This window comes from Clytia hemisphaerica, unplaced genomic scaffold (assembly GCF_902728285.1).
Source record: "Clytia hemisphaerica strain Z4C2 unplaced genomic scaffold, Clytia hemisphaerica genome assembly, whole genome shotgun sequence".
In the NCBI taxonomy this organism is placed as follows: Eukaryota; Metazoa; Cnidaria; class Hydrozoa; order Leptothecata; family Clytiidae; genus Clytia; species Clytia hemisphaerica.
Genome location: NW_027103582.1, coordinates 497782 through 567059, shown reverse-complemented (window position 1 = coordinate 567059; position 69278 = coordinate 497782). Strand labels below are relative to the sequence as shown.

The following is a 69278-nucleotide window of genomic DNA, read 5'->3' as shown; positions in this document are numbered from 1 at the left end:
ATGCCCTCGATGAGTTTTCTTGATCACTTGTTGGCGTGTATTGCAATTTTAATAGCTAAGAAAACAGAAATCTGTGTTTTCAAAGGGATATGGCTATAGCGGTTTTTGAGACTAAAAACTTGAATTTAAAGGCTTTTTAACCTGAAAAATTACAAAATCAAGTTTCTGGAATGATGTAGCTCTAAAACATATGAAAATTAGTTCAAGGTATATACTATTACAAATTATATATATATATAAATTTGACGATATGAAGAAGAAGAAGAAGAAAAAAAATTCTGCCTCAAGATGCAATTTTGGTATTCCTTTTAAATATGTATGCCCAGCATACTTAGACCTTGCAGTAATAGTAAACTAAGACATAACATGGTGTCTAAATTGTTGACAGCTTGCCATAGTATTTTTAGGAAGCAAAAGATGACTTCAAATGATCTTTTCTGCATCAATGATTATGATTGCATTGGATTTGATATGGATCATACAATGGTTCAATACAAACTCCCCGATACTTTCAGGGTAAAAGTTTTTTTTACTACGTTTGTCTTGATGATCTTTTTTGGACATCCTATTTAGTTTGCTTATTTAAACTCAAAAAATTTTATTGCCATTTTAAAGAAGATTTTTTTTCCTTCAAAAAATCTAGGGTCAGGTGACGGCAAACCAACAATTTTTTAAGCCCAGCCTGAGTTGGTGATATGATTTCTCATTTGGTTTGAATGTTTTTGACTTTTAGCTTAACAAGTGTTGTTTCTGAATTTTAGTTAGCTTTTTCAGATATGATAGTTCTTTTTTTATTTAGTTCCTTCTAAATGTGTTCTCTGTTAATTTAGCTACAATATCAGTGTGTTGTAGACTTTCTTGTCAACGAGAAGAGTTATTGTCCCAAAACATTTAATATGGAAAACTATGAGAAATTTGAAGACTTTAGGTGAGGCAATTATTTTATTTAACAATCATTTCAATGCCATTAGGGAGCTTGTCTTCATCAGAAGAATTGATCAATGAAGAGAACTATTCCATGTAGATTTTTTTCAAATCCCAAAAATTCTAAAGCAAAAACCTGTTAGTATGTGAAGGTTTAGAATACCAACAGCCTAGAATATCTTAGTTAAATGCTTTACTTTTATACCACAGATGGTATTAGCTTTATTTGTATTTTAAAACTAAAAGATTCTTGTAAAGAAAAGCTTTGTTCGTAAATTTGAGCAACTTTCTGTTTTCATTATAGTCAGCGTGGAATCATCTTTGATATTGTGAAGGGGAACTTTGTCAAACTGGATAAAAATGGCGTTGTTGTCAGGTATTAAGGGAACAAATTTTCGCGAGAAGAGATTTTTGCAGAATTTAATTTCGCGAATTAGAGTTTCAAAATGGCAAATTTTGCGGAATTTAATTTCACGAATGATAGCCAATTTCACAAGTTTCACAGAATTTAATTTTGCGATTGAGAAATTTCAAAATAATTTCTTTTACAGAGAAAATGTTATTTATAATTTTCATCTACATTCGAGACGATTTCAGTCACATTAACAAACTTTAACAACAAAATAATAACATCAAAGATGAATGTTTCTATGATAAGTCATGATTAAACTTCATTGCCGTCTTCTTCCTCCAAAAACTGAACTTCGCAGAATTTAATTTCGTGATTTTAGACATTTTGATGTGTTTTGCGAAATTTAATTTCGCAAATTACTCCCAAATTCGCAAAATTAAATTCCGAGAAAATTTCTTCCCTTAAGGTATATAATATCTTTTGATCTTCCTAAAGAATAATCAAGGAACCTAGACAGTTGAAGCCTTTTCATTTTTTAGCACGTTGAACAAAACCAGTGTACCATAAAATTGGGTATGAAATCTATACATAGCTTTTTGTTATCACTATAGTCTTCAAATTTTGAAGATGACCCGGTGGTTCTATGACCAATAAAGTAACTCTGTACCAAATTTCAGCAAAATGCTTTTTTTAGGGTAAAAACCTAATTCAACAGGACTAAAAATGAGAAAAGAACAGTCCAAGTCATCTCAAATGGCCTTTCAAATCGCTGTTTTTTTTACATGTATTATGATTCAAACCATGAATTTTAGATGAACAATACCGATAAAACTTGATAATGATAATTCACATAGCTCAGTTTTTCAATGCTACAAAATTTAAAGTATAGTAATACTACACAAAGCTCAAGTCAAAAGGTTAATACCCATTTTTTCGGCAAACCCGATAGATTTTGAATTGTGAATATAATGGCTTAAGATTTCAGTTACAATTCTGGGTCATTTATATTATATAACTGTTTCTCTAGCTGCACTCATGGGATGAGAGAATGCGACGCTGAAGAGACAATGTCATACTATGGAGAGGATAGAGTTTGGCCTCTCTTCCAAACCTTAAAAGAGAAGGTTTATAACGCTGGTATGGGTTCCTTAACTTATTAAACCTTTCGTTCTTTATTGTAAGTCCATTTCAAGTTTATAATCGAATTATCAAGTCAAAACCCACATTTCAAATTTGAAAGAATTTGATCAAAACGTGTTTTATAATCGATTCTGTTTCTTTTTCCTGACATTACTGCAGAGGGTGTGAAGGCTTTTGTTTTTGCCATTAATTGATTTAGGTACCGATCTACTTGTCTTGAAATGGAGATAGTTTGTTAATTCATTTTGTCTTTTTCTTTTTCAGAGGGTTATTGGATTATCGAGAACTTCTTTCTGATGCCTGTTTGTTCAATTATGGGACAAATGGTAGAAGAAGCTGACAAAAGAAATGTTAGTTGATGAATCGTGTGGTTTCGGTTTGTTCTGTAGTGCCTCAATGAAATAATTGAGATCAGGGAAATTGAATAAGGCATGACTCCGGATTGTCAGCAATCTGAACCAGGGATAAACAAAGTGGAGAAAGAAGGGACTTTATAGTATGTTATATCAGTTTGTCTTTTTTCTTTGCATAGGATGGTAAACATTTGTCCACATACAAGCCATTGTATGTACAGATGATTGAAGCACTCGCTCTATCCTTTGATAACAAATCATTCAGAAGTGAGTGGGATTACTTTATTTCAAGGCTTTGATTACATCTAGATAGCTAGAAATATAATATATATGTTCAGTATTTGTATACTGAACATATATATTTCTAGCTATTTCCCTAAAATGAATGGTTTTCTTAATTGAGCTTCTTGTTCGATCTCAGTGTCTAATTGATTAAATTTTGCGTGATCTTCTTATTTCCAGAGGACATTGGAGGTTTCTTTCCAGCTTTCAAACGAAATCAAGAAAAATACATCAAGAAAATTCCACAATCAGTTGTGGATTGGATCCGTAGTTTGCGGAAAGCTGGCAAAGTGGTGGCCCTCATCACCGATTCTTACACTGATTTCGCATCACATCTTATGGAATATGCTTTAGGGTAAACTACAATTCTCTTTCACGTCATGATGTCAGAATTGTGGAAAAAGAATACTATGGTTTAACTTACTAAAGATTTTGTGTAACAGTAAACAAAGTTCATCAATGAGTTCAATAACTATATGTTGATCTCCCCCTCGGATTTATTAAATCTTCTTTGTTGAAAAGTATCTGACATGGCTTTCCATTGGCGGAGAATTGTATTATTTTATATTGAAACCAGATTAAAAATTACTGATTGGAGTGTGATTAAATTTGCAGCAAAAACTTTGAAATTTTTCCCCTCCCTTTCCAGTAATTGTAAAATAATATATATCTCACTTTATTTTCAGACCTGATTGGACGAACGACTTTGATTTCATTGTAACACATGCCAATAAGCCAAGTAAGCGTCTCTCTAAACTCTAAACTAACACTAGAGATCTCATATAGCTAGAAAAAATTATTGTTACTTATGATTAACTGTGGTGGATTAAGACTTTCTAACACTTTTAACGCTTTACCAGTCATTAGAATCAAAAGCCTAAGTGATTCCCGCCAATCCAACCTCTTTAGACAACTTCCAAGCAAAGAAAATAAGGGATGATCTATTTTGAGGAGCACTTTTGGTCCAGCTAGGTTGAATCAGTTGAATCGATCGAATTACTCAAAAAATATGAAACACAATAAGCTTCCACTGGGAGAGGCCTCTAAAACAGATCTCTCGTAGCCTAGTCGAAGTCCAAAAACGTTTTTTTTTCTGTTCCAAATACTAGATCAAACTCTCCAGCTCTCCGTGAAGTAACAAAATGATTGGGTTCGGTTTTAATGACGTCATAATTTAATCGGTCAATGCAAATACACGTTGTTTTTTTTAAGAAACACACTTTTAAGAAACATGAGGCTCAGAATGTCTAAAAACTAAGAAACATCTAAGAAACATGCTGAGGCTCAGAATGAGAAGATAACATTTTTTAATTCGGTTTTTTTAAGAACCTTCCAATCCAATTCATAAGGCTGATTATGTCAAAAAGTTTAGAAACTTGTAAGAAACATTTAAGGCTCAAAAGGCCGATTTCTTAAGAAGCATTGAGGCTGCTTGGTAAAACTAGTTTCTTAAAAAAAAACGTGTAGGCTTACGAAATCCAATCTGTGTAAACTTGAACTTGAACTTTATAAGTTCTGCTTTAGGCTCAAGGGTTGATAGGAGTATCACAAGTCCTTCTGAAGACTGTTTGAATGAATTTTGATAACTTTTAGATTTCTTTACTCCATCTTACAAGGATCGTTGCTTCGTCAACAATGATGCAAATGGGGACGAGAGTACAGAAGTCAAAGACACTTTGAAACCTCACACGATATACTCGTTGGGCAACGCTTGGAAGTTCGAAGAAACATTGAAAGCGTACACTGGAAGAGATGAAGTCAAAGTAAGATGACGTCATGCTTTTAAATGTTGCCAATAGATAGAAATAAATTTTGAAAAATTCGTTGATTAGAAAAATATGAATAAAGATTTTTTTACAAAGCGATTTTGTTCGTCAATTTTTGATAATGAATTTTTAGTTCCAGTACTCTTGAAATAACTTTAAAGAATTCTTTAGAATAGCTTTAGGATCCTAATAATTGCAACTATTTCTTTTACCAGATAAACATTGATTTTCTTTTATAAGTTTTCGTCATAAAATGTTGACTATCGATTTGCAACATTTTCAAAATAATCTTTTGAAAAGAAAATCATAAGCACAACTTTCACTTGATTTTCAGGTTGTGTATTTTGGAGACAGTATGAAGTCGGATGTTTTTCCACCCAAGCATTTGAAAGGATGGGACACAGTAGCTGTGCTGGAAGAACTTGAAGCAGAAGAAGTCCACTTTCACAAGAACAACCAAAGTGTATGCAAGTTTTCTTTCTTCTCGTTAAGATATTGACCCTCCCATCAGAAAAGTTGAAAATTATGTCCTTCTCGGTAAATTGACCAAAAAATCTTTTCGTGACAAAATATTTTTGCCGATTAATGGGTCGAATAATTTTGTAAACTTTATAAAACTTCTTTTTGGACCTATCTCGGAGGTCCTTTAAATCAAACCCCATGTCCGCCTGTCGGTTACAAGCTTTTCTCAAGATTAGCTCTTATTTTTTTTCTTATTTTTATCATAATGATGCAGTGTTATGGCTGAAAATGATCGTTTTTGGACTTTGTCGTAATTTCATCGCGGCTGGCGACCGTTCCTTTTGATTTTTCAAACCCGACACAGATTTTTTACAAACATATCACTATGAGAATTCAGTAAAGGATACTAAAACACAATTCTTGTTTAAATTTGAACAAGATCAGAGAAATTTTACAGTGTTATAACTGAAAATTATATTTTGTGGACTTTGTCGTAATTTCATTGGCTGGGGCGACCATTCCTTTTAAAGATTTCAAACTCGAAACAAGTTTTTTCCAAATATACCACTTTTTATTACATACACACTATTTTACCATTTTATTTGGTTTATCCTACTCTCCTCCAAGTATTATCCCAACAGAAAAAATAATGCTTAGCTAAAAAGCCGTGGCCTCTAATTAGGCTATTTTTCTCCCCAAAATTTTATCCGAACAATCAAATCAACGGCGCATCATGGCTTCGCTATTGGCAAGTTTAGAAAAAAAAAATTATAAGAACTTGGAAATATTCACTTCTAAATATTTATCTCCTTTACTTAGCTCCAATTTTGAACTTTTTAGTGGAGGATGAGTGGGCGGTGGGGATGGGGTTGGTTCTTTAGGCAAGAAAGCATGTGTAATCACTTAGAAGAGCTATAAACTTCCAGCTGGTTTATTTATTTGTTAAGATTATTTCTCATACTTGCTCTGCAATAGAATTATTACTTTGCTTTCTGATCTGTTCTGATTAGTAGTTTGTGGGCAACGTTCTAACACAACTAACTCAACAAGCTCATCTTTCACATCTTTTAATCTCGTAAGCCGGAGCTTCCAGCGCAGCTGGTTTATTTCTTATTACATTAACCTTCAGGTAGGTCCATTCATCATGTATAGCTTGTTTCTTTAGGTTTATCACCAAGCAAAGCGGCCGAAAATTAAGGTAAAATTATATTCTTGTAAAACTCGTTCCATCTGCATATTTTTAAATACTCTTCGATTTACATAATCAAAAAACTTATAATACAAGAAGCCAAAACGGGGGGGGGGGGATTTGTACTTTTACGGTGTGACGGGATTGGCCCTTTTTTAGTACGGTATTACGGGATTTGACGAAAAAAAAGACGGGAAAACGGTATTTTAAAATCAGACGGTGACGGGATTTGGCCTTATATTTGTCATTATGCCGATATTTGAACCTGTACAAACCGGTGTGACGGTGTTATTATTTTTTTCAATTTTCGCGATTCCGGGATTCAGCAAAAATTTTGACGGGAAAACGGTATTTCGAACCCCTACAACCCCCCCCCCAAAAAAAAAACGGTTTAATTCCTTCTGAGGTAACCAATCAATGGACTTTGGTCACCAATTGTAAATTTACTCCTACCTCTTCCAAATGAATTCAATTCACTTTAATCGGATTGATTTTCGCGACATTCAATTTCGCGATTTTTTTTTCGCAAAATTAAATCCATACAATTTTCGGCTTAAAGTAAATTTGCTATTTGTGTGAAGGATTTAGGGTCATTTTTAGCTGATTTGCGGTATTCAATCCGCGCGAAATTTTTACAAATGCTGGTTTGCGAAAATAATTCCAAAAAACTTCGCAAAACTCTTTAAAGTCCTTCTCAAAAGTACGTGAAAACTTTAGTTTTCGAGCATTTTCTCAGCACCCATTTATGCTATGTTAGAAAGTTATACACCGTTGGAAAAATATTTCCAAGGAGAATAATCTAAACGATAAAAGATTTTTGAAAAATCGAAAAATGAAGAAGAAAAATGATGATGAAAAAAATCATTTTTCTACTGTTTTGAAAATCATCACCCCAGGCTATTTAGAATATTTAAACCTAGTTGATTTCAAATCTGTGTTCAGATTTTTTGTATCGTTCCTAGAAAGCTTTTTGACGTTTTTGGTAATTTTTGGCCGTTTTAGGTTAACTTCACAGTGCTGAACTTTTTATCTTTTAAGATACAAAAAGTTGAATACAGATTTGAAATCAGCAAGGTTTAAATTTTCTAAATAGGCTGGTGTCATGATTTTTAAAATAGTAGAAAAAAGCTTCAATTTTTCATCTTCATTTTTCAATTTTTCAAAAATCCTTTATCTTTTAGATTATTCTCCTCGGAAATATCTTTCCAACGGTGTATAACTTTCTAACATAGCATAAATGGGTGCTGAGAAAATGCTCGAAAAATAAAGTGTCCACATTTTTGAGACGGACTTTATTCTCGCGAAAATCAATCTGATTTAATTAAGCAAACTTATTTTAGCCACTACTGAAAGAAGAAAAGTTACTCATCGCTTCCTCTCAATGGGGCTCATTTTTCACACACCCACAATCGTCTCATCAAGATGGTACCACGAGTAACGGTAAACAAAATGGTAGCACGAGTAACGATGAAGTTCACGAAATCAATACTTTCTGGGGTGATATCATCAGACGTTATAGCGATTTGGCAATTCCATTACTCGACTATTTGGCAGGTTAGTTGAAAAAGTTTTACAATAGACCTTTACATAAATTACAGTTAATCACCTTGGCAATAATTTCAAAACGAGGCAAGTGATGTTCGTGACGTAATTTACCTTTAGGTCTATTGAGAATGTAAGGAATATTGCTGCTAGGTCAGTTAAGTTATACTCCCGGGGGGGGGGGCAGCTGGGCAAAAGGACCGACGGGTATGTGCAGGTCCTAAGGGTACCTTTTCCAATATGTTTAAAATGCACTGTAAGGGTCGGAAAAACTAGAGATGCACTGTAAGGGTAGAAATTTCAGAAAATTCTTGAAAATCTAGATATTTTGACCAAAAATGCTAGAATTTTGACCATTTTTTGCACGAAAGGAATCGAAAATTTGGGGGAAAATGCACTCTAACTAAGGGTATGATTTTCACTGATTTTTGCTGCACTGTAAGGGTGTAATTTTAAAAGCCAATTTTTGGCCCGCACATACCGTCAGTCCGCAAACCCAGACCTTTGTTTTTCGCATTTGAAAAATTTTGTGAGAACTTTATTTTACGGTTTTGGCCTAAATCCGCAAAAACCGCAAAATTTTGTTCCCGAAAAAATTAGTTCCCTTAAGGTATAACAAAGCTGCCGAAGCCTCAGACATTATTTTGGGTCAATTTTATGGGAACACGATTTTGCCTACCCATTTTATAATGCCACTTCACATGAAGACATTTTTTCAACACTATTCCAGTCTACACTTTCGTGGTTGTATTTGAAACAATGAGCATTAATATTGCCCAATTTGTATTGTTTTCTGCCTAATAGGTAAAAGGTGATTTTTCTTTTGAATCGGGTCCTTCGGTCCGCTGATCTAACTTTTTCCAATCTTTCATGATTTATAGAAACATCCGTTACGGAGAAATTCCCGAAATTTACGGATTCTCAATTTGGATTTTTCCCAAGTGCTCCTCGATCGATTTTAAAAGATCACTGTATGGATGAGAAGAATGGAAAAAATGAATAATGTTTTCAAAATAATGAAAATTTGTATGATTGTGTTATTTAGGCCCATTTCTAAAAATGAGATCTTTACCATTTACTTTATACGAAATCAACTGACTGTTTAGCTTGCTTTCCAAGTTATTTGAGAATTCTTTATGATATGAATGAAATCTTCGCTTTTGGCAGAAAGAAATTTAGTAGAAATTTTTGTATGCCTTAGGCGAGACCAATTTGATCAATTGTTTTACGGGCCCGACCGACCCTGAAATTCCAAAAATCTAAATAAAAATAAAATTGATTTTGATAGTACATTTTTATTTTCATTGCTTTACAGACTGCCAAATTTTCAAAATTTGGTAATTTTTCCAAGGTTTTGAGAATTTTATGTTCAATTTTTCATTTTATCCATGAGCTTGACCTTTTTGTGGCTTTTTATTTTCTATTTTGCATTTTTGTCAAGATGGAGTAGTTTATGCTGCCTTTCAGGAGATTTTATTGGTGAAATACTACTTTTATTTTTATCTTTTCGCCGGCCGACCGACCCTAATTTTTGGGCAGCTTGGCCTGTAAAACAACAAATTAAATTGGCCTCGCATTATAATTATTTAAAATTTCATAGGTTGAAGTTAAAGTTAAGATTTTTGAGATTTATAATATTTATAGTTTTGACGTTTTTTATAAGACTTAGATATACTTATAATTGAAAGATAACATTTTCAAAGCTGCGTTACTTGTTTGTAACACCTCTATTTTATGAAAACTCAATGAATACTCGACACCGCATTACAAGTCTTCTGTACACCCCTTTCTCACAAACCCGGTAGGATTTTTGCAGCCACTGGGGATAAAGATAACGGACTGAAACTCGATGGGGATTGATATTCCCATATCTTTTATGGCTTGAGATTTCAATTCTTTTGTCTTCAAGTCAGAAAATTCAGTGGGATTGGAAAAATGTGAATATTTTGTAGTGAGAATTGGTTTATAGGAATATTTTCAGTGGGAGAATAATTGGAGGATGATTTTCCACAGGGGAGGGACGATATTTTGGCCAATCTTTCCAGTGGGAAGGAGTCCCAGTTTTACAAATTTTGCTTTGATATTCTGAAAGCTGATTAAATTCTTTCTCGACATAAAATCAAATTTTCAAAACTTTTAACCATTTAGGCTGTAATGTAAAGCGTGCCAAAATTTAAGAATTAAAAAAAAATGCTGACGCCATCGAATTTAGAAGGACTATCAACTCACCTCTTTATTACGCACCTGCGTCAAAGACACGATGAGAATGATAACATGATATTTCACGCCTAATAGGAACTGGGACTTATTATCAAGTGTTTTTTAGAGCTTCTTTACTTCATCCCAACTTGTCTAAAAGCTTTCCACGCGGTAATTAAAACAAGAGTATCTAATTTTGGATAAACCTAGCATAACATGGACTTTTTTATCCTATTTTATATCGAATTCGATCCAAGTTCATTAAAGTGATACTAGTAAAGGTATTTTGTATTTTGTAAATAAATTGAGTATTAATTCCTTCGAAATTGGCCATATGAACATTTGCTAATATGAAGTTTTTCCTGGGAAAGCTAATAGTAGGGGGAAATTTGTTCGTTTTTTTTAGGTCGCTCGATTTTTTTAGTCAACGCACTTGTTATACATTTTTGGAAAGCTAAGGGGTAGGGGAATCAAAATAACTTGGGTGCCAATTTTTTTTCGGACACTTTGGTGTGATTTTCGGACAAACACGACGGTCTCAAGCAAAAATCATAGGGTGAAAAATTAATGAAAATTTTAGCTTGAGAAAACGGAGACCTGTTGTATATTTTTGGAAAGCTCTCAAAAAATTAAGATTAGTGATATATTGCGAGTATAGGTGATTTCTTTACCTAACTCGATATATTTATCCTTAAAAACAGTGTTTTTCAGCCAGAAACAGCTGTTTTGTCCAGTTTTTGCGCTTTCGGAAGCTCAATATCTCGAGTTAGGTACTGAAATCACCTATACTCGCAATATATCATTAATCTTAATTTTTTGAGAGCTTTCCAAAAATATACAACAGGTCTCCGTTTTCTCAAGCTAAAATTTTCGTTAATTTTTCACCCTATGATTTTTGCCTGAGACCGTCGTATTTGTCCGAAAATCACACCAAAGTGTCCGAAAAAAAAACTGGCACCCAAGTTATTTTGATTCCCCCACCCCTTAGCTTTCCAAAAATGTATAACAAGTGCTTTGACTAAAAAATTCGAGCGATTTTACAAATTTCCCCCCACTATAAAATGAAACAGCGAATCTATTATGAAATTCATTTGAGGAATCCCATAATTTTACTAAATTTCAGTCAATTTAAGTGCTTTTTTGTTTTATATTTTAGCCAAAAAGAGTAGGCTGATAATTTGCAAAGAGACTTGTCATCGGTATTGTCAAATTTTAGTGTTAGGAAAGGATACAAAATCTAAATTTGTGGCATTTGTTACCATGGTTACAAACAGTGTCTTTAAAAAGAAATCACCATCAGAATTAGCCTAGGCTACATCAAAATAAACATTTTTTATGAAAATAAAAATTTTTCTTTAAAAAGATGATAAATAAAAATTTATGACATTTCTAATTTTAAAAAAAGCTATTAAATATTCTAAAAAAAATAACTTGTAAAAAGAAAAAAAAACCTCATCCACCAAAATATTACGTGCCATTCAAAGTCTGAATTCAAAGGCTGTTTTTTTTTATTTTCGAACCGAGTGCTAGACATTCCTACCCCAGCACAAAAAATCGTTGGAAAGAAAGTCATAAGAACCGGAAAATAATAAGGTTGGATTTCTCGAGCTCCCAAGGGATGAACGAAAAACAGTTTGAGTCAAAAAATATACGAGATGAAGTTGTTTTCTATTGAAAGCTTACTGTCGTTTTGCATAAGGTTTCATTTCCCGAAATATTCTCTCGACTTTTCCGGGATTTCTCACGGGATAACCGACATGAGATTTGGTTTGTTTCTAAAGATACGGAAAATCTTGTCTTTACTTACGAAACTGCCTTCGAGATAAGGAGTATTTTCAATAGAAATTTAAAATACATTTAGTTCATTTGCTGGAAAATGTGTCCGTTCGGTAAGAAATTTCCTCCGTATCGCGTCATGTTCAGGACTGAGGACCTTCGAACTGGACCATATGAAGAGGCGCCACAATATCTAAAAATATAGTCCCCACTACGTTCGTTCCTCTCAGGTTGGCTCCTTCCAAGTCCGCTCCCGTTAAATCACAATTCTAAAGAAAAACGATTTATACAAAACTATTATTTTTATCATAAAATCTAATACTACAAGTCATGGTCTCATTTAAAGGTGTGCATTTTGTTAACTATTAGATTACGCCGGCTATTACTATGACTGTTCTTGTACACAAAATAGGAAAACTCGGTCATTTCCAGCATTTTAACCAAAAATATTTTTTTCGGAAAAATTTGACAAAAGATTTTATTGAAAATCGTGCTCTGTTATATGTCGGCTATTGCTATTTGCAACTTTGTGCCAAAAGTCAGAAAAAATCTAATGGTAGGTCCAAAAAGATTTTTCAAACGACACTAAGGATAAAAGATACCATGTTCCTGTTCTACAATCTCGGTCAAAATAAATTGAGAATTTTGGTTAATCAGGCTATATTCTGAGCCCTATTGGACTATTCTTGGACTTCTGGATCCTCAGATTCTAAGGTGTTAAAACTCTACCCTTCCAACCTAATTTAGAGCACTACCAAATCGTTTGTGGTTGTAAGATTTCGTGAGGATTTCCTTTTTTTCTCAAAAATTATGACTTTGATTGTAGATATAGATTGTATTATATGTACAGCAATGTCCTACTTCTAGATCCGCTCCAGCCAAAGTAGCACCTCTCAATACACAGTTTCGCATATTGGCTTCTTTTAAGACAGCTAACCGTAAACACGCATTGCTCATTTGACTTCCTTCCAATGAGGCTTCTTTCAAATTTGCACCTGATCATTGAGATGAAAGAACAATGGAAGGAAATGACGTCATTCTAAGTATGATCGAAGTTGATGGAAACCGATAGAATTTTCTTGTGGATTCGACTAAGGGGCCATTCAATTTTTTTGAATGGCCCCTAAGGAGTTTGTTGTTGTAAAATTCGTTGCACAGGGTCCACCAAATTGTAGCAATTTGACTTTTTGATATCGTTAATTTTTGGAAATATTTGCCAACGAGTAATTCATTTTACTAATTAGAATAAAAAATTTGGCTGTTCAGCTAATCAACTTGATGTGGACTAAGAAAAATAGGATTTCGTATCGAGAGCAATAAAAAGGATGATATATTCATTAAACAAATTGTTACCTTCTAAATTCGCCTTTTGGTTCTTAGTACCCGTAGCTTCAAATTTGCAATTCTTGAGCGATGCGCTTTCTAAGTTTACTCGTTTCATCTGAACCCCTTCCAAAGTGGCATCCTAGAACCAAAACAGGAGAGCCTTTAAAAAGATTAGAAATCGAACTCGGAACTCAATATTCCAATTACTAACAAACACGATAAGGGGCCATCCACATAGTACGTACGCAGTGAAGGGGGGAGGGGGTATCGAATATTTGAAAAATTTTGCGTACGTACTACTCTTAGGTGCCAAATAAACGGGGGGGGGTTGGAATAAACGGGGGGGGGTTGGAAAATTTTTGAAATTTCAATAAACGGGGGGGACCTAATTGCCGGGGGGGTTGGAAATTGTACTTATGAAAACCCCAAAATAAGGTAAATATAGGCTAAAATCAGGCTTTTTGGAGCAAAATAAGGGGACTTCTTTTAGCCAACTGAAAATATTCTTTAAAATTAACAAGCGGGGGGACCGTTTATTTGGCACCTAAGAGTATATGGATGACCCCTAATAATAATAATAATAATAATAATAATAATAATAATAATAATAATAATAATAATAGTCACTTGCTTCGCTCTTTTTTTGCGACAACAAAACAACGAGTAGCGTGTGGTGTACAAGCACGATAATTTTAATAATATTGGTCGATGCAACGTTTGTGGTGTACAGAGGCTGTTTCTTATATAATTCTTACCAACTGAATAGGTAATTTCATGTGAATGACTGACTGACTAAACTTACATCAAGACAGGCATTCGAAAGATCAGCCAAATTGAATTGACATCCACCCAAAGAAGCACCTTTTAAATTGGCTCCTGACAAGTTGGCATGTTTGAAATTGATTGAGCTCAAATCTAAGTAAGATAAATCAGCTCCGGCCAAGTCAACACCTTGACATCGAAGTTTATCAACATTCGAAGTTGTCATTAAAAGTCTCATAAATTCACTTCGTGTAACAGATTGCTTCTGTCGTTCAATGGTTTGCAACTCAGATTCCAACTCATTGACGATTTCAATCAATCCAAAGAACCGAGCTTCTTCTAAAACACCCCTTTGATTTACTCCTTCGTTTATTATGAGAATTCCTTGCCGAAGAAAATTGAGGATGGGTTCAAAATATTCTGGACTTCGATCGATTAGATAAGCTCCATTCGCGTCTACAGCACTCTTCCACGTTTCTATAGGAGAAAAAGTATGCATTTCTTTGCAATAATTCATTTTGAATTTCGGTAATAAAAAAATGATGATGGGTTATTTTCCGCTGATTTTGCTGCACTGAACGTGCAGCTGAACAGAGCTGAAGTTTATTGGATTAGATATGTATTCAAGCGTGACACTGTATGACAAGGCCGCCACACCATTCACCTCACTCACGATCGGGTTGGTCTAAAAAGCAGGGTAGCCAATGGGGTAGCCAATTGGGCTAGATTATGGGGTACCTCTTTTTGCCTAAACTTTTGAAATCTGAAAACTGTTTTCATGTTGAAATAACTATTACAACATCTTGTTAATGATTCCATGTAATAAAAGTTAAGATTCCTTTCGAACTTCAGCCACATAGCCTTTTTTCCAAAGGTACTGAAGAAGGTAACTTTGTTACTTCTCAAGAGACCTGGCGCCATTTTGTCTTCCTTCTTGGCTTCGTTTGAAAATTTACAGACCCGAATAAATATAACAATAAATTACCTGATATGCTGAACATTCTTGCTAACATCGTGTCCGGATAGCGTGTCAAAGTGTTTCTAAAAAAGAAGAATGCCATACGTCGTAAATATATGAATAAATATAAAAGTAAAGTATAAAGGAAAGTATTAAAATTGTATCAAAAAAAAAGCTTTTCCAAAAATGCAGTGCTTATCTTGTAGGGAAAAAACTTGAGCAATACTTTAGAATCCAAAAGAAAGCGATAAACTTTCTACCTTGTGGTAGTGAAAAGCTTGCCACCAACATTGAGAGTGATCCAATCAGACGATGATTTGACTGCTAAAAGAATTCGAGAATGAAAATAATGATCAAAATTTCTTTTAAAATTCTTCTTATGAATTACAAGTACTTCTTCCAGACCAATTCACATTCTTACATATTCTTAGAATTAATTTTTTCTGGAAGTTCAACATGTTGGGTCCTACAAAATTTATTTACCTTTAGTTTTTGAGCACAAACATAGCTTGTCCAACAATAACTGTGGGCCTTGACCTTCAAATGAAAAGTTACATGTTTTTTTTTATAAAGCATAACGCTTATAAGCTTATAAGCATATGAAGGCTCAGACTTGTAGAATTCCTAAGCATAACATAAGCATATGTGTCAGCCTGAAATATTTTTCAAGTTGTCATTTTTTATCAGTTTAAAATGGTTTGGTTGAGGTCAAGTAAAAAAAAGACATTCCACGGCTACCACTGCTCCCAAATCTGAACAAATTTTTACAAAATTTCTAAAATTTCATTGGCTCGGGGTGAATTTAAGCATGATTCATAAGCATATAATAAGCATAATCTATGTCTGGATGCTTTGAGAACTAAGCATACACGAGCCTGACCAAGGGGCATACACTTGCTTATAAAAAAAAACATGTATTATCATAAAGAACCTGATGCTATTAAAAAGATTTTAGGTAATTCCAGCACTGCAGTCGAAAAAAAGGTAAGAATTATTGGCGATGTCTATGTTGAAACGCTGCTAGAAATATTCTTTCAAAATCACATTGCTTATGCTTCCCTATGCTTCCTGTTTAAATGTTTTTTGTAAGTTTGGCAAGTTGAAAAGTAGAATTGTAGTATCGTGTAAAGAATATGAAAATGGATGATAGAATACACGTTTTTTTTTATTAGAACACCTAAAATTTGGCTGAGCCTGGATGTGCTTATTTTTTTAGCAATTTTCAGCCTAAAATGTTCTTAAATGCGTTCTTAATTTTTCAGACTCCTTCAGCCTCAATGTTCTTATAAACTAGGTTCTAATAATAAAAAAATGTCTACCTTGAAAGCGTTCATCTTCTTTAGCTGCATACAAAGTGTCATCATCTCTAATAAATGGAACAATTTTAAATTATAAAAATAAGCTGGAAAATAATGTGTTCGCCAAAATATACTTTTTGCACCTTCTGCCAAATTAAATTTACATCATATGTGTAAATTCAGGCTTGAATTACAATAATTCAGGCTATTTTAGGCCTCAAAACAGATTTTTGCTAATGCAATAAATGAATACAAGTTAAATTTCCTGAGCCAAGCAGAGTTATTAGGGAGATCTGAAGATGAAATTATTATCTTATTATCAAAAGCTTACACATCAAAAGCCCTTAGGATGATAAAGATGGTATTGTTGATGTTCTTTAACTTTGACTTTAAGGGGAATTTTATCATTCTACTGCTTTTCAAAAAAACAATAAGATTTTTGTCTTAAAGACTGCACAAAATCCTTCTTTCATAGTTTAATCAACTCCCTGACAAACCATTCAAAATTGCAGTTTACCTACCATTTAAGCGTGACAGACACAAAATGTGAAATTCTTTTAGAAGTAAGATACCTAATGAGGTTGATGGTGGTCACTAATGATCCATCCGATAAATAAAGTTTTGATATTCTTTGCTCAAATTTATTGGATGCAACATTTACTAGACTTTCATAAGACTCAGGAATTGAAATCACCTAAAATTGAGAGTGAAATAAAAACACATTTTATCTTCCTTTAATATGGTGTAATTGTTTGTTCTCAATAGAGGACTGTCAATATTCTTCATGACAGAATAAATGATTGACTCTTCTCAACCACAGAATCTACATTGCAATCCAAGCAACTGATACAAATCCATAGTTGCCAAGTTTCAAAATTCCGAATGCGTGATCAGATGCAAACAAAGCGAGCGCAAAATTCAGCTTGGGATTTTAGGGGGCATACAGCGGGACAACAGGTCGTACGTGCCCTGCAGGATGCAAGACACTTGATAACTATGCAATTTACAATATTTTTAGAGAAAAAAATCTAATTTTCAGGCAAAAATTGCAATTTCTTTTTGGGATTTGCTGAACTTTCCAACCTTACATTTGGGGGATCGGAATTAGGCAGGGCTGTAGGATTTAGGACCACTCACCGTAGCTTTTTTCTTGATTGCTCTGGCGGCTATCAGAAAATTGTTCTGTTTCGTGTCACCACCTCCCCCCGACTTACCATGAGTGGTCCTAAATCCGACAGGCCTGCCTAAATCCAATGGGGTCCTTCAAAGATACAAACTAAAATAAAAACAAACTTTTTGCTGTGACACAATGAAGATACCAAAGTGTCAACTAAACTGAGAGATTTGATACACTGAACCAATTGAACCAAAACATTAAATGCTTCTTATACAAAGCATATTTTTTTATTACAAAATTGTTAACGTTTTAAACACGAGCAACAGATTCAGAATAATAAAGGTAATTATTTTTACAACTCACACTTTTTTATCACATTAATTGACATCTTCACATTTTAGTCATCTTGTTAGATGTTTTGATTCGAGAGTTCTTGCAATATAGTTTCTTGTTCAACTTGGAGAGGGAATGTTTGTAAACATAGAATTTTTTTTCATAGCAGTTATTTGGGGGGTCGGATTTAAGCAGGGCTGTCGGATGTTCGGACTCACGGTACAGAAGTGATTTTAAAAAACTTGGGAATTTTTCCAACCGCCCGTTCGCCCAGGACCCTGCTGACGCACCGGACTTAACGAACACCGGACACGCGAAAGTCCGGTGTAAAATGAGAATTTTTTTTACCACCGGACAATTTCTACACCGGACTTAAGGAAGTCGGATGTCTGGTGTTGGAGAAGGATATTTTTTCCCACCGAACAATCAAAACACCGGACATGACCAGTCCAGTGCATCCGGTGTTTCTTAATTTTTCGTTTCATAAATGTCCGGCGTCCAAAATTCCCTGTATGCAACACCGGACTGACACCGGACTTCTTGCGTCCGGTGTAGCGCTTCTTGCGTCCGGTGTAGCGAAAGGATACTTTTTGCCACCAGACAAATACACCGGACAGTCCGGTGCGTTGGCAGGGTCCTGTTCGCCCTGTATGCATTTTTACGGAACAATTTTTCGATGGTCGCCTAGGATGATGAAAACAGATCATGAAAAAGTTCCTCTGTGTAGGCTTTTGAAATCTTGAAGAATTGGTAAGCTCTGAGACTAGCTGGTGGATAGCTATAAAGAATAAATACAAAATATATAAAAGACAACTAAAATAAAAAAACTCACCAAACCAGAATCTTTTTTACCATTTCTGAACAGCTTGATTCGAAAACCAGACATCTTTAACTTTTGCCTTTGGAGGACTATTCTCTTGACATTTTGTTTTAGTATTTTGAACTGTTGTTCAGGTTCGTTGATATTTGAGTGTGTGTGTGTGTGGATAAAAGAATCTAAACTGTAAACCATAAAGCTTTTTCCTGTTCTTCAAAATAAACTTTCACTGTTATGGTAGCATTTTGGTTTGTTTGCCTCTCGCGCCAGCAAAATTGATTGGCCAAGAGAAAAATTCATTGCGTAAGCCTTTCTAAAAATAGGTTTTATCTCGAGAAAAAACCCTCTAGCAGATCTTGCCACCGCACACAGATGACCGTATTGCATTGCCACCGTAGTTGCCCCCGCAAGGAGCGCAGCGACTGAGGAGGCATTCATAGCTTCACGCAATATACTGGACTGGAATCTCGATTCTTTGCGAATTGTTTTTGTTTGTCGTAATCGGCTTTCCGGCCAATTAAGTGTTCCGCAAAAATATGGCGGAAAATTATACAGCGGTAGATGTTATACATATTTTCTTGTTACGTTATATGTTATATGTTACATGTTTATTAGTTTTGATTTAGCATTGAAAAGCTGAAGCGAGTGTTATAAATGCAAATTATAGAAAAAGTATAGTGATTACTTCTGCAAATCAAAACAAACAAAATGGCAGACTGGTTATGATGATGAGCTGATTCATTTTGACTGGAAAAATGAAAAAGTGTTTTATATGTCAAATTTTGTTTCCTGTCTTTGAAACTGAATACTGAATACTGTAATTTAGTCAGAAGTTCATTTCAGCAATGATTTCAATTCTTTTTCTGGAATCTTTAAAGAAGTTTGCTCAAGTTTTCATATGTACATTTGATATTTTTGTTCAAACTGTAATTTATCTTTGTCTGTTATTATATTAACTAGCCATAATTTTCATTAAAGTGCCACCGCAGAAGAACGATCAAATAAGTTGTTGAATTTTGAAAGAAATGTTACTGATAGCCGTTACTTCTGTTAGAATGGCATCTCATCTGAAGCAAAATTTAGTCTACAAATATTAGCAAGTTGTGTCTATGTCATAGATATCTTCTTATAGAGATAAGATAAAGTTATTTATCTGTTTTTTTTTGTCATTTCTTTTATTACCAAAATAATGGTATATAAGGGCTTGTTTATATCATAGTAAACGCTACTGTACTAATCTGTCTTTTTAATGTAATAGTCACGCGACAAGTTTTAGAAAGACTCGAATTTTCTAATTTGCTTTGCTCAGAGCGGTTAATAACTACTTGTGGTTTAAATAGGGAATTTCCCAACAAAAAAGGAATTTCCCTTAATTCGACTCCCTGAGGTAATAAAAAAAGACATATAGAGCTTTGAAAATGGGTAATCAGATCAAAACTAATCCGGAAAAGTGTTTTTAATGATGATAAAACAATAGAAATGCAGTCAAGCTAAGAATGTTACGGTACACCATTTAACCGGAACTAAAATACTGAAAAACGCGCGCAAAATTATGAGATGTTTGCCCAACTTCCTTATGCGTGAAGCTATGAATGCCATCCTCGGAAGCTTTAGGCTTCCTGCGGTGGCAATAACTAGCTTTATTGTTTATAGAGCTTCTTGAGCTTTAAAGACCATCATATGGTCGTAACTCGAGAAAGTCCTTCTTAACTTGGTAAAACAAGATACCGACAAAGTACAAGAAAGTTGAATGTACACATAAGTAAAGTTGAATCCAAAAGTGGTTGAATGTGTTGAATGTCAATCAATTTTTTTTGGTCTTCAAAATAGATTTACCTCACTTAGAGTGTTTTCACTGTTTGTTCAGTGTGGTAAATCTATTTTAAAAACCTGAAAAAAGTTTCTCAGGTGAGTTAAGGCAAGTTCCAAACATATTTTGCGTGACGCGCACCGCTTCCCATTGTTCCTTAACTTTCGTATATAGCTCAAAAGAAGCGTATTAAGGAGAGGATTTCGGAAAGTGCTGGGCCGAAAATTTAAATTAAGCCAATCTCAAGATATCGGCCAAAAACTGTTTTTTACGTTAGGAAATACGTCAAAAAAACACGTCAAAAAGACAAGTTAAATGACGTCATATTCAAAAACAGCGATAACTTCGATTACATTACTACAATTAACACCAAATTTTGACCGGAGACGTAGATTAACGATTCTAAAATATTTGTTGAGAAATTTTCAAAATTTTTAGATGACGTCATTTACTGTCGGTAAAAATTAAAATACGTCAAATAATGATGACGTAATCAAAATTTTTCAAATTTTTTTCATGCAATATTTCAGAATTAACAATCAACGTCTCCAGTCAAAATTTTGTGTTTATTGTAGTAATGTAATCGAAGTTATCGCTGTTTTTAAATATGACGTCATTTAACTTGTCTTTTTGACGTGTTTTTTCGACGTATTTCCTAACGTAAAAATCAGCTTTTGGCCGATATCTTGAGATTGGCTTGATTTAAATTTTCGGCCCAGCACTTTCCGAAATCCTCTCCTTAATACGCTTCTTTTGAGCTATATACGAAAGTTAAGGAACAATGGGAAGCGGTGCGCGTCACGCAAAATATGCTTGGAACTTGCCTTAACTCACCTGAGTTGTTTACATTCGTTTAGCTTTGCATATGCACATTCAACTTTTTCATGCAGTTGTGATAGCCTAAATAACTTACGCTCCAGGAGTTTGGTGAAATAGCTCCAATTCTAGCTTTCCAAGTTAAGGTATTTAACGGTGGTTGAACTAGGCACACAGACAGTCATACAGGAACACCATAAAGTGAGAGTATATAGCTAAAAACTCAAAAAGTCTAGTTTCCTGAAGGCCCGTCTCTTCATTGTCTGTGCTGCAATCATATCTTAATTGCTTCAATCCTTTCAGCATCGATGCTTTCAGCTTGGAGAAAAGATTGCGTCATGAAAAAGTACTATGCACTTGAAAAAAAATAGGCACATTTCAACTTTTCGACTGTACGTCTGAATGGACCACAATGACATTCCTTTATTTTTCTTTTGACTGCAATCACAACATACGCAAGTGGAGCCTGGGCCTTAACTAGGATTGGTCTATTTCAGATGGCGCAGAACTTTTTGTTAAAATTTAAAATTTTATACGCAGTATCATCCTATCATCTTTCTATTGTTTATTAGGCAAAGTAGCAATAGAGAATTGTTGAAATATATAGCAGCCAATGAAAATAAACAAGCTATTTCTGATTGGTTACCTTGTTGATTTATTCACCGCTATATATTTTGCCTACAATCTAAGATGTCTGCAGCATTATCGGAAAAGGTCTATTTAGTGAATGATCATGACATATATTGTTGTAAGAAAAAACAAACAAACAAGGAGATATGAAAGTCAGTAAGATAATGATACCATGATTTTCGAAATATGTTTTTGAGAAGCTTTTCCAGCTTTTCCTTGAATTTTATTTAATTGTCAAGCTGCATGAATTCTTCAAGTATTTTGTTAATGGAATACACGTCTTTTTAAATATTTCCCGTTTTCCAAAAGGGAAATATTTATTAAAACGGGCTTTCTCCATAATTTCCCGTGTCAAAACGCCTTCCGTACGCCCTGACTGACGCCCGTTTTTAATTTCACAGCGAAAAAATGCACCCAGTGAAGTATAAGTAATGTATCGTAATTCGAGTCGACTGATAAACTATATATATAATATATGTTACAAGTTCCTTACGGATTCTCAAGCCCGCTTATAATAAAACTATTACATGTTAGTAGCAGACCCGACTGGCAATTGTTATGTAGCAGGTTGAAACATGAGTTTTTGCTAGAAAGATGCAGTTTGTTTTCACCAAGTTAAATCTTTAAAATAAATCAAACTGTGTGGGTTTCTTTACTTCCAAACAACCTACCAATAGTTTTGGAACACTCCATAATAAAGGAAGATGGCTGTTCTTGTGGATTGACTTTCTGGTTACCCCATATAAACACGATGTGACATGAAAGTGAAGAGACATGATTTTTTGGTTATTGTTTGATTTCTTGACTTGTATATCTCATGGCAAATGGGATAGCAAATGACTTTTCATGTATTGATTGGCTCTACATATGATACCTCTAACTTTGAACACCTCCAGAATGTTGAAAAAAGCATTTTATGAGATAAGTTTCGATTGTAATTTTCATGGAACTTTTTAAGCGACAGATTTGACTTGGCGTCAGTTTTGTTTGGTTGATAAATCTTTAGCTTCACCATGACCGTGGGATGATTTTCAATAAACTTTTGTTGTTATACACAGTCACTCTTACACATGATGACTCCAGCCATGATTGGTACCAGACAGTCAGAATGTTGGAAAAAAAAATTTTACGAGAAATTGTTGATAGAAATTATATTGACTTATTTTTACAATTTTGGTGGTGTGGGTTTTGTTGGTTGATAATGTTTACACCGCGGGATCCTGTTACGGTATATTGATTGTTGTTTGTTGGAATACACCGTTTAACAGTCTCGCCATCTCCACCGTAGAGGCGGTAGGTAAAAATGCTCACTTTAGTACTGTGGCTGGAAGGTTAGAGAAATGTAAACATTGCCATTTTTTTTCCTTCCTTTAAAGAGAATGTTTTAGATGTTTGAACATGATATTAATGACAATTTTATGTATCTCTCCTGAAAATTTCACAAAAATTCATCAAGAGGAAAAGAAGTTATGATTAAAAGGAGTTCTTTACCTACCATTTCTCTGCTGGGTTTTCTTATGAGAACTGGATGTTTACCTACCATTTTTTACGGGGGAGAGTGAAGTTTCTTGTGGTTGCCAAAATCAAAACAATAGAAAATTGTTCATACAAGTGTGCAAGCAACACCTGTTAAACGGTGTATTGATTACCAAAAAAAAGAGAACCTTTTTTTGATAAATACTTTATTTTTTCATGACATCTTTCTCTAGTCTTGTCTTGTAAACCAATGCAGTGTCTGTTTTCAAATCTTGAATTCTCTATACCTACTGAATTTTTAAAATATGCATGGCTGTATCATTGTTATGCTGGAGTACATAATTATTCAATATGGCTGCCTCTTTAAAAAAAGGTCTACTGTTTACAAGCTATTTAAATGCTTTAAAACTTTGAGCCACATTTTTTCTTTGTTGCTATTAAAGATAGATTTTTACTTTGTCGTAATGTAAATTTATTGTAAAGTTTTAGTTTTTGAGTTTAGTTCATCTGCAGTAGTATTTTTTCAGTAATCCTTAAATCTTGTGAATAAGGTAACATTTAACCAGACTTATTGCCCTCATTATATTCAAATTTATATTTTTTTTAGGACTGATAAGTACATATTTTTAAACACCAAATCAAAGCAAACAACATGCCAGTTCTTTCTGGACAAATATATGTATACTTTATTATGTGTGCTTTTTTATATATGTCAATAATGACCTTCATTTTTAAGGAAATATTTAGTCGCAATTTTGCGATTCTTGTTTTTTTAAGAAACACACTTTTAAGAAACATGAGGCTCAGAATGCCTAAAAACTAAGAAACATCTAAGAAACATGCTGAGGCTGAGAATGAGAAAATAACATTTTTTGATTCGATTTTTTATAAGAACCTTCCAATCAAGACTAATTATGTCAAAAAGTTTAGAAACATGTAAGAAACATTTAAGGCTCAAAAGGCCGATTTCTTCAGAAACATCGAGGCTGCTTGGTAAAACTAGTTTCTTAAAAAAAAAAAGACGTGTATGATTTTTTTCAATCAATCAATAAATAATTAAATCAATCAATTATTCCTGATTATTTTTTATGCTTTAATTTTTAAAGCATTAAAAGCTTTATAAGTGCATGACATGACCTTTCTGTGGGGGCATTTAGTGAAAGCTATGACTAGTTTAAATCTTGAGGTGTCCGTGTTAAGACTTGGTTTTGTTGGTTCCCAGTCACCTCAGTCCACTTCGAGGTAAATTTCATTATCTCTGTGTTGAACTAGCTAGATTACCTATATTCTGCTATAGATCACCTATATTCAATTATATTCATGAGCTTATAAATTAAATCGGCGTCATGCGTCAACCAACTGAAATGAGGGAGGTTAAATTTTAAAAATGAACAACAAGAAACTTCTGTTATTAACAAAATTTATATCAAGGTATATGACTAGCCGTATTGTATAAGGTGTAACAGACGGGTGTTCACCAATTTTGGCAAGCTCTTTGCAATCTTTCAAAGAATGATTCAAAACTAAAATAGAAATACAAAAGAAAAATAACTAACTTGAACAAAAACAAAAGTGTGAAATTGACACGCCTACTTGTGGAAAATCTAAGTTCTAGCGATAATGTATAGTATATACAAAAGAAAACTCATGTTGAAAGAAAATTGAATGCCTGAGTTTAAGTATAAGTGAAAATCTAAGCTGAAAATGTAAGTTGAAAATGTAAGTTGAAGTATAAATTGAAAGTATAAGTTGAAAGAAAATGTAAAAATATATAAGTTCTATTTACCAGCATGCCAGGAAATTGATATTGTGATGGTCCTGAACACAAAAGAGCTTGAGCTTGAAGTTGAACAAAGTTTGATTGATTAGAAGTGCTATCAACCTAGCTTAAGAGCTAACTAACTTGAATGATGTAGCCATCTTGAATTGATTTGAAAATTGAGTTTGAGAGATGTTAACTCCTCAAAAGCTAGTTGACAACTGATGACAAAAAACAAAGTGCTGGTTTTGTATCAAAAAGCAAAGTGGACAAAAATTATAAAAAACTAAGTTGATATGTAATAAATTATGAATAAATAAATTATTTTTTGTGTATAAATTATATAAATTATTTTAAAATTGAATTGTGTGTAAAATGCAGAACAAACCAAAGGACAAAGACCAGAACAAAGTGGACATGCAAGAAAACTTACAAAATGTGTCTAGACCCTTAGGAAAGCTCTGTCCACATGTGGCAAAAACAGAAAGACACTGAAAAACACAGAAAACTCAAATATGTATATTTTTTGTAAATTTTGAATAAGAATAAGGTAAAAGCATTTCAACCAGACCAAAACATAATAAATGAAATTTTGCATTTCATGAATTTCTTTAGTTTACACTGCCCGGCCGGCATATGCAAAATTTCAATTGCTCAAGTTATCAATATCACTTATAATCAATTCATGAAATAAAGGCAATTCATCCACAGGGTGTATCATAACCAAGCCACGTACTGCACGAAAGGTGGTACGATTGACATTTTCGGTGTGGTTACGATATTCGACTTGGCACCTTCGAATACGATCATCCTTGCTTGTTTCGACGCTTTTGATCTTTCCATATTGATATGTGTTGCATAACTGGCTTTCCTGCTTTAGGAAAAGTACAATATCACCAACTTTCAAATTAAATGTGTTATCAAACCATTTTGGCTGATGCATAAGCTTTGGCAGATGAACGGTTAGCCATACTTCAAACCAGGCATTGAATAGCTCCTCATTTTGTTTGAGAAACTTGTCGGGTTTTGAGGTGATATTGACAGGAAATGATGGACTCCTGTTATTGTTACGACCTAACAGAAGTCGGTTTGGAGTTAAGATGTCGGAGACTTCAAACTCTGAATGTCCATAGAGGGCCAGTGGTGCGTCGTTGATGGTGTTTGACAGCTGGCTGGCGACGGTTTTCCCATTGAAGCACGGAGAAACGATACTTGTCAAAGTTGATGTTGAGTGATTTCTTGATTTCCTGGATTTTCCGCTCCGCTCCACCTTGCCATGCATGTGATGACCGGATACAGGACAGGTTTGAAAATCGACAAGAACATCTTGAAAACAGGCGGTTTTGGATATCCCGAAAGGAAAGTTTAAGCGTTCCGCATCCCTTGACTAGTTGACTTCCTTCGTCAGGTAGTAGGTACTTGGGATATCCAACTTCGCTGGCAAATCGTGTAAATGATAAGATGAATGCTGGCGTACTATAATCATCCATGATCTTGATCTTTGTAGCGGATGTTGTTGTGCAGCAAAAGATTACCATCCATATTTTGATTGTGGTACGTTTGTGGAAGTTTGAGTATGAAGTAAATGGTCCACACAAATCCACTTGTGTTGAATAGAATGGAGGGGCGATGTTCAAATTGTGGTCTGATATCGGTCCCATTTCCACATTGATTGTTTTCTTTGCGATGTATCTGCATCTTTCACAGCGTCTTCGGACGAGCTTGACAAGATCACGACCATCAATGATATAGGATATTTGAAGGACATAACGGAGAGAACAGTTTCAACTCCAGCATGTTTGGCAACTGGATGGTTCCAATGGACATGATCGACAATGCTGTAGGCAATCGGTGAGTGTCTGTCGACCAGTGGGACGAAGAATGATGATGCGGTGAGGTCAAGCATTATGTTGGTGAGCTTTCCAGTTGCTGTCACATTGTTTGTAGGTAGAATTCTGCCAGTGTAATGTAAGATTCCATCCTTCATTGTTGAGATTCGTTCATACTTCTTTTTCAATGAGAACGATTGTACTTCCTCTGTTGCTTTAGTGAAGAAGTATTGAAAAGTTGATTTTTCACATGGTTGAAGAGCGATACGTGACAATCTTTTCTTGCGACATGCAAAGTTTGATACAAATTGAAATATCGCGCTCATGATTGCCAATGATTTTGTCCAACCATACTTCATTGGGTTCACAAGGTACTCTGAGAAGTCGAACCGTTGATTTATGGATGAAAAGTGGATGGATGGAGGTATAGTGATTGGATCAACAATTGGGAGAATCTGTTCTTTCTTTGCAGCTTTGAGTTCTTCATTTGTGAGTTTGACTTGATCGACAGATTTCACGGGGAAGGTATCCTCAGGATCATGCATCCAATCAAACCCGTTGAACCAAGTTGAATTTGATGATACATCAGAAATGGTTGTACCTCTCCTAGTTCCAATGTCTGCGATCATATTTTCGGTCGAGACAAAACTTCCATGATGCTAGTTCAGTGAATCGGTGGACTTCAGTAACACGACTGCGGACCCATGGCTTTAGTTGCTTCTCAACACCATTGATCCAGAACAAGGCAATTTGGCTGTCTGTCAGTTTCAAGCTTGATTTGAGGTTTGATCCAAAGGCTCTTCTAACGACTTCTCCAGTGTGTGCGTTGAGAGTTGCTGCAAAGAGTTCACCTCTTGGTTGAGTAGTTCCATCTGGGATGAGTCTTGAGCGTGCGAAAACAAGTTGGCATGAAAACTTCCCACACTTTCTCTTGAAACGAGCGTAGATTGCAACACATGCGATGTTTTTAGAAGCGTCTGCTGTATCGATTGAGTTGATCTCTAAATTGATGGCATCCTTCTGGTACGATTGCACGTCTGTATTTTATTTGGGAGATTTCTTCCATCATTTTGAAATGTGAGTCCCATATTTGTCGAAGATTGTCTGGGATACGATCGTCCCATCCAATGCCAAGATCAACAAGGTGATGTAGATCAAGCTTCATTGCGGCTGTCAGTGGTGTGATTTTCCCAGATATGTCATAGAGTTCAGCTACTTTTGAGACACATTGTCTGCGAGTGAGGTTAAGTGGTACATCATTGATTTTGACAGGTTTCTTGCCTCTGACTTTCTTGGCAAAGTTTTAGCTCGCTGACATCTAATGACACAACATCTTCTTCCGGATACCACTTCATTCCAGCGACACCAATGCTTTCACCATCTGATGTCAGGTCTGGCTTTGGTTTTTGGTGGGAGAATGTTATTCCTTTGAGTGAGAAACCTCCACGATTGACCACGATCTCAAGTTCATCAGCACGTTGAGTGGCAAGCTCCATTGACTTCTCACCGGATAGACAGTCGTCAACATAGATATCCTTCATGACGATTTTAGCAACTTCTGGGTAGTCTTCAGAGGACAGTCGTCCGGTTTCCCTCAGGGCTCGCTCTGATTGATTACCTGATGACTTCACACCATAGATCAATGTCTTTATGACTTTCTCTTTTGGGATTTTGGTTTTTGTCAAGTTGTTCCTCCCAGATATATCGTTGTAGGCACCAATGATGTTCACGAAGACGAACTGAATTATACATCTTCCTAATGTCAGTGTGGAAGGCTGTATGATGTAGCGACCATCGTATAAGAATTTCAACTAGTCGGTTCATGTTGTTGGTTCCCTTCGCAAGGATGTCGTTCAGACTGTATCCTGAATCAGTGGGTTGCGATGCATCAAAAACGATTCTGCAGGGCGTGGATAGAGAGTTTGGCTTCCACACAGCTCTCCAGGGGATGAAGTTGACTACTTTGGTGTTGGATAGCATCTGTTGTTGTTGTGGTGTTAAGTTCTCCACGTAATCAACGTAGCCCATTGATTGTAACTTGGCTTCTGATGTGATGACATCCTTCTTGTCTGATGGTTCCTTGTCCAACTTCCTCAGTTGTTGGAAGTATACCTTCAGTGCCTTGTGTTTGTTGTTGACAAGTTTTGTCTCAGGGTTGTGGAGTAGTGGCAGGCTTGCGTGTGAGATACGATTCTTTAACTCAACTGAAACAGATTGATTGATTAAGTGTTGCTCCACTTCTTCTTTCAGGCTGATGGATTCGATTGATTCGCTTATCTTGCACTCTTTACAGTCTCTGCAGTGAACACATCGATATGTGATTTGACTTCCGGCATTCTCAGCTTCTTCAAAGACTTTGCTGTTTCTGGTGACGAGTGCTGTTGGGTGTTTGGTCGTCAAACTCCAGCATGAGGTTTTGTTGGTGATCCTTTTCAACTTTGACGTGAATTAGGATCAACTTCTGGAAGAGTAGTCAGTTGATGGCTTGATAGTTTACGATGAGTTGCAAGGAATGTATTCATTTGGTTGACTGCAATGTGATGCTGGTTGATGATGTTGAAGGCACGATGAGGGCCTCCTACAACGCCACGGCTGCCATCGCTGTTATTGAACAAGGATTGGAATATTGTCAAGCCGGTTGTCAGTTGGAACACTTCCTTTGGATGATATCGATGATACTTGATACCTAGCATGATATCTACTTCCCCACCAACGGATGATGGGAGTGATGGTAGGTCATCTGGGTTGCCTCCAGTCTTCTGAAATGCTGAGATGATATCCTCCTCCACTTGTTTGAGCTCATACGTGGGGAAGGTTGACGTGATCTTTGGAAGACAAAGTCCTTTTAATTGTGCATCATAACCGTTGTGTAGTGGGATGTTGACTTTGTAGGATCCAGAACTGTAGGTTTGAACGTTACCAACACCTCCAATTGGGATGTCACCACTATACTCTACCTTGGCTCTCTCACCAAGACGTTTGACAGCATTCTCCGAAATGACCATGTCACTACAGCCAGAATCGAAGAATATGGTAAATAGCTGGCCATCAACAATAACTGTTTGTAGGATGTAGATTGCATCATTGTCGTCGTCATTGTCAGTACTGTCAACATCTGATGGTTGTGTAGTCTTACGTCTTGAGTTGTAGGACTGAGTGTCGATATGAAATACCAGTTTGATGTCTTTGGAGAATTGTTGAAGTCTCGTTTGTCGTAGGATGCATCTTTCTTTGAAGTTCTGAAGGACTTGGTGGCATTCAGGCGTTGAGGCATGGTCTTGGCAGACGAGAACATGCTTCTTGACGTCGAAGTTGTCGTGAGATGGGTGTGGACAGGTGAACTCGCGTTGACACCGTCCCTCCTGGTGTTTTCCTTTTGATTGTTGAGCGCCTGGAAACAGACACTGTGTGCAGTAACCCTTTTGGCGTAGGGTGTTGAATCGTTGGGATGGCTTCATTTGGACGAATTCTGGACATGAGAAATATTGTAATAACTTTGAGTTATTGGGTCCATTTGTCTGGATGTGTCCTGTTGCACCACAGATGAAACACTTTGTTTGGATGATCGGATTTTTGTAGTCTGTATGGTGTGAACTTCTACCACCTCCTGATGGTCCTTGTTTGCCATTCCCTGGTGTTTGTTTACCAGTATCGCTTGTTGGTTGAGAACAGTGTAACAGTTTGAGTTGTTGGATTGAGAGCTCTGTTTCGAGGAATTTGATAAACTCCTCCCATACATCTGGCTGATTGAGTGTTTTTCCTTCAAGAAAGGAAAACCATTTGGTTTGACGTGCATCATCCATCAACTGATAGATGTCTTCAAGTGTTTTCCCATAAAAGAGAAAATTTTCAATTTGATGTTTTCGAGACAAGTTCATTGCATCACGCATAAAGTTAAGCATGCTACTGATTGTTTCAATTTGCTTCTCAGGATCACGATTACGCCATAGGCGGGTTGCCTTGTTTAATGTAGAAAGTTTCTTTGATAGAAGAAGTTTCGGATCACCATATGACGACTTTAGTCTACGCCATATTTCATCAATGTCATCAACTCCTTTAACAAGGGTAAGGGCTGGGCCTTCAAGATAGTTGTTCTTAATCAAATCAGGAAGGTGAGCAGTTGGTGTTGATTTAGCATGCAACTTGTCGAAATCAGTTTTAAATGAATAAAAGTCTGAAGATGAGTCATACCCTTTAAACTTGCTTAGTTTAATGTTCAGTTTGGATGATTGAAATTTTTGTTCTTTGGCAATCTCCTGATGTTTGAGTGTTGCTTCAAGGTTTGTAACATACATGGATTTCGAAACAACTAGTGCATCATATGAAGTAGTGACAGTTTTGATCTCATCATTTGGAAAGTTATGTTGACTTAGAAGGATTTTCTCCATCTGTTTCGAAAGATTGTTCATACTCTGTTGATTAGCAGAAATGTTGCGTTCAGCTAGAATAAGTTCGTCATAATTAAATTCAGCTGGTTTCTTGTCGAAGACTGCCTTGAGCGTTTTGATGGTTCCCTTAACCTCCTTCATTAGGAAGTCAGAGACAAGTTTGTTTTGATGAGCATCTTGTATTGGTTTATCGATAGGGCGTACTGATTGGCGACGACTATGGATGCGCTGGATAATTTCTCTTGTGTTAGTAATTGCATCATTAAAAACTTTAAGGAATGTTTTTTCATATACATCCTCATCTGTGATCACCTTTGAAAGTTCACTGTGGATTATCTTCAATCGATTACGCATTTTCATTAGATTCTGAAGCACATCTTCAAGTTCATTAAATGACATAAATTCAATATCGTAATCCATACCGAAGTCAGCAATGTCACTGCAAAGGACGTTATGTTCAACGGAAAGTTGCTTGATATCGTGATCCATTGTTGATTCAGTTTGTTCTTGGAGTGATAAAGTTTGAATGAGTTTTGAAAGGTTGGCGTCAGTTGAGGATGTGTCACTCTGATCACTCTCATAAAGGCTTTCGTACAAATTGAAAGTAGTTTGAAGTGATGACTTCTCAAGGTTGGTTTCACTATCACTTGATGTAGGGCTTGTTGATACAGTTGGTTGATTGGGTGGTAATCGTTGACCACTATTAGCAAATGATTTGTAATTGATTGGTTTGGTTCGCAGCTTCACGTTTGCTACGGCGCATGAAGATGGTTGGCTGTTTTGAATGTAACAGACGGGTGTTCACCAATTTTGGCAAGCTCTTTGCAATCTTTCAAAGAATGATTCAAAACTAAAATAGAAATACAAAAGAAAAATAACTAACTTGAACAAAAACAAAAGTGTGAAATTGACACGCCTACTTGTGGAAAATCTAAGTTCTAGCGATAATGTATAGTATATACAAAAGAAAACTCATGTTGAAAGAAAATTGAATGCCTGAGTTTAAGTATAAGTGAAAATCTAAGTTGAAAATGTAAGTTGAAGTATAAATTGAAAGTATAAGTTGAAAGAAAAATGTAAAAATATATAAGTTCTATTTACCAGCATGCCAGGAAATTGATATTGTGATGGTCCTGAACACAAAAGAGCTTGAGCTTGAAGTTGAACAAAGTTTGATTGATTAGAAGTGCTATCAACCTAGCTTAAGAGCTAACTAACTTGAATGATGTAGCCATCTTGAATTGATTTGAAAATTGAGTTTGAGAGATGTTAACTCCTCAAAAGCTAGTTGACAACTGATGACAAAAAACAAAGTGCTGGTTTTGTATCAAAAAGCAAAGTGGACAAAAATTATAAAAAACTAAGTTGATATGTAATAAATTATGAATAAATAAATTATTTTTTGTGTATAAATTATATAAATTATTTTAAAATTGAATTGTGTGTAAAATGCAGAACAAACCAAAGGACAAAGACCAGAACAAAGTGGACATGCAAGAAAACTTACAAAATGTGTCTAGACCCTTAGGAAAGCTCTGTCCACATGTGGCAAAAACAGAAAGACACTGAAAAACACAGAAAACTCAAATATGTATATTTTTTGTAAATTTTGAATAAGAATAAGGTAAAAGCATTTCAACCAGACCAAAACATAATAAATGAAATTTTGCATTTCATGAATTTCTTTAGTTTACATAAGGGTTGCGAAGCGATCCAGACTCTACCTCAATTCGCAAGTTGCTAGCAAAAATAAGAGCCACTCTGATAAAACCCTAAAAGAGACAGGGTCTTAAGCCTTATAATACCCCAAACACACCATAAAAAACCACAGCAGCGCAACACCCGCCGCCCCGCGAAACGCTCTTTCTTTGGCGGTCATCGAAAAATTGTTCTATTCGCGTCACCCGCCCGCATCAAATTTTCCGCTGATTTTCCGGTGCGGAGATGCGGAAAAATATCTGGGAAAAGCAATTTGTTCTTTTAAAGTATAGCTTTTTTCTCAATTGCTCTGACGACCATCGAAAAATTGTTTTGCTCGCGTTACCATCCGCCCCAGAGTTACTGGCGTGATTAAAAAAAACCCGGGAATGTTTTTGACTGCCCGTCCGCCCGCATGCATTTTTAACACCCGTTGCGACGCAAACAGAGCATTTTTCGATGACCACCTTTCCTTCTCTTAGTTCTTCTAATGTAAATGGTGCCTTAAAAAATCGAACGATATTCGTTGAACGTTCGAACATTTTTTTATTCTAATCGTCTGTTGAAATCATCAAAAGTGAACAAAAGCAAAAAAAATCTACAACAGATGGCTTGTTGTTGTTCTTGGTCAGTTTTGATTTGTTTTCTTGACAAATTCGACAAATTTGATTACCTCCATACCTCCGACCTCTTTATCATTGAATATCCACTTGGTTTTGCAAGGTAAGTTTAGTTCACTTAAAAGAGCATCCCTCCTGCCCGCGCGACCTGCAAAAACTTCTCATTTTTATTGACCTTATTTGATACTAATAGTTACTTTTAAAAGTCAAGGAATGATGAAGATCCTTTCTGTGTCTGTCACCTACCTTTCAAACTAATTTTTTTTCTTAAAACCGAAGAACCACTGCTTAGATTGCTTATATGCGTGCCGCCCACGCGGCAATTTGATCAACTTCAGATTCTAAGTCCGTGTTTCGGCTTCCGGTAATTTTTTGCTGTTCATTGCTAGGGTACACCATTTTAAAACGGCATTTTTTACAGTCCTAGCTACCAAACCGAGAAAATTTTCGTGGCTTCAAGCCAAACCATTCAAGGTCATTTTGACAAAATCATCGGTTTGTAGATGTGATTTATATAGCAAATTTTGGGCCAATTTTCACTTGGGATAGAAGTTAAAGGTACGTGCACACAATATAGCAAAACTGCTTCGCTCATAAATGAGGGAGGTTAAATTTTAAAAATGAACAACAACAAACTTCTGTTATTAACAAAATTTATATCAAGGTATATGAAAAGATTGACTTCTAGACAATATAAGGGGGGGCCAAGCGGTTTGCATGAATGCGTGAATGGCCTTTTTCACTTGCGTGAATGGGTGAAAATTAAAAAAAAAATACGTAAATGCGTGAATTGGAAAGCTTTGTGTGAACAAAAATTGCGTGAATACACTCTTCTCGAGATGCATAAATTTATTATTGTTGTCCTCGTTTTCAAACAGATTTCATTGCTATAAAATTACATATTCACAATGATAAGTGTGTTGTTTACACCTCATGAGACATTTTGAATTTCAAGCACTTTTGTTTTAGAGTTAATGGCTGCCTTTTGGGAATTTAAATTGGTTTAAATGTATAATTTCATAGCAATGAAATCTGTTTGAAAACGAGGACAACAATAAATTTATGCATCTCGAGAAGAGTGTATTGCAAAAAAAACATTGCGTTAATACATGAATTTGGGAAAAAAATTTGCATGATTGTGTGAAGTCCACTGGGGTGCTTAGCTGGAGGAAAAAAGTTAAATTTTATCTATTTTACAATGAAAAACTAACGACAGACGAATTTTTGTTGAATGCATTATGTATCTGACATGAGAAAAGTGTCTAATGGGCCCACTAGTGGGAGCACTTATGACGAGAGTTCCAGCGCAATAAACAAAAAGAGAAATAAAATTTCTATGACACTGGTTGCTCTGCAAGTAGGATAATTTTTGTCCGACCACACCCTGTAGAGAGAAAAGAGTTTCAAAGGAAAATTGCAAAAATTCCATTTTCAGAGATAATCCAAAATCTTTCAGGCATCTTTTTTACGACATCCACAAGAATGTTTGTTATTGTTACACATTTTTTTGCCAAGACATTCAAAAATGGCGTGTGGTTCCAGTGTCTTTCGTTTTCATTGGGACAACCATTTTTTAAATGTATTCCGATGATTCGATCATTGACCGATATATCCTTGTCTCAATTAAAATTTAACATACAGTTTTGTATCCAGTCCCTTAGCTCACTTTTTGATAATTCTGATGGCGTTACCAAAAGGATTGTATCACGTCCATCAGAAAAATCAAGTGGCTCTGGGTAAGAAACTGACGAGTTTCGAACCAAATGGTCGTTGGTAGATTCAGGCTTCTCGAATTTTCACCTGAATTTTATATTCGTGTTTAAAGATGTTAAAATAAAGCAAAAGTGCAAATGGCGATGAAGGACATAGAGAAAAGCGTGTGTAGCATGGATGACTTGTAGTGGTTTGCGTCACTTCCCCAGTTGCTAGTGTTTGTACCAAAGAAATCTTCTGCTGATGTGTTAGCCGGAAGTGTGAAGTTAAGTGATGATGTATTGAAAGTTGTGGTTGTTGGTGCCATGGTTGTTGTTGTTGTGTCTTCGGGCTCCGTCGCAATCGTGGTGTTAGTTTCTATTCCCTCATTACTTGAAGTGGATGTTGATTGTGGTGCTTCAGTCGTACTGGTCCAGTGGTCATTGGTGGAAATGTTGTTTTCGCTGATTGTTTCTGTTGTGATAGTGGTGCCCGACAAACTTTCACTGGAGACCGCGGCGCTGGTCGATGTTTGAGTTGGTGGCTGTGAAGCTTCTGGCATTGCTGTAGTTGTAGTTTCAGTTGCTCCTCCTTTCGAAAAAAAACATAGATTTTTTAAACAAAGTATTTATTATTGGCGTGCATGAAACTCAATTTTCTACAAGCGATGGATAGACATGATGACCAAAGTTTCTTAGCCTTATTTGTGATTCTACGCGCGAGCAGAGTTCGAATTTCTTTGAATATTATTTCGTTTAAAAGAAGCTTTGACACGCCCCTTTTTCACACACTACCTTCTCACAGACCTGCTATGATATTTTCAGCAACTGGGGGTAAAAATAACGGGCTGAAACGCGATCAGGATTGGTATTCCCATCTTTTGTTATGCCTGGCTGGGGATTTGAAATAATAGTACAATATTTTGTCATGAGGATTTTTTTATTTAATTATTTTCAGCAGGGAAAACTTTTTCCCGTTGGAGCGGGTCACACCGATTCTATGAGAAGGGGGAGTTTTAATAACAACAGTGAATGACTAGTAAATGAATGAAAACGCAACTCTTTTTTGTTCAAAGATTTCAAAGCACATAATTGTTTAGGAATGTCTTACCCTCTGCACCACCATTCCCGCCATCTTCCGCCTTCTTCATCAAAACAAGTTCAGTGATGTTGACATTGCAGTTGTATTTAGTGTTCAGTCGGATGATGTCTTTCTCGGAGAGAGAATAACCGCCCAGTTGCGCCATATAATCATCATTTGAATACATTGTCATTTGGTCTTGTCGTCCGTATGTCAATTGTTGGTGCTTGGTGAACGCATACCTAATCAACAGAAGAATTAAGGACATTCGCTTTAGTGCATATTCTCTGCTACGATATGAAAAGACATAGTGTAAATATGGCGATTCCCTTGAAAGTGGTTTCCATATAATGGCAAACAGAGTGCGTACTTGAACGTTTTATTTTTACATAAGTGTTCCCGTTTCATATCAGACACATATTTCATATCAGGATAGTGTCTGCCTATTGTTATATTATGCTGATATAAGCAAAAAGCTGTTTTTCTTTTCCTCTTTCTGACTAATCTTGCTTCGCATCCGTGTCAATCCAATGGCAAAAAGCTTGTGGATTAAAGTTGATGAGTAAGCAAACGATATCACTCTTATTCAAAAACAAAACCTTTAAAGCGAAGGACTTAAAAAAACAACAGGATAACGTGTTAATGTGTCGAATCTTTAATCTTACAAATTTTAAGCTTCACCCAACTTCCCAACTTATATCAGCAAGCCCATTCCTAATTTCGAAGCTATGGCAAATATGATTTTGGAGTTTCCTATTTGTTAACATCCAAGGGATATTTGCGATGGAGTGCGGGTGAGAGAGGGGGGGAGAGGAGAGAATCTTTCTATCAAACAGACAATGCGCACAGTGTACTACGAAACGATGGACGTACATCAAACCATCAAATTACGAATTTATCAATTGTTTGCACTTACTGTCCGTAGTGCATGATGCTCATGATATCGTAAGAAATGTTTTGCAAAGTCACCGGTCCTGCTTCATCACCGTGTGTTAAATTAACCTTGGTGAATTGCGTTTCCATTCCTGAAATGGTAAAACATTTGTCATTATGTCTTGTGTAAGAATATACTAAGAGCTATGGTTTGAAACGAAGCAAATTTGACTTCCAACCAATAGAATGGCTTTATTTCATATCAGAGCGAAACGGAACGGTTACCTGTGGAATGGTCTAAATTCAGTAAGCAGTGCTGGAAAATCCCGAAATAAGGATGAAATGAATATGCTGCTCTTCCACCCAATCTTCTGATGGCGGGAGACAGTTGGATAGAGATTCTTTGCATCTCCTCACATTTCACATTCTGCTTAATATTATTCGATGTCCTGTAGCTTTTATTGAAAATGTTTTAATCGTGAAATGTGAGAAATTTCATTCCCATCGTCGGAAGCTTGTAATCTCGTATTCGTACTTATTTGGAAGGGAAATGAAAAGATTTCTTAGGTATTCTTACCTGGAAGTATATTACTCATATTGAGCGTGATATAATCCGATCGATCGGGTCGACTATGTTCATGATAGTACCCCAAAGCGTGGAGAAATTCATGGATGGTGACCTCCATGCCATTACAATCATCAGCAAGGTTTAAGGTTTGACCATATTCTGCTGGTCCATAGTTTATAAATCCGAGGTAAGAGTAACAACTGAAAATTTAGAAAGTTGAAATAAATGGTCACCGTCATTTCTGCAGGAAAGGAATTTTCCGAGATGGGTTTAACACAATAAGGATGTTTTGGAAATAGGGCTCAAGCAAAATTTTTTACCTAATATTATGAATGAATTCGATGTTTAGTGAGAAATGGGTTGGCAAAATTTCAAAGAACCCGATGAAAAAATTACGAAAAATCCATGGGTCAAATGATAAGTTCTCGAGCATCTGATTTCAAAAAAAAAAAACACTTAGATATTACTCTCCAAAAAAGCAGGTTGGCTATTCTCATTCAAACAGAAAAAGGGGCCTCAAAAAGTTTCTTTTTCCCGTTGTATTACAGTTGACGCTCTCTAATTCGATCTTCAAGGGGAATTGGATTTTCATCGAAAAAGAGAGCTTATCGAATAAGGGCGCGTCGTTTATGAGAGTTTCTTGTTGACGGGGACTTTAAATTTCATCGAATAAGGGAGCCTATCGAATAGTAGAACGTCGAATTAGAGATCGTCAACTGTATTTGTTTCTCTTATACAGGAGATTTAACTCTCATCGGTTGTGAGATTACCTGCCCAGGTAGCCTATTCAAGTCTACACGTTTTTTTTTTTAAGAAACTAGTTTTACCAAGCAGCCTCAATGTTTCTTAAGAAATCGGCCTTTTGAGCCTTAAATGTTTCTTACATGTTTCTAAACTTTTTGACAAAATCAGCCTATTTTTCATGCAAAGATTGGAAGGTTCTAAAAAAACCGTTTTAAAAATGTTATTTTCTCATTCTCAGCCTCAGCATGTTTCTTAGATGTTTCTTAGTTTTTAGGCATTCTGAGCCTCATGTTTCTTAAAAGTGTGCTTCTTAAAAAAAAAAAGACGTGTAGTTTAGTATCTCCCAATAAAGCTTTTAAGCAAATTTACTAAGTGTTTAGAATGAACAATAAACTTACCCAGGGCCAGAATTGGTGATGTTAACGTAATAACCTTCATCAGTGAGTTCTTTGAATCGAATGCAGGAATATTTTTCGATGTGGTGCACTGCAGCGATGGTCAAGTTTCGCAACTCTTCGTCTAAAGAAGACGGAATTACGATTTATTCAAAAACACTCACATACATACGCCCTGTTTGTATCATGTAGAGTAGAACGATAAAATTCAAATGCAAATGCAAATACAAGTCAATAGTATTAGGACCAATAGAATGACAGCTTCTTCCCGATTGGGAACGACTTCCAGGTATCTTTATGCCTTGCTCCTTGGTGGCTTAAAGTTTGTACACTCAACTATTTGTAAAGTTTTAATTTTGCGATTCAATGATCCACAACTGACGCTAAGATAATACTAATTTGGTTGAAGGGAGATTTGTTGTAAATCACTTACTGACAGGGTTCACTGTGTCAAAGACATATGGAACGGTGTTGTTAGGCCACATGTATCGTTCATCAACCAAGGTTGCTCGTTTCCCTCGGTGGTGAAAGAAAGGTTTCGGTTTGGCAATAATCATATCAAGCTCAACTCGTTCTTTTTCACTCCTCTCTTTAGCAAGAAATTCTATGGGAAAATAACATTTAATGAAAATATTGCACGGGAGATGAACGCCTTATGACAGTATAGACACTCGTAAGGCAAACTAAATTTTGTATTTTTGGCTTCTAAAATGTTTCTTTCATGGTTATTTTTAACAAATATTAAGCTCAAAAGTAAATTTTTGACAGAAAGTCACCACCACCACCACCACCACCAGAAACAATGAACACAAAACAAGCAAAATTCAAAAGTTCAATTGCATTGTTATCTAACAATGAACCCATAAAACAAAATTCAAAAGTTCGATTTTATTGTTATCCTGCATGAAAGACACTTAACAGACTCGTAAAAAATAAAGGACTTTTAAAATGATTTTCATCTCACCCATTTGGTGTTGATCACGCTCCCTGTTATGTTGGAGAACTCCATGATCTCCATTTTGATTCTGATTGGAGGAGATGATGGGTGAACCAAAGGTGGTACAAACTAGAACAAACAAACAAAGAGGTAAAACACTCAGTCAGTAATACTACCAATATATGTCAATATATGTTGGGACTAAAATTGACCCTCCTTAATTCGATTTTCAAGGTGCCAAGAATTGACATCGAATTAAAGAAAGATTCGAAAACGGAGACTATTTCCTAGACTTTATACAGCTTAGTGGACGAATATTTTTGTTGAATTACAGAAATATTCAAATAAAAGAGGTACGAATTAGAGTGAAAAGCCTATATGAAAATTGCCTTTTACAAGTATTTTTCAACCATCTTAATGTGAGAAAGAGGGTCAAACATTACCTAACACAAAAAGTGCGATTAGAATCAATTTTCGTCTCATCATGAATAAATCCCAAGAAATATTATTTTATAACTGAACTATATGTAACTGTTTTCCATTTTTTAAATAGTTTCCCGAAATATTCAAAAACTAAATCAGTTCAATTACTTATTAAATAATTTACTTCATGATTGGGTAACGGACCGGGACATTTCTAAACTTAGTAACAAATCAATAATGGACTGTAACTTAAAACACATACCGAGATTTTGTCACATGAAAAATAAATAATTCAAACCTTTGATGTCTTTGCTGTGGAGTGACCATAGATACCGTATGTAAAACTAAAACAGAAATCTTCTCCATATCTTAATGATCTTTTTATTTCTTAAACAAAAACAATAAGATATATTTATTTCAAATGTACCCAAATCTATCAACAAAGGATATAAGAAGTAGCAGGACAAGCATATTATAAAATTTAGAACATTCGAGCTTGAAAATCACTCAACAATAAGAACAGTAGGGCCGCCCCAACCCCAACCAAAATTTACTGGTTTAATGTCTAAAAAAGCATTTAGTTACTGAAAACCTTTAGAGACAGGAAAAATATAAATCGAACTCGAAGAAATTATTTTCGATATTTATTTAGTATATCTTTAGAGAAGATTCTTCGAAGGAAAAAGTGTATACAAAAAAGAATTTATAAAATATACAACTATACCATAATACAATTGTCGTGTTCTCAAATTTCCTTCCAAACTTGAGTGAAAAAGTGTTCTAGCCTGTTCTAGCAACCAAAAATGTAAAATATAATATTATACATGAAAATCCTTATTGAAAAATGATGTTGTTTTTTTAATTTCAGAAGTTTTCGAGGATGATTTTAATAACTGTCGTAAATATTCCACACACACTTTTTGGATCCACAAATATTCAATTCTTCGCCATTGGGGGGAGAAATTAAAAAAAACAGTAAAGAAAAAACATTAGTTAGTGTAAAGTGTAAAAATGCAAGAAAAAGAATGAAAGTCTTTAAAAATTGTGAAAAAATATTGTGAGAATTTTGACCACATCATAATAATATGGCCAAAAATAAAATTTACAATAAGCATAAAAAGAAATATCTCCTCTATTAGAATTCTAGAAATATTATCAACAAAATATCTGTCAAAGTTATATAAACAAAAAAAAGACAATTTAATCTTTTTCTAATGGTAAAACGAAGTAGGAATTCCAAGCATATTCCAAGCAAACAAATGTCTTTAGAAATATTGCTTTCGAAAACAACTCTAATACCATAATAGTCTCATGTTTGATTTTACGGCATCGAAGCGATATCGTGAAGTAGTATATCCCCACTTTCTGTATCCGGCTGCTGTGAAAATGGATGAGATAAAATTCATCTAACCATAATAATACAATGCACTGCTATAGCATGAAGTCATTTTAAGTGTCTATCGCATCTTAAACGGATGCGCAATCGTTAATTCACTATTTATCGCTATTATCATACACTGCTAAGTTTCAAGAGTCCATTTTCACTCTCGTCATGAAAAGTGTCTGAACTGATAGACGTCCTGTTTCCAAGAATGGGCGCACTCTGTGACTGTAAGGATTCAGTGTCAATGTCATGTATGATGGGCGGTGTGGGTGGTACGTCTGGTATCTGTTGAAAGAGAATGAGAATGAATGGGCGGTGAAATGGTAAATATTTTCATATGTTTGTAACGAGTAAGTTATGAGTCAAAGTCATAGTCATTAGACATCGTCTTGTTGTAAATCAGTCAAGTTTAGAACAATCCAAAAGTGACGTCAACAGAATAATCCCGATATAAAGAAAACATCCCGATGTAAAGAATAGTGAACAAAAATGGTTACATATTTTATACCATTGCGATGTGATTAAAACGCATGGGCAAAAAATATGTCAACTTTGAATTTCAGACAAGGTTCGCTAGTCAATTGGCAATATTTTGATGAGAAAGAAGTTCCTCAAACAGTCTTGAAGTTGTCGTTGTGCCTCAGTAATGCAAGAAGTTATGTCCATGATGTGATATAATGCGGGAAGATTGAAGTCATTACATTTTAAGGTTTCAAAGAACTGACGTTGTTTCAAAATTTAAGTCAAAACTTGTAAAACTCTAGTGTATGGTGGTTCAATAGAAAATTTGCAAAACACTTACACTTATTGCAGTAGAAGTATTATTAGTTTTGTTGTTGACGTCATTCTTCTCAGCCTCCGGTATGACGGGATCTCGACGTCGTATGAGACTAAAAGAGAACACAGTAGAAGAAGCTAAAGTCAGAGCCAATTCTTTTTAAAAGCTTTGTTATCACTTATTAGCTTAAAAAGATTTGTAAAAAGAGAAAATCCTGTAGTTTTGAAAAGTTTTAAAAGCAAATAATAAGTATACCTTGCAGAAGTTGATATGCAAAAATAAATTGTTTTCTCAAAATGAAAGTAAAACGTTTTCTCAAAATGAAAGTAAAACGTACCTTGGATGAACAGGCCCACATATTACGCGACAACAATTGCCAAATAATGACCCTTCACTATAAGGGTTTTCATTTTTTTCACCACGCTTGGCGGCCCAAGTACCTTTGATCTAATGAAAGAAATCAGGTAACGGTATTATAGACATATAAAAAAGCTTAGAGCGAAAAAAAACCTATAACCATTACTACAATAACAAAACTTTTGTGTAGACATAGTGTCCTCCCGCCCGCCCCCCCCATTTATAAATAGGGGGAAAACCAATTTTCCAATTTTGAATGGATGAGGGGGGGGGAAATGAAAATTTGAATAGTGAAGGCGGGGGGAAGAGGGGGGAAACATCGATAGTAGGCAAATTTGGTGGGGGGAAGTGTGAAATCACTTTAACTTTATCTCAGCAACCAAGGTCAGTCTACATGATATTATGTGATTAGATCATGATTGAAAAATTAACCAATTTTCGTTCTATTTTGTTTAGTATTTCTTTTGCAGCAAAATTTTACGTTTGTGTCAGGTTGAAATTTGAGAAATTTATATGGGTATATGGGGGAACTGATATTTTCAGTATTTTCTGGGGGAAAAAAAAAAGAGGGGGGGAAACTAAAAAAATCAAGAATTTGGTGGGGGGAACAAACCCTGGAGGACACTATGGTAGAGATAATGTCGTAGGTGTTTCCCCTTTTTGCAAAGGTTTTGAAGTATTTCACAGGAAAACGGAATCAAAGCACACAATTCGTTAAAGGTCCTCTTCATTTTGTAGAGATCAGTGATAATACGAGAGAGTGCTTTTTCTTAATTAAATTTCTTCAAGTACGAAGACTTTTTTTATATACTGATGGTATTCATGATATGCACCACTGGAGAGTCTTCTGAAGTAACTTTTAAAATTTTCCACCCAGTACGTCACATAAACAATAGAAAAAGTGACGTATTGGGTGGAAGAAGAACAGAAAAGTTGCAAAATTTCGTGAAGTCATTGCAGTGGTGCATATCATGAATACACTTCAACAAAAGCATTAAGGAAATAAAGATTCAATCTTACATCTTCATTGGTTGTCAGATTACTTGATACTAAATATGTGTGGAAACCAGCCAAACCAGCCACTGACCACACCGAGAAGAAACTAATTATAAATACTAGAGCAGTAGATGAAAGAAACGTCAAGGAAAATATAACGTTGTTGTTGAAGAAAAATAAAACAGCACTCTCATGACTAGACAGAGATATCAGTATAGTGTTAAAACCTCAAGAATACCCATTCGCAGTATCAAAGTCTCAGCCCCATATCCTTTAACCACCTTTAAACATAGTGTGTACCTTGCTCACTCTTCAGGGCTGCTCGGGGAACGTCAAAAATTGAAGAAATATAATAGAAGTATAGCGTCCTCCTTTGATAGCTATCTTTCTGAAGCGGGGGGGGGGGGGGGGCGCGCTTGTTCTCCCTATATTGCTTCATTCTTTATCTTTCTCCTTCACAAGAATATTTTTTATATAAAATATGAAAAGATATCTGGTAGGTGTCTCCTTTAAAGCGTCTAGAAATGATAATTCTTTACTCACTAAAAAGAGATAAGAAAATTGTTATCATGACATTAAATTCCATGTAATCTATAAAAATTCTAAAATAAACATTTAGTGCTTTAAAAATTCTGAGGAAAATGAATAAAAGCAACACAAAATATACTCACATAGTACTAAATGAGCTATAACACATCCGAGGATGAATATACAGTGTATTGACAATGATACCAAAAATAAATAAAAATATCGATAATTTCGTTTTCCTACACAATTGCCAACCTGGAAAAGCAAAAAGAAAGCTCTCGGTGTAAATAGCTATTTGGTGAAAAATTCACACAAAGAAATCAACTTGACTAGGTTCCAAGTATTTACTTCTTAAGTGTCATACTTAGGATAAGTAAGGTATTCAATATAATATACATTTCAATGTTCATTCTTATCAATTAAAGACCACTAAATACTTCAGCTCTCCACTAGACCATGGAATATAAATGAAATTTCGAGAATTAATAAGTGAAAATATGCAATCTTGTCAGTCGTTTTCAAAAACTGATTAGCTATGTTTCAAATCATAATTTTTTTTCAACTTACCCATGGACAATGATGGTCAAAACGTTCTAAAAGAAAAGAAATATTGTGTTGGTTTTAAACCCTAATTTGAAACCTTACCTTCTTAAGGGTACTATATTTTGCATTTTAGTTGTTTAAAATATAAAATTTAGTTCCTGCAAGATGCATTTCTCACTAAAAATCTTAAAAATCTTAAAAATCTTAAGTTCCACTTAAATGCTAATTAATTTTACACACAACAAAATAAGTTAAATCCTTTGAGGGGATCAGAATATGAAACAACTGATAAAATTGTTGCTGTGAAGTTTTGAAGAAGAAAAGAGATTGCTTCACTACTTACCTACACAGTTATCACACATACTGCAATGGGATGCTCTAGGTGGTCGGAAAATCTTACACGTAAAGCAATATTTTAATTTAATAATTTGTCCTTTGACCTCCACATCCATCTGTCTTGCAGGGGGGCGGTAAACACCTGGCTCCATAGTCTGTGGAGCTGTGAAAGAGAAAAAATTCAAAGAGTATTTGAAATCCATTTAATTTTCTAAGAATATTGTTAAAATCAAAACAAAGACAGAATTATCCGTACTTTTGGTTACATAGTGTTCAAAACCAACATATCATATAGTAAAGTTTTAAATCTCACCTAAAGACTTCTCTATGTAAGCTGCCTCATCGGCTTGTGCTCTTGGTATGATTCCTGGATCACTGAATGCAGTCCTTAACAATGTCCCCATAACAAACAGAAACAGCAACCCTCCAACTATTGGAATCGCAAGTGTCACTTTCTCAGACAAGTATGGACAGCTGTAAAAAATAATCCAAATATTACTATCTAATAAAATGTCCAATTTCTAATAAAAGTTTTGAATTAGATTGCTTTAAGATTTTCTTTTGCATACCATTTTTGGACTAATCCTTCAATTGTAACAAATTATATCACACTGTTGAAAAGATCATTCAGAGCACTATGATTTTTAGTAGAAACTTTTTCAATTTTAATTTGAATGAAGATTAATAATGAAGAAACAAGTGATACTTTTATGGAACTACCTGGCTCATCAACAGAAAACATTCAAATTCAAAAAATAAAATAAACAGAACGACTGAAGAAAACCAATGAGAAAATCTCGAGGAATTCCCTAAAATTTAAAAACCACTTTTTTGAGACATTTCTGAATCTAGTGACCAGAAATAACTTTTTTCTTCAAAATTGGGCTCAATAACATTTTGAGAGATATCATTCTGGTTTACTGTGCACAGTGATCTTTCTTTCATTGGAACTTTTGTAAAATCGGGATTATTTTGGCTAATATCCCTTGTATCTCCTAAAGTAGTGATCATAAGGAGATGATATTTGGTATATAAAGTCTCCTTATAGCAATGTAAAAGTAGAAAAAAGAGTTTTTTGATACATCAAACTGTTCACCAGTTATTGGGCACTTTCGTTTTCGAGAGATACCTCTATCCCGTCCTCAATCAAGATAATTTCGGATAGGAAAGTGCTAGAGACTTGAAATTTTCACATAATGTACTTATATTTGTCCTCTAAAGGATAAAAGAAAAAGAAAGAATTTCTTCTCAGTTAATTTCCTAAATTTGGCTAAAACAAGGATATTTGAATACGATTAACAACAATGGAATATTTACAGCAAGCGATGGGAGAAGGGTTGAATATTTTGAGATCAAGTTTGATTGCACGGCTGACGTTTTTTGAAGGGAGGTAGGGGTTCGAAATTAAAACGTCCATTTGATGTTTTATGTGGCAAGTCTGAGTTTGGAAGACTCCCCTTACACAGATATTACTAGGCAAGTATTCAATGGCCTTGAAATTAACATGCAAAAATTAACACGCAAAAATTAACACAAATTTTATTTGCTTTTTCAAGGACACCATGGCTGGTTTTAACTAAGGGGGTTTTTAGTAACACGAAATCTTTCAATTCGTGTTAATAAGCAGGCTAGCTCTAAAGCTCTAATCTCTATTTGGTTGAGTTGCAGGAAGCTTTGAGGCCTATGTTCGCAACTATAGACGCTTTCAATGAGCACCCTGTCAGCACCTTGGACTGACTACCCAATTCCCCTCACATGGCATGAGTTAACCCGGGCGAAGGTTTGTTCACTTGCCACCGCGAGTAGGAATCAAACCCCAGTCGCCTAAAACAGCATCTAATAACATGAAAACCAGAATATGATTCTTCAATGGGAATCAAAACTATAAAGTGCACTTACAAACATCAATTTGTCAGATCTAACAAAATCAATAACCGCACTGTCAACAATAAAACAAACGATTTTCTATCAAGAGCCTTGTAAACATTCCAACAACTTCCATTGAAATGATCTATCACAGCTAAGTCTACCACTTTTAGCGCGGTCCAAGGATTGAGCCGAGAACGCTCGCAGAACTATGACGCGCCGAATTACTTTTTATTTCCAACTTTTTTTTTGACACCAACTTTTTTTTTCGACACCAACTTTTGTTTTTTGACATATATAACTTTTGTTTTTTGACATCAATTTTTTTTTCTGATACCAACTTTTTATTTTATGCGACCAACTTCATGTTTTTTCATATATACTATCTTTTCTCTGACACAAACTTTTTTTTTTTCCTTATCGGGGAAAACTTCGTCAGGGAAAAGAGACGAAATTTTGGACAAGTGACAAATATTTTCCCCAACAAAAATTCTCCCCTGCCTTAATGCGTTTACCAACTACCAGCAAGTGACAAATTTTTCCCCAACAAAAATTTTCACCAACGAAAATTTTCCCCGACAAAGTTTTCCCCGATAAGGTACCTTCAATGTCTCTTGCCTGAGAAGGGTTAAAGATTCGCCTCTAAGAGCCCTTCGGGCTTGAAACTCAATGGGTGAAGCCCAATCACGCCACCTTTTTAGAGCAGAGTGGATGATCGGCAATGATGTAGTAAAGCCCGAAGGGCTAGATGGCGTGCTTTTGCTAAAAAGTGTGTCAAAGTTAGATAGGAAATCCTATCTAAGTCACATGACATTATAATAGAATTTCAGCGCTTGACCAATCAGAAGCTTTGCGGATTTTTGAAAAAAATAGCAGAAATATTTTTTCAGATGTTCACTTTTTTTTGCTTGGAAGAGCTTAAAGCACTCCATCTAGCCCTTCTCGGGCTTTACAGAAATCTGTGATTGGAGGATGCGCATGTGCATGTATTACACTTTGAGTAATCAACGTTAGCAGGTAATGGAGACAAGAGTTAGTATCGGAAAATAAAAGTATAAAAAAAATTATTGTGATATCGAAAAATAAAGTTGGTGTTGAAAAAAAAAAATTGGTGTCGAAAAAAAAGTTGGTGATAAAAAGTAATTTGGCGCGCCATACAGAACGTCAGCGGGCTCCCGTGCGAGTGAAAAACTTCAATCGGTCAATCATTTTCTTAAGCGAAGAGTACGCAAAGCGATTTTAGCTTTATGATAGAGCAGCGGATCATCAATGGATGGATAGTATTCAATTATCATTATCCCTTTATTTTCATTCCTAGAACTTTGGCACAAAAAAGGAAAAATAGAAAAGTTGTATTTTTTACTGCTCTATTCACATACTGAATTTGAAAGATCTTCTATATGTGAAGCACAGTTTGGCTATGAGGTCATTATCGTAAAAAGATCGTAAAATGTGATATAATATATGATTGAAAAACTGTTGATCATCACCACCCCTGTTTTTATTAAAAAGTTGAAGATTTGCCAAGATTTCACAGAAAAGTACTACCAAGGGGTATTTTGGGTCCCATATCTTTTGAAGGACTTTTCTGCAGAGGTGCCAACTCTCACGCATAGACCTTTTCGCCTTTGCGTCCGCCATATTGAATTGTATGCAAAAATTATGGTTGCCGAATTGCCGTGGTGAAATTCCCTTAGAAAGTATGCAAAACATATGCAAAAAGAAAGTATTAAATAAAAACTTACATGCATAATTGGCATTATATTAAAGTCTAATCTTGTAGAAGAAAGATTAAATTTGCTTCTCTTGAAAACTAAAAACACTTATATTCACTCATCTCTTAGAACAAGCACTTCAAAAGACCATAACATTAGACAAAATCTCAAACTGAAAAATCACCCGCGAAGGTAAAAAATAATCCTTATTCGGCTGACGGCAAATTATTCTCCTGGGAATAGAGCCGCCAAATGATCAAATCAAAACATTGATAAAGTGTGACGTCATAATTACTGCTTTCAGTTTGCGTGTTTTGAAAGTTTGATGTGTGTACTCCGTCTTCGTGGAATTTCTTAATGGTATGAAAACAGAATATGCAATGTCTTTAAGAACAAATTCCTAAAAGGCTTTTGTTGTTCTGTAAATATTTCCTTTTGGATTAAGAAATTCCATCTTTTATTGTTCTAATGATTATAATATTTATTTATAAGATGCTTTGTTGTCTTTTTAATCTTTGTGTAAACTTGCATATGTTTTGCATACATTCCAACTAAATCCAACCACGGCATTTTCGTTCCTGTATTTTTGCATACAATTCAATATGGCGGACGCAAAGGCAAAAAGGTCTATTGGACGTGAGACTCACGCATTCCAACACTGTCTCACGCAATTTTTCAAAAGTTTGATTTCTCACGCATTTAATTTATATTTGAAAGAAATTTCCCCGACTTTCCGATTTTCGGAATAAATTTCCCCGATTTTCCGAATTTTGGGAAAAAAATCTCCCCGATTTTCTGATTTTCGGAATAAATTTCCCCGATTTTCCGATTTTTTGGAAAAATTTTTCCGTTCTCCGAAGTCGGAAAATTGGCAAAATCGGGCTAAGATTTCGGATTTTCCTTCGAAATTTTTATCTCACGCCAAATGAACATCTTAAGTTGGCAGGTCTGTTTCTGTTTGCCTTGAAATTTGAAATCTTCTTAACCTAAGGTTGAACTATCACTGGTGTAAAAATGAACGTTGTAGCGAAAACAGAAAAAAAGCTCAATTTTTGCAATTGCAAATTTAACTGCTAAAAATCGCACATTTTTCAACAAAAAATACATTCAAATATAGCGCTTTTGAATTTCTAAAAGAAGCAAAAAGATTTTTTGCAATTACATCGGACTATTAAAAGCATTCCAGGCATTCTTGTTTCCACTGCCAATTATATCTGGATACACTTCAGTAATATTTTTGTAATACAGTAAGGTATTTTCTTTTGTTCCATAGATAGGACAATTTTTCACAAAATATCGTATCGTATCGTAAAAGATAGCAGGCAAAACAAGAGTTATTGTTAGCTTAAAAAGCAAATGGACTTTAATAAAACTTAAAACTCATGAAGAAATCATCACGCACAATGGAACAAAAATGGTGGCCCCACACCTAGCAAAAGAAATCTTACTCAAAAGCAAAGAACAGTCCAGTAGTTCCGATAATCAATATTACAGTCATTGCAAATACACAGTTACTTCTTGACATTATTATCCTTCCATCACAATAGAATTTGTTTCTTCCTGGGAAAACCTCCCAGTTTTTCTGGCTCATGATTGGTCTATAATCACACTTTTCGATAGGCAAATTTGCATCTGAACAGCATTTTATTGGGCTTGAATTTTGCATTTGTAAACTTTCGATTCGTCTCTGATGTTCACCTCTACCTTGGATTCCATGTCATTTGAGAAGTACATATTAAATCAGCTATTTTGTGTATCTAAATTGCTAAAGTAAACATTATCACACTGCACTTTTGTTTTTTTCTTGTCAAGAAAGTTGTTTTTATCTGGCGCATTTCTATCTAGTGCGCATGCCTGAAAATATTCGATTGTAGCTCTAAAGCTAATTTTCTACCTAGACTTGAAGGCTTGAAGAATCTTTTTTTTCGATGGCGGATGGAATGGCGGCCGCCCGCCATAAAGCTTCTTTATCGAAAAATAAAGCTCAAGATGAATCTTCAAGTTATCTGACACCATGTTCACACCCGGCAGGACGAAAGGTCGGGAAAATTTTCAATATCTGGTGGAAGGTTTAGATTACAGATTGCGGCATATTTGCAAGACCACGACAACAGGAACAATATGATTTTGCAGCGTGGGGCACACGACGGGAGTAGGCCAGGACCTCAGCCCTTGTTTTCGGAGATTGGCAGGTCCAACAAAATATTTTCAGGTTTATGCTCAAGGGTAGTTGAATCTGATTGGGGATACGGCATATCAAAGACCGGTTATCTATGAGGGGGGGTTCGGCTCATAATTCCGGTCCGGACTAGCCGTCGTGGGTCGGGTCGCCGACTTTCGAAGGTTGTCGTGGGTGGGGTCGCCGACTCTCGAGGATTGTCGTGGGTCGGGGCGGCGCCCTTCAAAAGTCGTCGTCCGACCAGGAAGTCGTTGGGAGGGACATCGTGGGAGCCTCTCTTTCATTTTATTCGTCCTCAATTTAATCTAATTAATTAATCTGGTCTTTAAAATATGGGTCCACCGTCCTTTTCGAGAGTCGTCGTTGGTCCGCCGTCCTTCGAGAGTCGCCGGGTTAAAAAAGAGGGATGTTTCATTTTTAGAGTGTTTATCTAATGTTTTTTTTTCAGAAAGCCAAGCCCAGAAAGACATTTTCAAATTAGTGAGATCATTCATTCTTACTTGTCAATTGCTTATTAGAAACTTTTTACTTATTATTAATTTGCATGTCTGAAATCAAGAAAAAGGGTCTTTACCCTGAAAAAACAAAAGTACATAAATTTTTTTCTTTTGGAATGTTGTTAAGGCCCTCCCTGACTCAATACAGAAAGTATTGGGTAATAAAAGGATTCTGTTCCTATTATTACCTAGTACTAGGTATGACTAGGTATAGTCATATGTCTTTAGAAATAAAATATGGAAATATGGAAATACATATGAGATAGACAACATGGGTAGTCGTTTTTACAAGGGACAGCTTGTTGTATAGCTTTTACGGAACACAATCAAAAGCTACAGATGAGCCGTTGAAAAGGCTGATCCCCTCTCAACCTCGTTCCCTTCGAATTACCAGCTTTTTTATGCTTTTACTATATGGTGCTAGATATACGAGAGCGGGAACTCGATCAGCCAACACTAGGGTATTCTCTGGCGTCCACAAGTAACGTAAATAAAGTCTGGGATACACGGGCACAAGGTTGATCCCCTCTTACTCTCGAGACAGGAGAAAATCACTAAAACAAATTTTACAAATCAATTTTATAAATCATAAATAAATCATAAATCAAAAGTAAATCAGAAATCTCGTACACCATTTTTCGAGTGATTTGCATGCCCCTCGCTGCTCTCGGGTACCTAATAAACGGGGGTTTGGAATAAAAGCGGGGGAAGTGTGGAACTATTCTTAAAAGTATAGCTGAATCCCCACTCATAATAAAAACTCTAAAAAAATTAACATATCCCCTTTTTAAACCGGCGACTCTCGAAGGACGGCGGGACGACTCTCGAGACGGCGGACCAACGACGACTCTCGAGAGACGGCGCGGACCGACGACGACTCGAGGACGGCGGACCGACGACGACTCTCGAGAGACGGCGGGACCAACGACGGCGACTCTCGAAGGACGGCGGACCAACGACGACTCTCGAAGGACGGTGGACCGACGACGACTCTCGAGGGACGGCGGACCAACAACGACTCTTGAAGGACGGCGAACCAACGACGACTCTCGGGACGGCGGACCAACGACGACTCCCGAAGGACGTGGACCGACGAACGACTCGGGGACCAACGCTCTTGAAGGACGGGCGAACCACGACGACTCTCGAAGGACGGTGGACCCATATTTTAAAGACCAGATTAATTAATTAGATTAAATTGAGGACGAATAAAATGAAAGAGAGGCTCCCACGATGTCCCTCCCAACGACTTCCTGGTCGGACGACGACTTTCGAAGGGCGCCGCCCCGACCCACGACAACCCCCGAGAGTCGGCGACCCGACCCACGACAACCTTCGAAAGTCGGCGACCCGACCCACGACAGCTAGTCCGGACCGGCATTATGAGCCGAACCCCCCCTCATAGTTATCATTCCTCTCCGATGGTCCGCTCCTGCGCCTGCTTTTTAGTTAGTTAAGTTAAGATAAGAGCATTAGCAGCGTGGACGCCATCGAAATATCATAAGGAAAGGAAATAAAGTGGCTTCTTAATCTAAGAGATGCACAAAAATAAAAACCACAATCGTACGTATCATCATGTTATTTGCCTCACGAATTTTACTATCTATGAATTTCACAATCGACAAGATCAAAAAATGAAAAATCAAGTTGCAGCGAAAATCTGCAACAACATCATCTTGAACCTGAATGGATAAAATCCTTAAATTTAACCAAAGCAAAACGGTTTTAGTCTTATTTAGTGATCTGGCACCCAGATGGTGAAATTTTCATCCGACACGCTAGAGCTCTGAAGGTCGGGAAAATTTTCAACATCTGGAAGGTTTAGATTACGGAATTTTGCAGCCCTGGTTTTCGGGGATTGGCGGGTCCAACCGAAATATTTCTAGGTTTACGGCCAAGGACTGTTGATCATTCCTCTCCGATGGGAAATTGGCCCACTCCCTTTAGAGCTTTAGCGTGGGCGGCCGCCAATCCGCCATCGGAATATCAGATAACTTATTTAGTGACTTTTTTTATTTGTCATCTTAGCGAGATTCCTAAATCTAATCTAAACCGTCCGAATTTTTTACCTTCAGTGCTACAGCATATCAGAAGAAAATATCGGTCTTGTTTGCTAAATTAGACTTAAGATAACATGTATTGATACCATCAGAACGCGCGAGCTCTAAGGCGAAGGAGGAGATACTCATTGATTCACTCTAGGATTATATTCAACACGCGAATCTGGAATTTTGTGAGTTGTTGATACGACTTCCCGTTAAAATTTTTGTAATCTGATAGAATAGTTTTCCCCTTGTAATAAACATGGCCAAGTCGATGGAAGTATTTTCTTGATTTGTAACTCATTTTAGGCCTAGACCACTTACCACCATATAAAACTTTTAAGTGAGTATAGCCGATTACTAATATCTAAAGTCTATTCACGATAAGTGTGCACTCTTTTTTCTTTTACCTATAACTTTTGAAGGAATTCTTCAATCTTTATAAATTTGTTATCATTGGAAAGATATTAGTGAGTGGAAAAATTCGAAATAAAAAAATCCTTATAAAAATTCTAAGAATTTAAATGAAAATGAAGAAGAAAAAAATGAAAATCTTGTAGAAAAGTTTCATTTTCACTGGAGAGAATCTTTGATCTTAGGAGGAGGTCATCACTGTGAAGAAATTTCATTAAAATATTTATACAATATAAAGTTATGATACAAAGTTAATAAGTGATTGACCCCAAAAAACAGCAAAAAACTGCAGAAAACAGCGTTTTTTTAAAGATTTTTTTATTTCAAATTGTTCCACTCACTAATCTTTCCAATGATACCAAATTTATAAAGTTCGAAGAATTCCTTCAAAAGTAGTAGGTAAAAGAAAAAAGAGTGCACACTTATCGTGAATAGACTTTAAATACTCTAAAATAGGCTAAAATCTGCACAATAGATTGGGCATACTAGTTGGATGTGTAATGAATGAAAAGCAGGAGTGAATATTAACATTGTATTTTATATCTTTCTAGACCTAAGGAAGATTGGCTGTATCCCTGAAACTAATAAATATTATGTACTGGCGACGATCAGGCCACCAACAAGATAAATTCATCAATGGACATTGAATGAAAGTCTCAAAAGTCTGGACGCCAATCCAGGAGGCACCCTGCAAAGAATGCAAAGCTATGTTGCGAGCGAATGGAATTATTGTTTCAGTTGTTGTTCCGCAAAGTTGGTGGAACTGCTTAAATGAGTCAAGCGACAAAGAAAAGAAGGCAATGCTCCTCATACCCAGACATGAAGAACCTCTTTTAACACGTTGGCAAAGACGATGACAGCTACGCTCAAACCGTAGACAAGATCAAACAAGGACTAGCAAACAGAACCAACAGTGTTGTGCAACGGAATATGCTGTTCACCAACCACCCTTAAGGAAAAAGTCATTTGAGAAATGGTCACAAGAGGTCAGCAATGCAGTCCAACTGATTTCGTAAGAAAACGCTATGATCCTCCAGACATCTAGCCCAAAGCTTAGAGAGCGGAGCCTCCAAGACAATGTATCATACGATGAAATACTGAAAGTTGGGTATCTCCAACAAAAGGAGCAACCCTCCTGAATCAAGCTGTTGGAGGACACAGTCCTTCAGACAAAATAACTGAAGAAGTCAGGAGATTAAAGATGGAAAACAAAAAGCTGAAATATCCCATACCTTCTAAAGAATGCACTCGATGTGACGAAAGATATGTTCAGCATGGAAGAAAAATATTCACTTCAAGCGTGCCAGCATGTCGATCTGCAATACAGAGAAATCAGAAACGCATTTTATCAAACGCAGAAGAGTCAAATTCAAACGAATCAGTAAGTCGAATTATTGCTGGCAAGCTCAGTGAAAGCAGCGTCACGGCTACTGACAATGTTGAAGAGCAAACCAGTCCCACTTGAACTGACCACAGACACTGGTATCTCAAAAACACTACTGAATCGCACTGACTGGAATAAAATAAGCGAACAATGCAAATTTGTCAAAACATCAAAAGGGTTCAGACCTTACGGAACGTAGTAGACGATCCAAAAAAACACTACTGGGCGAGGAAAATGCAACATTGTTCGGTATTGTTAAACTTGATATTCTTGGTGCTTCAGAAGAGGTAGTCAAACATATTGCGTACATGCAAACTTTGCAGAAATAACATCTAACGAACAACCACAATTCGAGATCGATACAAATAAAGTGACATAAATAAACACAATAAAACAATACAGACACAATAAAAGGTGACACATGGAAATTCTCTCCGACTTCTTAAACTCAACTGGAAAATTCAAAGGAAAACCAATCAAGCTCCATGTAAGACCAGATGCGGTTCTAGTTATACAACCTCCAAGAAATAAGATTCCACTACATTATTTTTCCAGACTAAACACAGATCGCAAGAATGTTGTAATTGAATTACCTATTTCAACAGAAGCGCCTGGAACATTCCTCAGCAACCTTGTAATTACTGACAAGAAGAATACAGATCGAATGAGAGTTACATTAGATTGTGCATCCGTCAACAAGGTTGTGTATCCTACACAGAAGCTTATACTAACACCTGAAGAACTTCCCCACAAGTTAAAAGGCAGAGACCGGTTCTCGACATTGGACATGACAAACTGCTACTATTATAATAGACAGGGAAATCTGAATGGATGCGATAAAACGAGCCGCAGCGAAGATACGTTTACGATCAAGCATTTGTATAAGTGTAGCCTGGATATCCAGGCTGTAAACTAGTTTTTCACAGTCTAGTTTTTGATATTTAATGTTCTGGCTGTAGGTCTCCCTAGAGCGTTTTGCAGTCCGCTTGCTTGGGCTCACTTCGCTAAAGCCGTAAGGACCGATCTAAATGGCGCGGAGCAATTCTGAAACAAAAATAGGGTAACCCTCTACTTGCTAGTGAAGATACAGTTTTCTGTTAAATGAAAACATGAAAAAGAAGAAAACAGAGGCAAGTTCATTTTCCGAGAAAACATGGTTGGTCATGATAATGCATGCAAACTTTTTTATGGACTTTGGTGTAATCTTTGGATGTTTTAAATGGTTTTAGATCTTTTATTATAGTCGAACATGCACAACGCACTGTGCTCTACTTCAGGGGCTTCAAATTATTCATAGGCCCAATTGTAGACCCCCAGATATTCACTCAATGAACAAAAGTGTGCCAAATTTCAGCCAAATCGAACATGCTGCCCCAAAGTTTTCGGACGGACATACAGACATACAGACATTGTCAGATTCTAGCTCAACTGAAGTTGAGAACTGCTTTTTATTAATTTCTGTTTTGCTGCCCTACAATCAAAGTCATAATATTTGAGAAAAAAGGGAAATTCCCACAAAATCTTACAACCACAAATTAGATTGGACGAGTAGAGTTTTAACTCTGAGTTTTAACGCTAGACTTAAGACTAAAAAAAACTGAAAGTACAAGAGTGGTCCAATAGACGATATCGCGTTTAGATAAATGCAATGCATTCTGGTTTCTCGGGGACCCTCAAGGGAATTATAATCTATTCCAGATCATTATATAATCGACATTATAATTCCTTTGAGAGTCCCCGAGAAACCAGAATGCATTGCATTTATCTAAACGCGATATCGTCTATTAGGGCTCATAACATAGCGTGGAAGTTTATAAGCCCCTCCTGAATTGAAATATTCGAATAAATTTATCAATTTGCCCCAAAGCGACTGTTTTGCCCGAACTTTAAATTGCTGAAGACGAGGAATCAACCAAAATTATCAATATATTTTGACCGAGATTGTAGGTTGGCTAGGAAAGTTTTGAAACATGGGTTTGCACTTTCATTCTCTAGGGAGACTAAGCTCTATATTTTTAGAACTGTATGTTGAGATAATGTTTATGTTTTTTGGATATCCAGGCTAGTATAACTGTTGTTGAACGGAAGTTATATATACAACACGCCTGAAACTCTGGCTAATAGAGTATGAAATTCTGACCAAAACACTATTCGACAGAATGTTGAACTTCAGATAGTTTTTTTCCAAAGTAAATTCAAAAAATATAAATTTAATTAAGTCGGTAAAATGACTTGAGTATAATTTTTCGATTCCAACTCTCTAGAATTTTCTATCAACTTTATATAAGTACATTTCCTTATTAAATCAAATCTGTCAGACCTTGATTCCAACTGAAAAGTTTTCTTCTGTTGAAAATTCACCTGCTTATTGTTTTCGTCAAATGGTAGATTGAAATGTTTCAAAAATTCGTAAAGATCCTTTTCGTTGTCAAAACAAAACCAGTCTTGCATTTTCTCTAAGTTGAATTTGAAATGTTTACTTTGGAATCCAGCACTCAAAACATCCAGAAAATGGACGCGAATGGTTGTAAAGTGCTCCAGCAGACAACAACTCTCAAGGAAACTTAATCCATGACATTTCTTGAAGAATCTGTAGAAATTACCAGAAGACCAGCTCAAGTATAAAGAGAAAACAGTCTGAAATCTACAAGAGGGTTCCTTTAGCCTTAATACAGAGCTGCTTTCTTCAAAAAAGTCAATCAACAGACGTTGGATGAAAGCTTGGTCATGAATATTTAACAATAGTTGATACGACTTGAACTCGTCAACTTGATGTTTGAGATTCTCCTCTATTGGTAAAAGCTGGTAATATTCCATCAGATCTGAGAGATAGGAGCGAAGAAGTTGATCGTTGAGCACTGGATCGAAAGATGTTGGAGGTTGTTGGTGAAGAAGGTATTGCACCAGGATGTGGTATCGAACGATCTGCTGGATGATTGAGATACCGAAGTGTGGTGGTAATTGCTGTATAATGATGTCTTGACGAACAGCTCGTAATCTGTCGGTGATGAAATTGGTGGTTGCTAAGAGATTGTTGTCATGGTGTTCAAAATTGAGCAGGGAAACTGAAGAAAATAAGAAATTTGATATTTACAGAATTTTTTAAAAGAGCAAGTTTTTGACCTACATGCTTGAAAAGGGCTTAGGACCAGAATGTTCTTTACCTTGATTGAGACTTTTTTCCTTCGGTCGGGTTCTTTACGATGGCTGCTAACCTAAGTTTCCTTACCTAAGAAATGAGTTGTTTTGACCAAAGCATCAGGCGTTCGCAGTTCTTTCGGCGAACGAGTGGACCCTGCGGCGCATCGGGCGTATTCTTTCACACTCTGTTGGGAATGGCGTTCAATGAAATGCAACCTTTTTGTTCTCGATCTCATCACGTGTTCTTCATGTGGGCACATTTCTGTGCAGGTCCCAACAATCGGCATTTTCCATTTAGTTTTATTTCTTAGTTATTATATCTGAAAAGAAAAGGTACATTAAGGTATGTATATGGTTACATCTTGGATTGACTCTCCCTAAAAACCCTATCCTTCCATTTATTACCCACTTCTAGAATTTCTTTCCTCTACGTTTCTTTTCATCCGCAATTTTTGTGTGATTAGATTTGTTTATCAGACTTCATGTGTTCTAGCAATTTGTTATGTAACATTTTCTTTATAAAATTCTCGTCCCACGACAGCAATGTTGCAAAAAACAACAACGATAAGCTGTAAAATTTTGTTTGGTGTTTTGAATTATTAAAAATTTACAAAATAATTCTAATATTAGAAAATTCATTTAAAATATTTGGGTTAACAAAAAAATTGAGGAAGAATTCAGATAGTGAGTCACGATTTGATTTTGATCATATTTTTCATCATATCAAAACTATTTCCATCTGGTTGTAACGTCACTATTTCTCCATTCTGCAGTATCTTGACTACCAGATAACCATAATCATCAATTCCAACCACTTCAGCTTGTCTCATGTTGTAACTTTCCAATGTCACTTTCCTTCCACTAAAATGATTAAAAAAGAAAGAAAAAAATACTGTCTATTAATGCACACTGTTACTGGATGGTATTTCGTAGTCATGCAGGGTATAATATGTGTGTGGATATCAGAATGAAAAATCTTTGAACATCTATGAACACTTGCTTGAAGATTTAGGATATTAAAGTCTATCTCAGAAGTTTATGGACACTTTAATCTTACCCTTTTCTCACGACCCGCTCGTTGGAAAGATAATTTAGAAGGGAATAATGTAAAAGATACAGACCTGTGCAACCAATATTGATAATATTCATCTTTAAACCTTTGTGCTCCTTCATTTTGGAAAACATAAACCAAATTCTCAATTTCATTCAAAGTTGCTGCCAAAACATCTTCAATCACCAACTCCTTCAGTTGTGCACCTTTCGTTTGGTTATAATGACGTATCAAGCTATTCAAGCAATCAGTAGGCTTGTCATTACTTATATTCACCCCTAATCCAACGGTCACTTTAAAATCATTCTGCCATAAACAAGTATTCACTATAATACCTCCAATCTTAATCTTACCATCAATGTAAATATCATTTGGCCATTTGATGCCAAGTGCTAAATCCTTATAACCATCGCCACGTTCCTTGATCGATTTAACAAATGCTACAATAACTAAGTGTTGAATCATGGAAAGACTTCGGCCAAGAGGACTATTCATTGGGATATCAAATTGCATTGAAAACATCATACAACCTAGAGGTGATAACCATTGGTTGCCGGTTCGCCCTTTCCCTTTTAACTGTCTCCTGGCATGAACAACTAAACCATCAGATTGTATCGAATTGACATTAACTCCAGTGAAAATGGTGTGTGTTGAGTTAATCACTTCAGTGACTATAATATCTTGGCCGTATTTTACAGTTTTCAGCTTGGATTGGTAAAATTCAACATCAAATGATGATTTTATATCATTTTTAGACGTGTTTGTTATAACAACAAATTCATCATTGGTAGTTTTATGGGAACCATTCTGTGGCGAGAATTTCAAAGTTATATCTTTCCCCTTTACACTTCCTTCATCGTTTAATGCGAAAATATCTTCAACCTGAAAGTGAAAAATGAAAACAAATAGGTTTGATTGCTAGATTATAGGAGAAGTGTCCCTTGAACTCCTTTAGGGCACTTCTCTACTGAGTATATAAGGACTATTAGCATAGTATAGTCAGGAAGAAAATATATTAGTATATTTAAAAACAAGCTGTTGCTGATTGATGATGAAAGTTAGATAGAAATATTAAAAATTTCCATCATTGATTGATGGGAGGAGAGGAAACGTCGTCGGCAGCGTGAAGAAAACAACAAAGAAATCGGACTAAGTCGTATTTTGGGAATCGTTGATACACATCTTTGTACAAAAGAATAGACAAAACTAATGATGAAGTCTCGAGAAACTATCAAACAACCAGTTTTCCGGGATACTTCCGGCATTTTCAAAAATCGAGCTATATCAGTAGAGGGTTGACATTGCTGTTCCGGAGATAGGAATTGAATGAGATTAATTCGAATTTACTTTTTATTATGCATATAATAACTAACTCTGGGCAGTTGCAGGCATTCTATAAAATATTCTTCGGTATTATATAGATATACCGAAGGGGGGGGGCAAAATTAAATATGCTCTGTCATATCTAAGACCATTTTGCATTAGTGTGCATAGTTTCATAAAAATATGTCAACAACAGCTCGAGAGATTCAAGAAAAGCCGTTTCTCCGGCTCATTGGCCCAGCGCTAGCGATAGGAGGGCCTTTCATTAGCATTTTTTCGTCTGTGTATCTGTCTGTCCGTTTTGGTAGAAACGGCGCTTAAAACCAGTAACATTCTTTTTAATTTTGCCGTCTGAAGAGGGAAAAGCTTGCTAAAGTCGGATACTGGCTATAAAAGATTTATTTTCTGATTCCGCGCTCCTTCAAAACAATTTTCAAAACAAAACAAGATGGTGGTCGAAGCGAGGAGGTTGATTCATACTTTCTTGAACATTTTCTTTGCTTTAGTGGTCAAGAGACTTTCAAACCAAAGAAACTTTGTAATTATTTTTCTTTATAAACCTTTTTCAACATTCTGCCATATCTTACAGTATTTGCTCAAGTTTTCATAAAGTTTTATGAGTGAAAATTCTACCTTAAATCACTTTCATTTTTAGTTTCTTGTTTTCAAAAAGACTTTATAAATTTTTAGGAAATAATGGCTTCTGATATAGAAATAAATAGACTGAAATGCAGCTGATGTGTAAAATTGAATAAGATTGAAACTTTTTTCTTGATGCTACATAAGAAAACAGTCACTTCTGGATTTGTCGCTGTTCAGGCTGTTAACAAAACAACGGTGGTCAGTGGTGGGACGTGGTATGATTTTCAAACTGAACACATAATTATTCAAAGTAAACTGATTCTGGAATGTGGTAATGGACACTAAAATAGAGCCCATGTGTAAATTGGAACAAGATTGCAACTTTTTCCATGATGCTACGCGTGAAAATGGTTATTTCTGGATCTGTCTCGTTTGACGATTGGTGGCTTGATTTGTCAAACTTGACACAGAATTATTTGAAATAAGCTGATAATGGAATCATGTTAATGGAGACTAAAATGCAGCTCATAGTGTCCTCCCCCCCCCTTTATAAAGGGGGGGGGATTCTGATTTTGGCCCTTTTTATAAAGTATGGGGGAAAATGAAAAATTTGAAATTTGCTGGGGGAAAATAAAGAGGGGGGAAAACCATAAATTTAGGAGATTTTGACTGGGGGAACTTCACTGATCTCAAGGTGATCTTATTGCAAAACCTGTTTAAGCAATAAAATCAGCAAATCTTTTGGGATAAACCAACTTTTCAATACAATTTCATTTTTCCAGCACTTTCAAGGCTATTTTTTCAAGCTTTCCAAAATTTCAAACTTGATTTAAGGCATTTTTATGTTAACCATATGGGGAACCGCAAAATCTTCAAATAGCTGGGGGAATTCAAAAAAGAGGGGGGAACCGAACAATTTTGAAATATAGTGGGGGAAATAAAAGAGGGGGGAATGGAGAAAAATTTTGATTTTTAGTGGGGGGAACCAACCCAGGAGGACACTATGCAGCTCATGTGTAAATTTGAACAAGATTGGGACTTTTTTCATGATTCTACACGTATATTAAATAAAATGGTCATTTCTGGATCTGTCGCATTAAACGATCGGTGGCTTGATTTTTCAAACTCGACTCACATAATTATCTAAAGTATAAACTGATTCTGGAATCTGTTAATGGACACTAAAATGCAGCTTATGGGTAAATTTGAACTAGATTGAAATGTTTTTCATGGTTACAATGCATGAACAGTGAAAATGGTCATTTCTGGATCTGTCACATTAACTGTTAACTCATATTAAACCACATGAATTTTATTAGCCTTGATATGCAGACCGTAAACTATTTCATCGTCTAGTTTTTTAAAGATTATTTTTCTGTTTTACGGTCTGGTCCAACTAACATGCCCCGGGGGGGGGGGGGGTACTACCCTTGTCGACCGACGGGGGTGCTCCGCTGAGGTTCGAAAAATGGACCCTACGTGGGACTCAAAATTTGCGAAAAAAGTGACCCTGAATGGGACTGAAATTCCAAAATTTTCTCAAATTTTCTACTTTTTCCTCAAATTCTCCAAAAATAGGCACCCTACGAGGGACTGATTTTTCTATTTTGGTGTTTTTGCGACCCTACCTGGGACTCGTGGAGGTCAAAAAAGGTACCCTGACCAGCGGACCATCCCCGTAACCCATCTTGCCCTAGTACCCTCCCCCCCCCCGGACATGCCTGCAGGGATATTCCTCCCTGAATATGTGAGTGCACCTAATTGGTTAAAACGCGCCCACTCACTATATATATTCGCGGCTTTTTTGGACCTACCCCGGTGGAGGTCCTATAAATTAACCTTTGTCCGTTCGTTCGTTCGTCTGTTCATTCGTTATTAGCTTTTCTCGAGATTGGCTCTTTCATTCTTTACGATTTTTTGAACAAAGATGCATAACTATAAACCCTCGAATGTGACAGAGCCCGATTTTCAAAAAAAAATTTTGGGCAAATTTGGGCCAAAAAACGGCTAAAAATGGGTTTTTTGGACTTTGTGAAAAATTGGATCATTAATTTTTTCTGATTTTTTTGCAGGAAAGTAAGGTACCATTATAGGTAAAATACGGTTCAAGCAGATTTTTGCAAAAAAATTATAGTTGGTTCAAAAAACGCATGTTTATCTATAAGAATCACTATTAATAAGCATACATCAATGTTCTTAGTCAAATTACTCAATTTTTTTAATGAGATAGATGTTTTTTTTGCTCATGAGGGCTTACTTTTAAAGAATATATGTGTTTAGACATGAAATTTTGGTTGCTTGGCTTGTTTTTATAGAAAAACTGGCCAAATTCGATATTTATTTATAAGCACACTATCAATTACTTAGGTATTAGCTTTTCTCGAGATTGGCTCTTTTATTCTTTACGATTTTTTGCACAAAGAATGTGACGGAGCTCGATTTTTGAAAAAAATATTTTTGGGTAAATTTCAGCTAAAAAACGGCTAAAAAAAGGGTTTTTTGGACTTGTTATTTTCTGACTATTTGCATGAAAGTAGGTAAAAGATGGCTCAAGCAGATTTTTGTAAAAAAAGAATTTTTCAGCTCAAAAAACGCATATTTATCTATAAGAATCACTATTAATAAGCATACATCAATGTTCTTAAAATTACTGAATTTTTTGATGAGATGTTTTTTTGCTCTCAAAGTCTTGAATATGAAAGAATATTTCAAGAGTATGAAATTTTGGTTTCTAAACGTGTTTTTTATAAGAAACAAACGACTAATTTTAATAGATCGTCACTATTTGTGTTCTGAATGATTGTTTAATGGTTACGCTTATGAAGATATCAATTATATATGTGTTAAATGCATAACCAGGTAGGTCCATAAAAGTATCACTTGTTTAAATATTTTTTATGGAAATTTTTCACCTAGGACATTTTTATTCCACCCCCCCCCCCGCTTATTCCAAACCCCCTAGCTATAAGGTACCGTGAGATTGGGTAACTTGCATCAGTGGCGGCTAACATGCATAGCCCTCAAATGAAAGACCTGGCTGGTCAATAAAATACAAACTTAAATCAACACAAAAATGGTAGAGTAGAGCTGCGAGCGGAGCTGCGTAGTTGTATTTTAATGACCAGCCAGGTCTTTTATTTGAGGGCTATGCATGTTAGCCTCCACTGTTGCAAGTTACCCAATCTCACGGTACCCGAGAGTATTCAACCGGGTGAACTTGCGCCTGTAGACCCGGTTGGTAGGAGACCATTCAATAAAATTTCAAGCGTCTAACCAATGAGAAGTACAGCGGTGACTTTGGAAAATTTTTTCCCGTCTTCACTTTGATCAATGTCAACAAGGTCATACATTTGCTGTTTTGCACGCTCGTTTTCAACACGTTACTTTTTGCTGGGCCTTCAAGCCAACGGGCTTCTTGTTTGCTTATATCTGGCTTTTTTATATGTTCCTAAGAATACACTGAATTTGAAAAAAACAAACAAAACAAAGCTTTTTTAGATGCTAGCAGAAGCTATTAGAAAGGGAAAAACAACAACTTGGTTCTTCAGTTGATTTGGAGGCTCTTTTGGCATCAATATTTTGGGTGTTTTGTAAGGCTTTTTGCCTGAAAACCGCAATATCGCGCTTTGTTTACCTCCCAAAAAGTGTTGCGTAGCAACAACGCGAGGAGGTGGAATTTCCGATAAGGTGTATTGAATTATGCTTGATCGTGGGCATCTATGTGCAAAATATTTTGTAACTTTGTGCCAAAATCAGAAAGAAAAATAATGAGCCAATATCGAGAAAAGTTTAATTTTAGGACCTCCAGGTAGATCCGATAAAAACAAGATACTGAGAAAGCTTTTTAATCACAAACATTCATCAAGATTTTCAAAAAACATCATTATAATATCTCAATTGATTCCTTCTCCGTCTTCTTGTAATGTGGAGTAGTGATATCAAAAATATCATCGAAAAAAAAAACAAGGAAATACCTTTTTACTGGACAGTAAATATGCATTAGTGAGGAGATGCTCGCCAGAGGGTGGCTGTGTCTCTTCTGTACAACTCATCCCCATCAACTTCAAAACAAAAACCAAATCATATTTCTTTATGGAGTCAATACATTCTTCAAACATGACCATTTGATGAGGATACTGCTTGTTTATATCTGAGAAAAAAAAACACATCTCTCATGATATTTTAGATAAGTTGTTAAAGCGAAAAGTTGTAGGTTCATTTTTTCGAAGTGAGTGAAATTATTTGAAAAGCTAGCCAACCTTACAACATGGTATCTCACCATTAGTAAATTCCTTGATGTCTTGTAATGAGGTGTTTGATTCAGTGTTGTCAGAATAAATGATCACTTTGCCATCGCAATCTTGTACGTAAGACTGGATCAGTGGCTTTGATTGTTCACAGAGTTCATCAACTACATTGTAGAGAAGCAGTGAACATGAACCTTTCCAAGAACCTTGGAGAAAGTTTTTCGATACTACATGGTGAAGTGTGTAACGTTCTTTGTCAATCACAGAATTGAGAACTGATAAAGCTTTCTCGTAACTCTGGACGCAATCAGTTTTGATCACAATGTTGGGTGGTTTAGTTTTAATCCTAGCTGCACCTACAATTGAGCTGAAATGAAATAAAAATAATAATAATATAGAAATAGGGACGAGCTCTTTCCTTAAATTGAAACTTGAAAGTTAAGAATGAAGAATTGAAACTCATTTCAATGGTGTGCTAAGCGTCAATATGTTACCTCAAATTGATTTAAAAGTAGACATTCTACAAGTTAAATTAAAAAAAAAAAAAAAAAGCCTTTTGGTAACTATCATCAGTGCTAGATCTTACAAAATGTATGTTACCTCAAGTTATTTTTAGCAAGTTGTTGACGCAATTGGGTAAGCATAATTATTTCCTTTTTGTTCTTTTCAATTACTACATCATAGTTTACAGTTGTCTAAAACGAGAATGAATTTGTTAAGATTTGATAACACTAACTACAACACCTTCGTCAAAATAAACTTAAGATCGAAATATACCAATATATACAAAGATCTGAAAGATTGGAGATGGATTACTTTGAATAGAGAACACGTTTGAAAGTTATTGTGCTGTGCATCATACCGTACTTTAAAAAAGTAAAATATACAAAACCCTAGTTATAAATCATCTACCATTATTAATAAAACTAAATTTCAATCATAAAAATCATACAAAAATTTAGGATTAACTAAGTAAAGCAACAGAATAATATATACAAAATAAATATCATCATCATACATCTCTAAAAAACATCCATAAAAGGGAACCCTCCTGAATTAGGATCAGGGTTGACAAGATCAGAAAGGAAACAAGAAGTGCCAGCAATGCCTTCGAACAAACTGTAAGGCGCGTCAGGAACTCGTGAAATTGCTTTGAACTCTTCAGTCTGCATAAAAGCTGCAAATTGACGTGCTCTGTTCAACTGCTTTTCATCACTTGTTAAATGGTAGAGTAGAAGGAAGACGTAACCATTTCCTAAGGATAAAAACAAAGACTAGTCTTTATCATAAGGTTTTGAAAAATCAAATAGAGCATATCTATAAAATCAGACAAGTCCGTCTGGACAGGCCTCCAGACAGGCAAGATGCCACCTCTAGGCCTGTCTGGACACCCTTAGGAGAAGAAAAGTGTTTTACCTGCTATACCGTGACAAATTCCTGGGCCTTTCTTCAAAAGCCCTTTCTTCCATACAAGCTCCCCAATGCGCAAAACAGCTTGCAAGTATTTTTCCTCTTTCCAAACGATATAAGCTTTGGTGAAGAGATAAACATTGCCAGGGCCACCGTGACACCAGTGGACCAACTCATTCCAATCATCCCGAGTTTCTCCTGGGGTTGGAGGATAATTTCCTCCCTGGTCTTCAAATTGAAGTAGATAATCAACTGATTTTTTAATAAGTTCTTCCACGTCTGGTTTTGTAGAAAAGCATACAGGAAAGTTTAATAACATTAGCAGGATCGAGGATAAGCCATGGCCAGCACCTATAGAAAATATAAGTTGATTTTGATAATATACAAATTATGAAATTAAGAAAATAAGATTGATCATACATTTCAAATTACAAAGTTCGAACAAAAAAAACTGTCATTGCTATTTTTTGTTCATTACCTAAATAGTCAGTGTTGTAATATGTAAACATCAGTGGGCATTCACTGTTATGAAGTTGAGCTGTACGTTTACCAGACTCTATGATTGTATTGCACAGCGGAAGTACAGTATCATTTGAGACTATTGTTCTTCCAAGTCTTTTATTCAATATATGACAAGCAGCTAGAAATCCTGCTCTTCCTACAAATAACTCATCAGAACCATTTGGAAAAAAGTTCATTGGTACACAATATTTGTGCATGTTGAAAACGCCTTGCACATTTTCATTCCTCAAATTATGCATTCCTGGAAAATGATAAGCAAATTATGTTATGTTTATGCTTGGAAAATCACAATTCTTTCCTATAACATGACATCAGAAAAGACACCAATTAAACTGTGTTTTCAGTCAACTAAATATCATATTGAGTTAAAAGCATCAGTGTTTGTTTGCCCACAAATTAATTGTGTGAAAAGTGTGTGAGGTCATGATTTCTCATGAAAAATGAACTTCTACAAAATGGGCATGCTTTTCAACCCTTTACCTGTCAAAGTAAATATGAAAAAAAAATATTCTGAAACTTTCCTGTGGATAAACTCACCTAGTGCTTCATAAATCAATGCAGCAACCACATAAATTCCAGTATGCCCAAGAAGAAGTGATGCCCCAATTCCATCTGCACTGGGATCTATTTTCTTAATTTCTCTCAAACTAACCTATAATGATTTAAATGACATTATCATAACTTTATATGTTTTGGACTTGCACTGTTGGGTAACAGACACCCTATGGGGCCAATTAGTATATTTTTGACACGATAAAAGAGACGAAAACGACGATGAAAATAAATAGCCAATCTACTTTCTCTGAAAATTACAATTACCTTTATGTATTTTTCAGCAGTCGCTAGAAATTGATCCCTTTTCTCTTCAAATACACCACTTTGTGCAACGTGGTAAAAAGCATACGCAACACCGGCTGCGCCAACGTACAATGCACCATCAGTGTGTTCAGGAGCTGGTGGACAGTTCTTGTTTATAATTTGTAAAAGGACAGGCACATACTCCCTTTGGCCTAATGCAATATCATCTGTGTTTTCCTGAAGACAAAGTGTATAATGTGAAAGGACTCTAGTTCTACTTGCTGTTTGATATCAAGACCTGAGAGTGGTTTTGCCTTCAATATTTGACCAACACATCTATCTTAACCATAAATTTCCAATAACTTATCAAATCTGATTGAAACAAAATTGAAAGGAAACTTCTGTTAGCCTATTTAGGCAGAATAGTAATGTTTTTTTGTGAACAACAGACCCTACCCTGATCTACCTTGCCTTTTTAAAATGTGAAACATCTTACTTACCTGGTCACTCAGAATATTATCAAAGTATCTTGGGTGCTGATGCATTGTATGTTGAATATTTTTATTTGTTTTGTGACTAAACTAAAAAAATGTGAATACAGACATTCAAACTTAATGAAAGAATTTTGCATTTGAAAGAATCTGAAAGTTATAAGACATGATTCAATTATCCTGAACTTTTATCAATCATAATAGGCCAGCGTCTGAGATTCAGAAAAGGCCTGAAAAATGGTTTTCGTAGGGCACCCCTTAGATCAGGGCAAATTTTTTATATTATTCTCTTAATAGGGTGTAGAATTGACAAAAAAAATTGCCCTTCGAATCTCCTGCAGTTTTTGAGTGAATCGATTT

The 69278-nt window shown here is 35.7% G+C and overlaps 8 protein-coding genes across 14 annotated transcripts in view; 1 reads left to right on the top strand and 7 right to left on the bottom strand.

Annotated features, from left to right (window-relative positions):
* Positions 1 to 9721, top strand: part of LOC136801314 (5'-nucleotidase domain-containing protein 1-like) — a 16537-nt gene extending 6816 nt beyond the window's left edge. The window contains exons 2-14 of one of the 4 annotated variants that reach the window (XM_067057955.1): positions 408 to 516; positions 831 to 928; positions 1229 to 1300; positions 2304 to 2413; positions 2681 to 2766; positions 2949 to 3036; positions 3232 to 3406; positions 3738 to 3790; positions 4645 to 4814; positions 5152 to 5280; positions 6445 to 6477; positions 7809 to 8022; positions 8892 to 9721. In XM_067057955.1, coding sequence (XP_066914056.1) covers positions 418 to 516; positions 831 to 928; positions 1229 to 1300; positions 2304 to 2413; positions 2681 to 2766; positions 2949 to 3036; positions 3232 to 3406; positions 3738 to 3790; positions 4645 to 4814; positions 5152 to 5280; positions 6445 to 6477; positions 7809 to 8022; positions 8892 to 9013 — 1449 coding nt within the window. In that variant the 5' untranslated portion in view covers positions 408 to 417 and the 3' untranslated portion in view covers positions 9014 to 9721. Of the gene's footprint in view, positions 1 to 388; positions 517 to 830; positions 929 to 1228; positions 1301 to 2303; positions 2414 to 2680; positions 2767 to 2948; positions 3037 to 3231; positions 3407 to 3737; positions 3791 to 4644; positions 4815 to 5151; positions 5281 to 6444; positions 6478 to 7808; positions 8023 to 8891 lie in introns of all 4 variants that reach the window. The other 3 variants (XM_067057953.1, XM_067057954.1, XM_067057956.1) reach the window with 3 other exon arrangements.
* A 1790-nt stretch (positions 9722 to 11511) lies between these two features.
* On the bottom strand, positions 11512 to 18863 carry LOC136801315 (BTB/POZ domain-containing protein KCTD9-like). Of its 2 annotated transcripts, XM_067057957.1 has the most exons (10): positions 18612 to 18863; positions 16902 to 17023; positions 16351 to 16397; positions 15515 to 15568; positions 15292 to 15355; positions 15059 to 15114; positions 14114 to 14550; positions 13339 to 13450; positions 12847 to 12980; positions 11512 to 12254 (listed from the first exon to the last, which is right to left on the bottom strand). In XM_067057957.1, exons 1-10 carry the CDS (start codon positions 18789 to 18791, stop codon positions 12129 to 12131), a joined length of 1332 nt encoding a protein of 443 aa, XP_066914058.1. In that variant the 5' UTR covers positions 18792 to 18863; the 3' UTR covers positions 11512 to 12128. The 2 variants fall into 2 exon arrangements, with proteins under 2 accessions (XP_066914058.1, XP_066914059.1); XM_067057958.1 differs by lacking the exon at positions 12847 to 12980 and having other exon boundaries at positions 12179 to 12254.
* A 9667-nt stretch (positions 18864 to 28530) lies between these two features.
* On the bottom strand, positions 28531 to 31793 carry LOC136801325 (uncharacterized). Its single transcript, XM_067057969.1, has 2 exons — positions 29414 to 31793; positions 28531 to 29294 (listed from the first exon to the last, which is right to left on the bottom strand). Exons 1-2 carry the CDS (start codon positions 31791 to 31793, stop codon positions 28531 to 28533), a joined length of 3144 nt encoding a protein of 1047 aa, XP_066914070.1.
* Positions 31794 to 34771: 2978 nt separating this feature from the next.
* Positions 34772 to 40454, bottom strand: LOC136801324 (nematocyst expressed protein 6-like). Its single transcript, XM_067057968.1, has 8 exons — positions 40355 to 40454; positions 39939 to 40040; positions 39408 to 39578; positions 38978 to 39098; positions 37845 to 38035; positions 37311 to 37419; positions 36425 to 36636; positions 34772 to 35905 (listed from the first exon to the last, which is right to left on the bottom strand). The coding sequence occupies exons 1-8, from the start codon at positions 40395 to 40397 to the stop codon at positions 35451 to 35453; spliced, it is 1404 nt and encodes a 467-aa protein (XP_066914069.1). The 5' UTR covers positions 40398 to 40454; the 3' UTR covers positions 34772 to 35450.
* A 511-nt stretch (positions 40455 to 40965) lies between these two features.
* Positions 40966 to 50685, bottom strand: LOC136801313 (palmitoyltransferase ZDHHC14-like). 2 transcript variants are annotated; one of them, XM_067057952.1, is made up of 10 exons: positions 50286 to 50685; positions 45570 to 45730; positions 45264 to 45419; positions 44945 to 44970; positions 44521 to 44632; positions 44343 to 44391; positions 43874 to 43976; positions 42834 to 42943; positions 42521 to 42608; positions 40966 to 41712 (listed from the first exon to the last, which is right to left on the bottom strand). In XM_067057952.1, exons 1-10 carry the CDS (start codon positions 50501 to 50503, stop codon positions 41656 to 41658), a joined length of 1080 nt encoding a protein of 359 aa, XP_066914053.1. In that variant the 5' UTR covers positions 50504 to 50685; the 3' UTR covers positions 40966 to 41655. The 2 variants fall into 2 exon arrangements, with proteins under 2 accessions (XP_066914053.1, XP_066914052.1); XM_067057951.1 differs by having other exon boundaries at positions 40966 to 42003; positions 50286 to 50590.
* A 6830-nt stretch (positions 50686 to 57515) lies between these two features.
* Positions 57516 to 58820, bottom strand: LOC136801310 (uncharacterized). The gene is made up of 2 exons (XM_067057949.1): positions 58583 to 58820; positions 57516 to 58418 (listed from the first exon to the last, which is right to left on the bottom strand). Exons 1-2 carry the CDS (start codon positions 58779 to 58781, stop codon positions 57568 to 57570), a joined length of 1050 nt encoding a protein of 349 aa, XP_066914050.1. The 5' UTR covers positions 58782 to 58820; the 3' UTR covers positions 57516 to 57567.
* Positions 58821 to 59066: 246 nt separating this feature from the next.
* LOC136801309 (uncharacterized) lies at positions 59067 to 66399 on the bottom strand. The gene is made up of 5 exons (XM_067057948.1): positions 66298 to 66399; positions 65730 to 66064; positions 65425 to 65600; positions 59616 to 60427; positions 59067 to 59355 (listed from the first exon to the last, which is right to left on the bottom strand). Exons 1-5 carry the CDS (start codon positions 66339 to 66341, stop codon positions 59184 to 59186), a joined length of 1539 nt encoding a protein of 512 aa, XP_066914049.1. The 5' UTR covers positions 66342 to 66399; the 3' UTR covers positions 59067 to 59183.
* A 114-nt stretch (positions 66400 to 66513) lies between these two features.
* LOC136801308 (lanC-like protein 3) lies at positions 66514 to 69033 on the bottom strand. 2 transcript variants are annotated; one of them, XM_067057946.1, is made up of 6 exons: positions 68928 to 69033; positions 68449 to 68664; positions 68167 to 68281; positions 67586 to 67870; positions 67114 to 67458; positions 66514 to 66952 (listed from the first exon to the last, which is right to left on the bottom strand). In XM_067057946.1, exons 1-6 carry the CDS (start codon positions 68970 to 68972, stop codon positions 66720 to 66722), a joined length of 1239 nt encoding a protein of 412 aa, XP_066914047.1. In that variant the 5' UTR covers positions 68973 to 69033; the 3' UTR covers positions 66514 to 66719. The 2 variants fall into 2 exon arrangements, with proteins under 2 accessions (XP_066914047.1, XP_066914048.1); XM_067057947.1 differs by lacking the exon at positions 67586 to 67870.
* Between the last annotated feature and the right edge of the window lie 245 nt (positions 69034 to 69278).

Bases quoted from the DNA above. Each gene is read 5' to 3' on its own strand.
- LOC136801315 (XM_067057957.1), bottom strand. From the start codon at position 18,791: ATGGTTTACAGTTTAGATTCTTTTATCCACACACACACACACTCAAAT. The intron at 16,398-16,901 runs GTATCTTACTTC...TCCATTTATTAG, and splicing joins ACCACCATCAACCTCATTAG to AGATGATGACACTTTGTATG. The intron at 15,356-15,514 runs GTAAATAAATTT...GAATTCTTTTAG, and splicing joins TTTGTGCTCAAAAACTAAAG to CAGTCAAATCATCGTCTGAT.
- LOC136801325 (XM_067057969.1), bottom strand. From the start codon at position 31,793: ATGGATCACGATATCAAGCAACTTTCCGTTGAACATAACGTCCTTTGC. The intron at 29,295-29,413 runs GTAAACTATCAA...AACACCCAACAG, and splicing joins TACATTCCTTGCAACTCATC to CACTCGTCACCAGAAACAGC.
- LOC136801324 (XM_067057968.1), bottom strand. From the start codon at position 40,397: ATGATGAGACGAAAATTGATTCTAATCGCACTTTTTGTGTTAG. The intron at 36,637-37,310 runs GTAAGTGCAAAC...TCTGTTGATTAG, and splicing joins AGCATCATGCACTACGGACA to GTATGCGTTCACCAAGCACC. The intron at 35,906-36,424 runs GTAAGACATTCC...TTTTTTCGAAAG, and splicing joins CGGGAATGGTGGTGCAGAGG to GAGGAGCAACTGAAACTACA.
- LOC136801313 (XM_067057951.1), bottom strand. From the start codon at position 50,503: ATGCAAAATTCAAGCCCAATAAAATGCTGTTCAGATGCAAATTTGCCT. The intron at 44,392-44,520 runs GTGAGTATATTT...ATCTCTTTTTAG, and splicing joins TATAGCTCATTTAGTACTAT to TGAGTAAAGAATTATCATTT. The intron at 43,977-44,342 runs ATATCTTTTCAT...TCTTTCATCTAC, and splicing joins TTAAAGGAGACACCTACCAG to TGCTCTAGTATTTATAATTA.
- LOC136801310 (XM_067057949.1), bottom strand. From the start codon at position 58,781: ATGCCGATTGTTGGGACCTGCACAGAAATGTGCCCACATGAAGAACAC. The intron at 58,419-58,582 runs GTAAGGAAACTT...TATTTTCTTCAG, and splicing joins CAAAACAACTCATTTCTTAG to TTTCCCTGCTCAATTTTGAA.
- LOC136801309 (XM_067057948.1), bottom strand. From the start codon at position 66,341: ATGCTTACCCAATTGCGTCAACAACTTGCTAAAAATAACTTGAG. The intron at 66,065-66,297 runs GTAACATACATT...ATTTCATTTCAG, and splicing joins CTTGCTAAAAATAACTTGAG to CTCAATTGTAGGTGCAGCTA. The intron at 60,428-65,424 runs GTATTTCCTTGT...TTTCACTTTCAG, and splicing joins ATTTACTGTCCAGTAAAAAG to GTTGAAGATATTTTCGCATT.
- LOC136801308 (XM_067057946.1), bottom strand. From the start codon at position 68,972: ATGCATCAGCACCCAAGATACTTTGATAATATTCTGAGTGACCAG. The intron at 68,665-68,927 runs GTAAGTAAGATG...CTTTGTCTTCAG, and splicing joins ATAATATTCTGAGTGACCAG to GAAAACACAGATGATATTGC. The intron at 68,282-68,448 runs GTAATTGTAATT...AAATCATTATAG, and splicing joins CTGCTGAAAAATACATAAAG to GTTAGTTTGAGAGAAATTAA.